The sequence below is a fragment of the Netta rufina genome (genome assembly GCF_964035555.1).
Source record: "Netta rufina genome assembly, chromosome: 3".
Classification (NCBI taxonomy): Eukaryota; Metazoa; Chordata; class Aves; order Anseriformes; family Anatidae; genus Netta; species Netta rufina.
In genome coordinates, this window is record NC_140125.1 from 36,326,549 (window position 1) to 36,398,637 (window position 72,089).

General features: G+C 39.9%; 1 protein-coding gene across 1 annotated transcript; it reads right to left on the bottom strand.

The window, feature by feature from the left end:
• Window positions 1-2,265: 2,265 nt before the first annotated feature.
• On the bottom strand, window positions 2,266-35,778 carry KCNK5 (potassium two pore domain channel subfamily K member 5; the record flags this gene model as incomplete). Its single annotated transcript, XM_084283929.1, has 5 exons — window positions 2,266-3,086; window positions 3,824-3,992; window positions 4,896-5,062; window positions 6,467-6,578; window positions 35,593-35,778. 5 exons carry the CDS (start codon window positions 35,776-35,778, stop codon window positions 2,266-2,268), a joined length of 1,455 nt encoding a protein of 484 aa, XP_084140055.1.
• Window positions 35,779-72,089: the final 36,311 nt, after the last annotated feature.

The window sequence follows — 72,089 nt, forward strand, 5'->3', positions numbered from 1 at the left end:
TTACCTAAAATTTCTTAGGGCTACAAGGTACAGCTGTCAACCACAACCCTTCAGATACAAAGAAGTAGTTGAAGAAGGGCTCGGAGTCATTTTAAAACAATGCAGGTGTGTGTGTGTGTGTGTGCATGGTGGGGGAGTCATTTAAAAGTAAGTCAGAATCTTCTTGATAGTCCATCTCCCTCTTTTACTTCAGATGCAATAACATAAAGCAATTGAATTTGAAATTAGAATCTCCCCATAGCAATATTATCAAATACATATTAACTACTGATTCTAATGATGTTGGTTTCACATTTTTGTCAGTATAACAGACTTGGCCGTAGTTCACTTTCTATTTGAAAAATCTCATACGTGGAAGATGCTGAAAAGAAATCAATACAGACAATCTCGTATTTCACAGTAGGCAACTTCAAAACTTCTTGTCAAGAGGACATCCAACCAGACTGCCAGTTTCCAAAGAAGAGACCGGCAATTGAAGCTGCAACCCGTATTTGCAGTTATTACAAAAATGCAGTAATTCAAGATTAGCACTGTAAAATTCCATAAGCTCATTTTACAGAACTAGTGAGTCGGCCAGCTTTACACTGAAAATAAGAATGAAACAACTTAACTGTTCACTGAACTTTGGAAACTTGAGGACATACTGGAATGACTTAAATACAGCGAAACTATACAAAATAACAGAACTTGAGATGTTAAGGTTCAAAGGTCTTGGGTATTTTCTGTTCCAAGTAAATTAGATACAACCAAAGTCAGTACTTTTTGCTGATGCATAACCAACAGCCTCATTTGAAAGAATTGTCCAGGTTAATGCAAGGATACGGAAAAAGAAAAATCATGGTATAATTTTTTTTGTAGCCAAAATGTCTTGGGATTAAACGTTATGAAAAAGACATATTTCCTTCTCAGTGAGAAGCCCATTTCCAAGCCACATATAATACTTTCAGGAGCTTACAGCCAAAGTCCCTTTTAGAAAGTGCTTTATGGCCTTAAGTCACTTGATCACATCTCAGCTTTGCACAAGATTTGACATTGTTCAGCCTTCTTGAAAGTGGGATATAATAACCATTATATATGCACATAGATCAGGCTTTAAAACAAAACAGACAAGCAAAGTATAATCAACTGTTTCAAAAATCATCTCTCATTCAAGTCTAGTCTGAAGTACCAAGGCAGGGAGGAACATCAAACAACAATACTGACTAACACACTGCACAGGTTAGCAGCAGTGCTGCAAGTCTCTTCTGACAGGCATTAGGGCATTTAGAGAATATCTGTGTCTCCAAATGATTTTTTTTTTCCCCTCAGAAGAGCAGTGTCACTAAAACTTCACCTGTGCATAGATACTGTATAAGATTCATTCAAGTATTTCCTCTAGGAAATGGACAGTGGAAGGACACTTTCAGCATTAAAAAAGTTTGTTGCATCCTGCTTGTGCTCGTACATGCTTTGATCAATAGGTTTTTCAGTCACCTTAATCTTCAGCAGTTCTGGGGATAACGTGCAGTTTAGCAGCCCAATTGGTGAGCTTCATCCCAGAGGATTTTTGCCTTCTCAATCCATTCCTTGGAATTTTTAATTTGAATATTTTGTTCACAAAGCTACAATTATAATTTGACAAGCACTGACATATTCCAGACAGATGTTTTAAAAGCTTCCTCCTCTCCTCAGTCTGCCAGTGCACCTCAGCTCAGATCTGTGTCCCTGGTATTCCATCTAAAGTTTCTCATTAAGAACCACTAGTGGTTGCACAATTTTTTGTGGTACAAACTTAACAATGGGTAGTAAAACAAAAACAAAACAAACAAGCAACCCTTGCTTTCATTTTTGATCAAAGCAGGATTCAAATCCAGGTTTTCAGAAAGGCTAGTGGAGTAACCGAACACATTTGATGCCCAAACCAGTCTCTTTGCAACAGTATAGTTACACTCCCAAACTAATTCCTCAATGAAATGCATAAATGCAGAGCAGGTCCAGTGTATTAACTAGTCTTTTTCTTGTCTACTTTGTTCAAGAACCATAAAATCCCAAGACGGAGCAGGACTCCTGATTCAACTGTTATTTTACAAGTCTCTTCAGATAAGCAAAGCTGATGGGCTCAGAAACCAACTTAGGATAGGAAAAAGACACTGGAGGTCATTAGTTTGGGTCTTGCTTTTGTTTTCAAAGAAATAGGAGAAGTTGCAAAAACATGCTTTTCTCCTTGCTCTATTAATTTGTTCAATATGCACTGACCATTTTCAGAAAACCACTGTCAAGCATGCTTCACGTTGCAGCCTTCACATTGCTTACTGTATTATATTCATTCATCAGTTGTTCATAAGGCACAGAAAGTTCTAGCTCGTTGTTGGTAAAGGTAGATTCATCAGAGGATGGGAATTTTACCAGTTTTTTTTCAGTTTCAGGTTCCTCTACAAGATTATCATCCATGGATGATTTTGAAGTTTCTTCATCATCTGAGATATCTTCCTCTTCATCATCATCCTCATTTACAAACGTTATATTGGCATTCTCAAATATTAAGGGTCGATAGTCTCTGGAATCCCATACTTCACCTTCTTCTTCACTTATCCTGTCTAGCTGGTTTACAAACATGGTTCCTTCTAGAGGGCTGTCTCCAATACGTTTATCATGGAGGTGCCTGAGTACATGACCATTTTGAATGTCCAGGGAAGACTCATCATACTCAAATGACTCTGTCTTTGTGTAAGTCACCTGAGCATCTTTACTGGCATTCTGCATATTTTGTTTGGTATTTTCTACTTTGATTATCTTGTCATTGTTTGTCTTCAGGGCCTTCTTCCCAATTTGTTTAATAAGATCATTGTAGGTCTCTTCCTTCTTTGAAAGGAAGCTGAAAATGTTCACATCCTTTGATGTACCCATTTGAAGGGGTTTTTTAGACCTAGGATGGTTGTCAAATGACTCTTTTCTTTTTTTCCTCCGTTTCTTGATTGCTTTGTGAACTTCCACAAACATACTGACCTTCCAGTTGACAAAGAGTGAAAGCCAAGCTAGTCCCAGATAGATCCATAACTCCACAAAGTATCTGTAAAGGGCATGATAGTTTGCATCTGGATTTACGCCTAGAAAGAATTAAAAACAAGAACATTACTGAAAGAGGACTCAGATGAGAAATCTTAAGTTATTACCCTGAGAGGTACTCCATTCTGTATAGTCTGACCACTGGGCTACAACATAAAATGGCAGCACGTGCTCCTTGTAAGCTATAAAAGTAGTTTCTTCTTTTTGAAAAAAAATATATAAGCATTCTATTCTCCCAGCCCTTAAAGTATAGATATAGGTACTTTCTTTGAGATAAGGATCAGCCTCAGAATTCCACTTACCAAGGACCATCTCCAAAGCCCCAAATAACATAGCAGATTTTAGAGAAAGACAGGATTTATGAGGTAGACACCAGTATGTTCAGCATTTCCTGTTGACAAGTTCTAGACAGCTGCACAGAGAGTATCACACAGCGCTGATGCACTCTGCTTAAGTTATGTGATCTCCTTTAAAGATGCTAAACTGTCATGGTGGATAGGAAAGCTCCATGCCTGAAATAGGGACCTGGGGCAGCTGGAAGGATGACCAACGCCAGAATTCAGCTCCAGACTAAGTCCAGTAAAGGTCTTAGGTATCTAAATTAAGATAGAAGAGCCAGATGCAGTCCATTGGAGCAGTACTCAGATTTTATTAAACCTTATATTCAGAAAAATGTTTTTAAAAAGCTTAGAAAATAGTTTTTAGAATTAGAATTTAGAAACAGAATTGCCACACATTGTGCATGTAGCAAAATAATACATAAAATATAATTACTTACCAGCAACAAAATCTCCAAACCCTATGGTGGTGATAGTGATGAATGAGAAATAGAGGCCTTCAATGTAATCCCATCCTTCAGTCACCATAAAGACAAAAGGAGGAATAACTAGATGGACTAAGACACCCCAAACGATGAAAATAGCTGTGCATGTAATTTGTGCTTTCCTCTGGAAAAAAAAAAAAAAAAAAGTCAGGGAAAAAAAGATGATTTTCTTTTCCTTCCATGGCATAGAGTATCATTGGAGAGTATCAGTCATTTCGGAGTTTTGTACTAACAGTTTATCAGCTGTAACTGATAGTCACTGACTGAAGTGAACACAACTATTTCTTACAACGGTTCATTTGTGCATAGAGGGTCAGGACTGTTTGTTGCTTTTCTCTTATTTATGCTTCCTACCTCTTTTGGCACTCATCTAACCTCTGCACAAACCCTGCTTCACAAAGCTGCAAACACACACATTTCACCATCATTTTCCGTACCTTCTTGGGTGTTGAACCAAGGAAGTCAGTGCTGTTTCTGAAACTAGGGCCCAAACTAGTCCCACCATCCTCCATACACTCCGTCCTGCATTTGATCCCACCTCTGTGCAGTTAGAACTGAGACAAAACTTGTCCAACACCAAACAAACAAACAAAAAAACAGTAACTGAGAATAAAACAGTATTTTACTCTTATGCAGCGAATCAGTTGAAAGTGCTTATGCTAGCACACAAGCAGGTAGGAGCAAGGCAGGACAGCTTATTTCCATGACAGAGGAGCTTATAGGGAATGTTTCTGAAATTAGAGCCTCACCTATATTGATCTTATAGGTTTCTCATGTATGGAGATATATGTCTTCAAAGAAATTACAGTATGTATTACCAAATGCTTCTGCAAGACCTCATTTTCTTAAAACTTCTGGAAGAATTAACATACCCAAAATACCTCCCAGTTATTTCTATGCAACAACCATTTGGGAAATTCATATTTATACAAGTGTTTGTTTATTACTACAATTAGCAGATGAATTAAGCTTATACTTTATGCATCAAAAATACACAGCAGGACGATAAACAAGCAGAGGACCTTACCAGGCTTACTCCTCTTTTTGTCAGAAACTGGCCTAGCCTCTTTGCACGTCCTCCAAAGAACTTCCCCAGAGCACTGATCCATGTCAAACAGAGAGGAACTCCAAAGAGCCCATAAAATATGCAAAAGAGACGCCCAGAGGGCGTCTTTGGTGAAACATTTCCGTAACCTAAAAGAGATAAGCATATGCACAGTCTGTCTTTGTTGTACAGAATTCAAGGCAATTCTACCTATACATAGAACAACATTGCATGGCCTTCTGCTGTATCAGATGCTCCTTATTTCACTGTCTATGAGAACATTAGCCTACTCCAGCTGATCTTCTGAATCTGGATGCCTTCCAGTGCTACTTCAGAAAATGTGTATTCCATTACTGCAGGCTGAGAGGAGGACTACATTTTAAGCGTTCCCTGGATAGCGTGCATCTTTTTCCTTGACAAGATGAGATAAATATGAGCTAATACTCATCTCAAAACCTCTAATAAGATTCCCCAGCCTTAAGCAGTAATGTTAAAAGCTTGAGTTTGAATCAATTTTATGAAATGAAATCTCAAAATTTACCCTGAAGTTAGCTTTCACATGAAAGATCCATTAATGCATATTTACTTTCTGACCTGTTACCTTCCCAGGGTAAGGGTTTGAGAGTTAAGTGGAAGGTGAGTTATGACACTGCAAGATATTTCAATTGAATTTCATTCCTTGCTGGTCACAGAACCCAAAACGACATTACAAACTCAAAATGAGAACCCTCTCTGAACAGATTTTTCTTATTTAGGTTCCTGACTTCTTTGTGTCACAAACTAGATTATAAGATGGGTATTGTGAGTTTCAAATAATAGAAAATGCAGTGCTGTATGACCTAACAGTAAGGCTTCCACTTACATGTACCTCCAGTCTTCTCTGGTTATTTTGTCATATATATTCTGTTTTTTTGTTTGTTTGTTTGTTTGTTTGTTTGTTTTTAATGTTGTAGGTGTAACCAGGGTGTACCAATACCTTGTAGCAAAGATTACTCCCTAAAAGATGGCAATGTACCTTCTGTATGTCAATGCAAAGGGTTTTATAAGCACAAATCAGTAATGAGATTTATAAGACCACACTTCTTGTTCCTTATATTCTTTAAGAGATTAAAAATAGCCTAGATTGTTCTGTAAGCCAAGAACACTGCTAATTCAGTAGCTGAAGAGGATGAATGTGAGCAACAGGACAGTTATACAAAAACCTTATATGCACGTGCTTTAAATATTAGTTTAATGAAATGTCTGGTAATGCTTTCAGTTAGGGAACTTTATGATTTGTTAATTTAAGTGCGTGAATGAATGAAGAGAACTGGAATGACCTCAATTATCCCCATCAGCACCTTGTCTCAGTTACTTATTATAACGACACGTTCTTATATACACCCATGAGCAAAGTGTCCTAAAATATTTTTCCTCTACAAACCTGTGTATTCTACACAACTCCAGCCATAGCAAGCTTATTATTATTAGCCTGACACAGAAATGGAAGAGTACAAGCACAGTGGATCATAAGGAAAACTACAGTTAGGACAGTTGATGTAGCAAATGCTTACCGATTGTAGTGATTACAGTAGCAGCAAAGATCACAGCATTAGGCCAGTTCCAGTTGTTGAAAGTGTTGTTCCCAGTGATGGCAACCCCCTGACCAGCAGCATTTGACACAACCTGTAGGAAACAGTTTACAGTCATTCTTGGGAAATCCTGGAAGCCTGAAACAAAAATGTGTCTGTCCCTCTGGGATTTTCTCCCTTTGTTCACACTTGGAAAATGACTACGTAAGGATTCTTTTTTTTATTATTATTTTTATTTTATTTATTTTTTTTTTTTTGCAAAGGCCGGCCTAATAAATTGACAATTTTATGAAATATTAAAAATTTGCTTCAGCTAGTAAGAAGTAGTGCAGATGCTCTGACATTTAAATAGGGGCTTTAATCAGATAAGCTCTTACTTGATTTACCAGTTTAACCCAAATGGATCTCTTCCAGATGCTCAACACACTCCTCCAGGCTGAGCTAGCATTTAACCTTCAGTGTAGTTCCTGAACTTGGTTTAACGTTTGGGACATCGTCAGAACTACTATCCATTTCAAAACACTGTTACATGTCCCAGCTTGACTTAGGTATGAACAAGACGTCACAGAATCCTTGGCAAAAAGTGTGTGATTCATGTTAATTCACCTGCTATCCCTGGCAAAGTCAGACCATCTACAAGCCAATGTAACATTGTATTTTCAGTGAAGAAAGACAAATTAACACTTTTCCAAAAATTTAATGTAACAAGACTAATTGATTTTGAATTTGGTCCCTTTTTCATTCCCCGTCTTCCCCGTAGGAAGCGACTCTGAACACAGCCTCCCCTGCCTTTCCAAGACTAGACTATATAAAATACAGCAGTACAAGAACCTGATAATTTAACACACAAAGTCAAAACTTCAGATCAACATTGTACATCTTGCTGATTTGGATGTGTATTTCCAGCTCCCTGACGTAAAAGAGAAGTATGGTTTACCACATTCTCTCCTGAAAGTCCCTAGTTATATAAATCTTTTCTCTGTCATATAATGCTGCTATTAAAGCCTTATCAACTTGCTCTGCTTTTTTCCCAACTGTAAACCACGGTGGTCTAACCTTGTAAGGCTACATCCACACACAGAGAGCTGAAGGTGCCACCAAAAGATGATTCAGAATATCTCACTTTCCATCTCTCCCTTGATAAGTCTGAATACAAAAACTAGCTTGAGCTAAATATCTAAAATTAGAGGGTTCATATATATATATGGGGGTTCATATATTCATTATACAAATATAAATATATATATATATACGCATTCTTTTAACATGACAGGTGAGGTTTACCTTAAACTGGTAATAACTTATATAGGTGCCTACAACCAACCCTTCCTTCCTTCATTTGCCCCTTCTTTCCTTCCTATTTGATTAAGATCTGATCTTGTACCTAGCAAAGACTCAACACAAAGTTCAATCACTGTTAAAAACATACACAAGTTAACACAAGTTTTAATTATTCTTGAGACTTACATATCACCACCCTTCTACTGCAATAAAAATGCCCTCAAAGTGAATATATTGAGCATATACGAGATGCAAACAATTTAATTAAAAAAGCACTTTCAACACACAAGCTATTATGGAAGATAAAAGGAGGAGCACTGGAAGTGAATGAAGGTACAGAACTAGACCTTTCTGCTGGGAATCTGAAGGTGTGTGCAGAGCTGCATGCGGTCTTTCCATAGCCTCCAGGCTCTCAACAGAAAAGGATGCAGAGGGAGTTCTCACCAAGGCACTCATTTGTCAAAAGAAAATAGCACTTAAGAAATAGCCCTAAAACGGGCAGTTTGACAGCAGGCAAGTAAGCCACCCCCTTCCAAAAAATATGTGAGGCAGTTATAACAGATCACAATGTTCTGTAATCTGACTGAAGTAACTTCATACTTTTCTGTCACGCTCTGTAGATGAATTTCCTGAAAGTCCCAAAAGATATCCAAAGCACCCTATAGACACAATCCGTGATCTATCATCCCTGAAAAGATGCCTTGACTTCTTCCACTGCCCATCAAAACTGCACAAAATGGTAATATCAAGTTCTCCAGTTCTTTTCTGTGCTATAAACTCACTTGGATTTCTATTTTTTCTCACAAAGCAACTGATCTCATATGAGATGCACTGAAGTATGTTTCCATTGTCACTGGGCCATTATCTCATTGTATTACTCCACCTTCAGTTCATGAGCTCAGTTCCCCATTAAGTATGTACAGTTACTTCAAGGTCTGCCAAGGTCTGGATGTGGCAAGAGGGCCCAGATCCAAGGGGAAGAAGCTGCTGGGATGGGTAGCACATGGCTGCCCTTCACACCCAGTCAGCTGGCATTTCGGACAAGATAGCAGCTCTCTGAGCTGTGTTAACACTTAACATTAAGAATCACAGCTACTCTCCGGCCAAAGCTGCCACCTCCTTCTTGTCCCTGTTAGCACAGCTATCTGCTATTATCATATGTTTGTCTGCAATTTTCAGTCTAGCCTTTTCAAGTTACTTTTATCCCAGCTGCAAGAACAGAGACAGTCACAAAACAAGCTTTGATAGCTTTGGTGCAGGAGGGAAAATGTAGCTGCTTTCCAAGCAGGAAAACTTTTGCCCATACTGAAATGATTAAATATTTTGGCTTCAACAAATAATGCATGTACAAGTGGACACTGTACAACTGAACAGCAAATATGTTCCTCCCCCCCCCCCCCCCCCCCCTTGGTAAATGTTAGGCACTGTCATAGATTATCATAATCTAGGATACACGACGTCCCGGGTTGCCTGCATTGGAGTTCTTAAACTACGGAAAATTTATTTAGAAGGCCTTCACATACAAAAACAGAGGGTAGGGAGGGAAAAGAAGAAGAGAGCAGATTGTTTAGGTACTCTCAATGCCCTGAGAGATGTCATTTAGAAAATACATTTTCAAGTACGCCCAATTTCAAAAGCTGAAAATGGTTTGCTAACTCAGAATTTACGTCTCTTTAGACCCCACCTCATGATGGTTTGGTACGGAAAAAGTGAAGAAAACTTATTTAGTGTCAAATGACTTTTGCCTCACATCAGTCAAACCTCCTCCTCTCCTCCCTCACTCCCCACCACCCCAAATCTGTAGTTTGGCAAGTGAAAAAGGAAAATAAGTAAGCGCCAGTCCCTAGAGCTATTGCTGAGAGTAAACAGACATTGCAACTGCAGAGCGATTCTTAAGATGCAAATAAATGTAATGCATCTTCTGATTACACTAACACAAGTAGAAACCAGGAGGTCATCTGAATATAATCAAGCAGACAATTTGCTCCATTTGCAGGTACAACCCCAACAGATAAACCCCAGGACTGCTCCACTACAGGTTTGAGTGTCTCCTGGGTTTGGTGACATTTTTACAGGCTCTCTGATGATCAACTTTGCTCAAGATTTACCAGAGCACACAAGAACAACTTGTTATATCTCCTGTATCTCAGGCAAAGGAAAGGAGCATCTCAGATGCTTTGGGAACATACCACTTACATCCCTCTGTACAAGTAACAATATGACTGAAAGTTCTCAAAACCAACTTGAACAGAGAGAAAACAGAAAGGAGAAGCCTTGACCCACAGAAATATAGATATGTTCCTACTTCTGTTTATATACACAGGAGGCATGGCAAGTTTGAAATTTGATCAGTAGCACTTCAAGGTAAAATCAGTCACAGCAGAATGACATTTAGTCCCTCTAGAAGTAATGCAAAGGTATAAAACGAAAGGAATTGGCAAACTGGAGTCTGTCTGCATGCTTAGGAGGGAGTAACTATGTGGAATGTGCCATTTTACTTCAGCTTCTTGAACTTCAGAAGAAAGGAAAATGGGACAGGACTATCACCTTCCACCATTTGACGTGTGAAGAAATACACAAATACACAAATTTTCTTCTTTCTAGGAAACGTTTAGAAGGTGGCTTCCATCCAGTACTAAGTCCCAAGTAAAATGTGCAAGCTGTTAAAAGTCAGTTTTACAACTCCATTACAAAAATATGACTTGCAAGTAAATTCTGATCTGAAATCTCTTTATAGTGGTATCTTTGTTCACTCCTAATAAGAAAGAGGTTGCAAAGAAGGTTGTATATATACACCCTTGTCAAACACCAGTACTGATTTTTGAGCCAATTCATCATTATCCAAACCCAGTCATATTTCATAATGGCTATAGTCAGGTTGTTATAGCTGTAGTTCACACAATATTATCTGAATATGAGTTTGAATGCATTTGGCTTCTCTGTCATGGACCATATTAAACTACAGAAAATTTCCTTTAAAAGGCCAAATGGACCATAAGGCTACCTTTGCTACAGCAAAAAAACGACTTCCGCAAGTACTGACAGTTATTCCTGCAGTCTTTGGCACACAAGCAATTGCATACAAGTGAAAGAATCACAGAATGGTTGAGGTGTGAGAGGACCCACATGTGGTTAGTGATGTTATACTAAGTTAAGGAGTGCAGTAAAGCTGTGATACAGGTTTTGCATATCAGGTAGGCATAATTTTATATTTTATATATCCTAGACACTTTAGTATGGATTGCCTGAATCTGATAAAAATAAGCAATAGGAAAAAAAAAAAAAAAAAAAAGAAATTCCAGGGGTGCTTACAGCAAAATGAGCTAAAGACACAGAAAAATAAAGGGGCTGTGTATACTAGAGCAATAGATCCTGCCCACAGGCACCCTATTACATACAAAAAGAACAGCCAGATACTGCTTAGTGCCAGGTCTCCTTTGAAGAGTCTGAAGCCTGTGTTATTCCCTAGAGATCCGACACATAAGCCTAAGGGTAGCTTTAAAGTTCTCTAGGTGGTATGAACAATTCCCCTTTTCTCCATAAGAAAGGAGATGTGATTGAACCATTAAACCCGAAGTGAGAACCGCTGGCTTTCATTCTACTCACGAGTACTATCGTGTATTTCCTACAACATAGGCAATCACAGGTGTCTGGTGCATCCAAAGCAGAGCATTAAAGCAACAACTGGTGCATCCTTTCAGGTCCCCTGGGCTTTATCTCCACTTCCCAAAGACTGTGAAATCACCTTCCTTCATCTAGGTGTGAGCATTTAAAGCACAGATAAACACTGAGAATTACAAATCTACCAAGATGATCTTCCTACAAGGCATAAAGCTTCAGCAGCAATCTCATTTTTTACATTGACATCCAAATCTTTTACACAATTTGAAGAAGTCTGGAAACTGTGGAGTAGTCATTTAATCACAGGTATGTATAATACAGACAATTTAGCCAAGCATAATAAAATTGTCCAGAGTTGTAGGGTTTAGATTTACAATAATCAAATGAAACTCTATATTGCTGTTCCTTTTTAAGCAGTTTTTAGTTTTAACCAAATCCAGCAGTAAAAGAGTAACATAGCAGGATTCAAATCCACTGGCAATCACAGCACTGCTTTGTTGTCTTTGATTTACACAAGGGATTTGAGTGATTAAGAGTGAAAGCTACCTGAAAACAAATAGATAAAGTGGTGCAAGAAGCTGTATGGATATTTTTCATGGCTTACAGAATCAAGAGTGAGCTTTGGACTTCTTAATGACTTTAAAAATGAATAAATAAATAAATCCATATCATGCAACCTTCACACCTTTCTTAGGCAACAAATTGCCTACATTTTTTGTACTTACCTGGCTTATCTGGCTAGAGCTATAAAGTTACAGTAGCAGTCAGCTGTTTACAATAATCAGATTTTAAACGCAATCAAAACATATTTAGTCGTTAATGTTTATCTTAGCAATATTTTTTTTTAAGTCTCTTTTTTTTTTTCTATGCTCCCATGCCAGATCTACATTACAGTTTGGCTGACCTAGATAATATTGTCTTCGTATTATGTGCAAATAGAGAAAAGAAGGCCACTACATCTGTATTCTTTTTCAAGGGGAAAAAAAAAAATGCCCATGTGTGGTCAGACCTACACTGACAGAAAAACTTCATCAGACTCCTTGTGCAGGCAGGCAACACAGTCGCCGTGGCCAGAAATGTCCTGCTCTGTGGGCATATTGCACTTGGACATCTGTTTGCATATTAAAAGCACCAGAAGCAATTTCACAGGCACAGCCTGAATTTCTAAGTACTGTAGAGCTAGATCAATAGTAGTGGATTCACAGTCAAACTAGGAATATATGCCATAAATTAAAAAAGAGCCATAATCTGTTGTTTTGAGTTGTAGTTGTTAAAGAAGGGGGGGAAATAAAAGAAAAAAGATTCAAGGCAACTGCCTTCCTCCTCCCCTTCCCTGATGTGTCCTCATTGAATGGAGGTTAGTGCACATCAGAGAAAATATTTTCCTCACTAAAACCTCTTGGCAGCGTGGGGTTTGGGTAAGGAAAGGGAAAGAGAAGCCAACTATGCAACTAATAGTTTTACCAATGAGTACAACTCAGAGAAACTTTTTCCCCACTTTTCATGTCTGTATATACGAGGTATATACATGTAATGATTTATGATTTTTTTCTGTTTGAGTTCTCCAAAACCTTCACATTAACCTATATATTCTTGAAACTACATATTTCAAGCCAGCCTTCGCTTCCAAAGATAGCTGCACTACTGCTACAAAAACCTTGCTATGCCACGATGCTCGCTTTGGTAGCCAGAGATGCAACGTGGCAGAGCTGCAGAAAGACAGGAGAATACATGTAAATAAGACTAAATGATCTAGGTAGCTAAAATGGCAGCTCTTCCGGTGTCACCTTTAGGAGGGCTGCTGTGTACAGAGAAATCAAAGCTCATCATTGTTGGGAGACATGAGAAAGTCTTCAACAAAAATCCATGGCCCAAAATACAAAACAGCAGCACCTCGGTTGGACTGGTGCATTTCTGACAAACATTTAGCATCTGGCAAATTCTGTACGTAATCCACTCAGCTCAGGAATTCACAGGAAGCCATGTCTGTAACTGTCGATGACTCCAGAAGAGATCTAAGTCACCAGGAAAAGCACAGACCCGTGGTTTCTGAAATCCGTTTTTCCCCACTCCCATCTCTAGTTAGGGACAGGCTTGTTCTGAAGCTCACTTGGACTCCTAGATCCCAGCTGACTGAAATACGCTGACATACAACCAGGGCCAACACAAAGGGCCAAGAGAACAAGCCTTTCAGACTGCCTTAGCCACTTTACAGTCCATGCAGGACTATGCTAACTAGCAGGACTTTGGATGGTTGACCTTTCATTTCCCTCTCAGCATTATCTGTGTTTGCAATATGAATTTGATGTTTGTCAGGACAAGAACGATGCCAGATGTGAAAAGAAGACTTTTAGCTGAGTCCTGGATTTCCTACTTCACTTCTGTGGGGAATGGTTTGCGACCTTTTTTGTAGAAAGAAAAATAAGACAAGTGAACCATATTGTCTCGATCTAACAGGCAACACCCTTGTGTCTTGCTAACCTGTCAAAGTTTTACTGTCCTTTACTGACCTATGCAGAGAGTAGAGTTAGAAGGCGGTTGGGGCAAAAGGTACAGGATATGAGTCAGCAGCACCTGCATGAGAGAAGGATGATGAGGGTGAATAAAACAAGAAAAATTCCACATTCAGATGAACCGAGCACATGTAAGTGAATCCTCAGTTAATTCAGCTGCTGTGTTTGGCATTTCTTCCAACCTGTCCTCCACTAAAAGTTGCCAGGTTCTCCAGACTCATGAAGATCCTAGCACTTGTACAGTCTGTTTTAATGAGTGTAAGATCCAGCGTTGAAACAGGAAGCTTTTAATAGAATAATGTGATTATGGGCAGTAGCCACCTACCACAAGTCAAAAGTTGAAATTTGGTCAACCAATGGGAAGTAGTCATTGAGGGAATAATGTCAGCTTACTTCTAAAAGAATAAAAAACCCACATATTTTCAAATAATAAACCTAAGCAAAAACATATATTAACAGCACCTAAAAAGCCAGAGACCAATATTAGCATACAAGATTCCTTCCCCCTTATCTACGAATTGAGCTAGAACAAAAATAAAATCAAACCCTGCAAAGCAAGTGTTAGTCCCACTGTTTACATTCCTACATAGAACAACTACAAACAGCAGGGGACACAATTTTTCTCCTTTCTGTCATACGCTGCTTTAAAAAATGGTTTATTAAGTGTTATTGCAAGTAAAAACATATTTTGCATTTTTTAATCGACAGTTTAATCTTAAAATACTGTTCCCATCAAAGGGCACACTTTTGAAAGTTACAACTTTGAAAAAAAAAATCCTGGCAAAATATGCGTTTACATACTTGAGGGGAGGGTTTTCTTTCCAGCAATGCCAAAATTTAAGCCTGAACAAGATGGTATTTTCACACTCCTACTGACACAGTAGATAGAATGTCTTCAGAGAAAGGAAAACTAAGTTGTCCTTAACTCTTCTTCTTACTTCCTTCAATATATCAGTTGGCTTTTTTAACAAGCCAATCATAAAAGTTATTTAAATTGGCTAAAGGTGACTTTAAATGATCTACCAGTATCTTAGCATAGAAAATAGAAAGGTACACATATAGGTCAAATGCACTGTAGATACTACATTTTAATCAAAAGGATTATTAAAAAAAAAAAAATTAACTTGCTCTGCAGAAAAAGTTTAACTCATCTTGTTGATTCTTTATTCACCCAAGCAGCTTCTCAGTGTTTCATGCTATTTATGCAATGGCGATTCCTTATGCACATACAAGTTGTAGATCCAAGACACTTTACAGTTGTTATTACTTTCCCTTCATTAGGCTTAATTTTGGTCTGTCAGCAACTTGGACTTCCATCTAAGCATACCTCTTCTTACCCAATAGAGCCTCCAGCACATGCCACTTCATACAGAGCTGTCCCTACATCTAAGCCCGATATATAAAGAATGCACGTAAATACATGCCTGGTTTTCACTTTGCATAATTCAGTTACATAACAGGACAGCAAACCAAACATTGTTTGGATCTGTTAATATAAAATACAGCACACCCAGAGGGCTCTCTTGATTTACTAATTAGTTTGTTTTGTCACAACCCTTTATTGAAAATACTGGGGAAATTCCTGTTCCTAGACTTCAGTGTGCCTAGCACTAATTGATTTGTTTTAGCAGATGTACTGGTTTTATTTGCTGGAGAATGCAGAGTGGGCTATGTTGTCATGCACTGGACTTTGAAACCAGACAGATTCCAACGAAAGCCTGCACTATGAGGAGAGCCGTGGATTACAGCTGCTGATTCCTTTACATCTACTGATCAGCCCAAAAGCAGAACAGGCTGTGCAGTTAGAACACCTGAAGATCATGGTGCTGGACATAGGCATACAAAATAAAACAAAGCAGAATTGGCCTTTAGCGGGGGAAAATACTCTCATCTAAGGGACTGCATTACTGTGCCATAAAGAAACTCTATGTACATCCTCCAAAGGACATGAAGCACTGAGCTTGAAGACTAGAAGGCACTCTGATCTAAGCCCTACATACTTTTACACTAGAAAATATTGCTATTTGGTGTAGTTCTCAGGAAGCTACATGTGACATTTATTTAGGTGCTCAGAACTGAGGAAGAACACAGAAATACCCCAAAGCAAACAGGAATTGCTGAACAGCAAACATTAAGCTGCATCAGAAGCAGCATGGACAGCAGAGTGAAGGAGGGGATTGTCCCCCTCTGTTCTGCTCTTGTAAGGCCCAACCTGGATCCCTGCATTCAGCTCTGAACTTCAGCACAAGGATAGGGACCTATTAGAACAAGTCCAGAGGAGGGCCACCAGGATGATCAAGGGGCTGGAGCACCTCTGCTATGAAGACAGGCTAAGGGAGTTGGGGTTGTTCAGCCTGGAGAAGAGAAGGCTCCTTAGAGCAGCCTTTCACTGCCTAAAAGGGGCCTACAGGAAAGATGGGGAGAGACTCTTTATCAGGGCACGTAGGAGATAGGAGAAGTAGTAATGGTTTTAAACTGAAAGAGGGTAGACTTAGATTAAACATTAGAAAGAAATTCTTTACTGAGAGAGTGGTGAGGCCCTGGCACAGGCTGCCCAGAGAAGCTGTGGATGCCCCATCCCTGGAGGTGTTTAAGGTCAGGTTGGATGGGGCTTTGGGCAACCTGGTCTGGTGGGAGGTGTCACTGCCCATGGCAGGGGTTTGGAACTGGATGATCATTAAGGTCCCTTCCAATCCAAACCATTCTGTGATTCTAAGATTCTGAGAGACAGTTTGTCAGATAAGCCAATTAATTCCTACTTGCACCTAAGTTATATCATGTTAGCTGTTCTTTTCAAATTTTACACTGCCCACCCCCAGAATAACCTGTATGTGCGGAGAGAAATTAAACAAGAGCATCCTTCCTACAGCCTAGTACACTCCTGCATACAGGCTCCAGGACTTTTCAAGAATTTGAGGAGTGGAGTTTCTCAAAAGCACTTGTTTTTCTATGCAACACAATCATAAATAAATCACAGGATAATACTGTTACAGGTCTCTACCTTTATTAGGGTAATGGCCTAAAAATCCATCCTGCCCTTGCAGATGGGACCTTCTCTCTAACTATTCTGCTAGAATGAAAGGAGTTGTCCCCCCATCTCCTCCCAAGCACTGATGGCAGCTATTTCCTCCCCCTGTGGCATCGCTATTTTAACTCACCACCAATTATACATATAAAACCAGGCAGGAAGTTCTCAGGTAGATTGAGTCTCAAAGGAAACAGGGCACAGACTTACATCTGGGCACTGGATTTTGTTTTACATTCTTGCAAGTGCAATGTATGTGTGAGAACAGTATCAAAAAGTTAACATTTGTAACAGAGACCAATCATCAAGCTTTTTAATCCAAAACTACTAGCACTGACAGTGTGGAGAAGAGGGGAAATAATTTTCTCTGCTTGCAAAGGGCATTCTCAGTGAAGACAGCATTGCAGGCACAAGCATATTAAACCACTGTTCTCTTACTCCACACCCTACCTAGCTGGAAAAAAGAACCAGGGTAAAGAATGCACATTTGTCACAGATAGGGACACTTGTTACTTCATTCTGCTAAGTGCTCATTTGTTTTCTTCTTGTTAGCTTACAATTTAACCAGATTAAGTGATCCTTTGAAAAGGCAATCTGTTGATTAACCCATATTGTGCAGAACAAGTCACGCTCTTCAAGAACAATCTCAATTTATTAACCAAAAATAGCTCTAATTGGTCAGAGACAAGGAGGGAGGAGAGAGGAAAGAGGTTTATACATGTAAAATTAAAAAATATATGATTTAGTCTGGCTTCAGCTTGTTATCAGAAGGCCAGGCAATAAATCAAGATTTTAGAGGAGACGTAAAGAACCATCTTTGTACTTGCTTGAACCTGAAAGACTCATAAAAATTCAATTGTAGCTAGTATTTATGAGTCCAGAGGCCTCAAGACACAGTCCAGTGGAAACAATTTGTGAGTCTACGGTCAAATTAATTCCACATTATTTCTTGGGTATAGAGAAGGTAAGCAATTGTGCCAGCAACTCCCTGCTTGGAAAGATAATCAAAATTAGACAGAGTATGAGCAGGATTAAATTCACAGGATACAGAAAAAAAATAAGAAGTAATTTCTTGGGCATTTCTATAGTGCCAGCATTAGGTCTTGTGAATATTCCACTCTCCTCCCTCTGTCTGCCCATCCCCAAATTAAAGCCAGATGTTCGTGAGCTGACCATTCCAGTAGTTAATATAGATGTAAATGCTGATCTCTGCACTGAATTCTGCCCTACCTACAGCTAGCCCTTATGTTGCTTCTATGTGGAAAAAGTGAGTCTTAGTATTCCTGTAATGCACTGGAACACTACCTTCCCAACCAGCCTTATTTACCTGGTCAAACAGCAACTTTCACTGCCACCCTGTAACTAGAACCACCGCCTCTTCACTCCCACCAGGGTGAGCACCAGCTTTGCAAAGTTTATGCTCTGCATGGAAAGTTACAGCTCAGTAATAAATCTAATTGAGAGAGCTCGTCTGAGGACAGGTTGCTTCCCAAGATGCAAGCGCACTCTTAACTTTTGTACTTTGGCATGTGGAACAAGGACTAATAGTTAAAAGAAATGGCAAATATCCTGGGAAATGATCACCACTAACATGACAAAAGAATTGTCTTTTGTGGGACAAACAAGTGAGAAGGGAGTAAATGTACCACTTAACACCCCTGATTTCCCAACTTCTAAACCTGCAAAGCAACAGAGAAAGTAGTTCCAGGAAAGGGCATTGATTTAACAGAAACATACACAATATGATCGCTTGCCCACACAAGAGAACCACTGGAAAGTCATCTGATTTGGCTGAATTACATCCTGCCACAAGAGACAGCAAGCTGGCAAAATGCAGCTTAACATCTGTCAAGTTGGTACAAACTCCTTTTCCAGTATACGCTATGGACAGAGGTTCTCCTTCAATTAACCTAAAGAGGAGTGTTTCAGAACTTCTGTATCTTGAAATTGGACCTTATTGCCCTTGAAAGCAATATAGGTTTTGTAATTGATTTTATTTAGAGAAGATAAGGTCTTAAACAGGTAGAACATGGGCTGCGATAAGCTCCAGCAGTGCTGTAAGCACAGAAGTAATGACATAGAAGTAGTGACAAAGCAGTCAGCAGGCAGACTGGCCATATCTTCCACAGTTCCAGTTTACTGTTCTCAGTTTACAGTTCTCAGTCCTTATAAATGAAAGGTACGATGCCATCCTTGCCATTACCTGTGGACTTGGGCACCCTGTAAATCTGGTGACATTATAGACTTTGACATGTCTTAAATATACAAACATCTTTTTCAGATATTTATTGCATGGCTGATTTGACAGGCCTGCAAACAGTCCTGACCAACTGTACACAAGTAAATCATATTAATTTGTTGGCTTCAAGGAAAATATATCTTAATGAAGAACCTTTTTCAAAACAAACAAACAAACAAACAAAAAACTTGGCAATTTAAAAGCCTGAGTTAAGATGTTCTAGACACCTACCACAATTTATTGTGCCTTTCCTTTCCCATTCCTTGACATATGCCAGCAGCAGTAAGTGCAGGTGAAATACCTGTTTTTCATTATTTCTCACGCACCCAATCATAAATTTTAGGTATTTCAAAACCAGAAGCACATCAATAAAGACAAAACAACAAAATAAAATAAAAAAAAATGTTAAATGGTTGAAATTCCTTTTCCTTGATGTATTACTGTCATTCAGAAAAACATTGGTGAAACTCAGCTGTCATGATTAGCACAATTCTAGTCATCCACCTTTAAGAAATGGGAGCAGAAGATGATGGGATAGAAGAACAAGGGGACTCTAATATGGGCCAGTCAAAGCAATTTGGACAGCAGAATTGAGAGCCAAGAAAGGATGGCAGTGCTGTCTTTGTACTAAATCAGAAACAGGAATGTAAGACAGTAAATAACAAAAGCCATTTAAATGAAAAACAGTGTCAGTAAAAGAAGAAAATAAATTGAGCGTGAGCAAAGTTAAACTGTAAATTAAAACAAGTTCTCAACCTAAGTAATAGTTTTTAATCAACTCATTAAGCATGGTAGTGTAGATGAACTTCCCCATCTAAACCAAGCTCCAGCTTAACAGTGGTTGGTTAAGTTTAATGAAAATATTTCTGTGATGTGGTGTTGCAGGTAATATTTCTGATTTGAAATCTGTATTACAATTACAATGCATGGGGAAGAGTGTTATTGTCCTACAGTAACATCCTCTTAGTAGTAAAGAAAAGGAGTTCTTCAAAGGCTGTAAGAAAGCAAACAACCATTACCCTTTTCTGTTGCACCATCCAAAGGCATACAGGAGTTTATTCTCAAGGACTGGCATAGACTGAGATAAAGGCTGAAGAATAAAATAAGTTTCATGGGAAGAAACAACCATACTGTTAAATAGAACAATAAAACTTCAGCAGCACCAGCATGACTTAGATTTTTTTTTTTTGTGGAAGACTTCTAACAAGCCTCAAGTCTCTCAATAAGGTCCAACCAACATAAAATACTTGTTTCCTTTACTGGGTGCACTAACGTTCTACAAGGTGGAGATAACAACTTCCTGATTTTGTAAAGCCTCATCACAAGATCTCACATTTCTGAGAAGCACAAGTCAAGATTACTGATTTTGTAGTGATAATACGCACTCATTGCTTGTACAAAGTGCTGTTTTACTGAAGGTTTACAGCTGGCTGTTATGTCTACTGCTATCGGACAGAACACAAGAGCTGTCCTCTTCAGATTAAGCAAATTTTACATGAAAATATTCCAGCTGATAATGTAAACAGAAGCCTAATCAAGGACTGCAGTGGAAGCACTACACAACTCAAAGAAAAGTGGAAAAGAGTAGGTCTGCATCTTTTTGTTTCATTAAAAGCAAGAGTTTTGTTTGCCCTTGCAGCTTTCATTTATAAACAACTATTTTACAAAATAGTAGTTTAAAAATAGACAGCTTGAGAAATTTTCAGTAAAAAGGCACATAAGCATTTAAAAAAAAAAAATCACATTGTGTACATGTGTTTGTGGAAACCTACTGTACTTGGTCCAACACAGATTTGGATACTGCTTATTGATTTCACGGTCTGCAACAAGTTCTGTGTTTTGCCGTTTTCTCCAACCTCATAGAATCTCCCAGTTGTATTCCCAAACTACCTCTACTGAAAGGAATGTCAACGTCTGAGGCTTCAGTTTTCACACAACAAATTCAAGAATGAGGCCACAAAAGGAGGTTCAGCCCAAACAAGGCTGGACCTAAGCGTAAGCCCTTTCTTCCTTACCAAGGGGAATGAGGCCAAGCAAGCACTGCTCATGTGATTTTACAGAAAAACTGTGAGTAGTCAGGTCTGTTGAAATATCTCATGCTGTTTCTGTGTCTTAAGTGTGTAATAGTGAAGCCTCTCATGGCTACATCGGCAATTTTCATTTGTAGATTACATCATATAAACACGTCTCTAAGAAAAGCATAGAAAAACTTAAAGCCACTGTTTGGTCAGAAATCAGGTAGTCTTAAGCTGCTACAGGATGATTTTTTATTTATTTTTTTTGGCAAATTGAGCAATTATTGTTGAATAGCTAAAGTTTCCCCTCACTACCAATGCCTCTCAAATACAGCACTGTAGAAACTTAGATTCATGTGTCTTTTGCAGGTTTTAAATGGTCCAAATGACTTCATTTGCCAGTCCCAAGGAACTACAAAAGACAACTTTCACGTGCAGAAGTCAGCCAGCAGATCCTGCTGCTAGCCTTCTTTTTGCATTAAGATCTAGCTAGCAGCACTCTCTATTAGTGACCTCCCAGCCCAGATGCAAGAAAAAAATGAGACTAAGGGCAAAGTACTGTAATGAGAAAGAGAATGAATTCCCCTGCAATAAACCCAAGTTCTGTAATATTTTCTATTTTAGCACAAATAAAATCATATTGATACTTAGGTGGTAAGACCCTGTTAAAAAAAAAAAAAAAAAAAAAAAGAGCTGTACTTCCATTCTGCAGTAAAACTAGGTGTTACTGTTTCCTCTGGAAAAAAAGTTCTAATTTGTAGGGTTATTAACCTCTTGGAGGCATGTCAATATTTTTACAGCATGCACTGTTTAAGACCTGGTTGTGTATCATGTATAGCATGGACAGTTAATTTTCCTATAAGTCATAATTCATAGGACAAACAATGTGAGGGATATTAATGGAAAGAGATCAACAAGGTTATTTCCTTTTGTGGCTTTCTGCAGGGTTAAATAATAAGTGAAACTCATAATTCAGCAAATTAGTTAACTGGAACGATTTTGTCATAGCAGAATTGAATGCTAAAGCTTACCTAATTGTGATACTTGCAGATCCTATGCTTGAATGAACTAAGTGCTCCTTAACTTTATTTCCCCCTTTCACTTATGTGCAATGGACTTAAACACCAACAGTTTTGAAAAGGCAACTGGCTTCTTTGAAAGATCATGACTACAAAGTTTGACATTTCGTTTGTATTTTTACCCGCTATTAATTTCAGGACTAGATTCCAGTTAAATGAACTAGTTAATAAACTATTTTGATGAAAAGCACATTCATTGCTTTACCAGCATTCCCTTGCTTTTGTGATTAATACAATTATAGAACTGTTTCCTCTTCACTTTCCCAAGTTCCACATAGACATGTTTTGAAGACAAATTAACTAAAGGTTACTGCTGCATGAGAGCTGCAGCTGTTCTGCAGATGCCGAGTGCCACAACTTTTCTTTGGCCTCAGAAGATTACTGTCACTCAGAAATAAAATGTATCAGAGGATTTCATAGCTTTCATTAATACAGTTTAACTTTGAGGGCTCCTGTGCAGATACGGTTATACCACTCCTTTCCTTGGTTGGAAAAAAAGGTATTTAACAACTCTTACATTGCATCTACTGCTTCAAGAAGCTGGAAAGCACTAATAGCAGATTAGGCTTCCTTCCTATCTGAATACATACATGGTGACTGATGGAGCCAACTCCCCTTTAGAAGGGCTTTGGAAAATGCTGTTGTCCCCATTTTACAGATAAGAAAGTGGAAGCAGAAGAGTCAAGAGTTTAATCTAGCCCTCACACCAGCAGTTGGTGACCTATGTTAGAACCAGACCACATTTACATGAGGCTATTCCAAAAGAGCTGTTACCAATTGCATAAATAGATGCTAACCTGCACAGCAGTCTGAATTTCCAGAATAATGTTTTTCTGTTTAGCTAAAATTAAGTACATTTAAGTTAAATCAAAACAATAATTTTAGTGTCAATGAAAACAGTTTATGGAGATTAATTTACTAGCTGGAGAGAGGTTGGACCATATTTTCGTAGTACTGCTTTTTATTTTTATTATTTTCTTTCTACAGGCAAGGCTTCAAGACCTAGAGCAGCAAACAGATTAATCTCTGCAGATTCTACCCACCCATAAAATGGCATAAACTGGAGTATTTCTACAGAAAAATTTTGATATTTCACAAAAGAAGTAAAAGGGGAAGTCGAGTTTAGTTTGAGTGAAGCTTCATTCCCACAGTGCCTCCAGTATAAGAATAGTTCATCAGTACAAGACAAACACAGGTGATCCAAGCTTGATAATCTTGCTTATAGAAGCCTAAAAATGTTTTTCAACTCATTGAGTGAATTGCAGCATAAAGTAATATTGCATTAAGAAGCTTATTATACCACCCCCACAACCCCCATTTATAGCCATGTATAAGAACATGCATCAGATTAAGGAAATCTCAACAGCTTCTAGGATCAAAATGTTACAGGCTTTTAGATTTCATTCCCCGAATTTCAATACAGCATTAAAAGTTTTGCTTCTCTGAAGATAAACTAAAAGGTGCTGCTGGAGAATGCTGGTAGCTTCACACATCTCATTTTCTATTTAACAGCCTAGCTTAAGGAAAAAGAAGGAAAAGAAAAAAAGTGGGTTCTAGTAAAACAACTTATGCTGGTCTGACACTTCAGTGAGCATACACATGCTCGAATAAAAATCTTATTTTTCTTCTGTAGGACCAACTCAATGAAATGAAACTAAAAGTGAACAGACTTAGGTGGAGCAGAGCACTTAGTAAGATGTCATTTTTTAATCAAGCAGACTTTTGAACTACACAACAGGAGCAAGAGCCATGCTGTAACGCTGTAGGCCATTAACTCTTTGGGGGCATAACCTTTTCTAACTCACCTCATTAAGCCAAACAAACAAAAAGGTTTCCAGGGTAGTTTTAAGTCAACCAAAAACTTTACATAACCTCAACCACACTGATCTCTCTCCCTGTATCATTCCATCAGACAGCAGGAGGAGGTAAGGCAAGGCAGGCTTCCAACATCAACTTGGACAGGATGCTTTGTAAGAATAGCAAGGTGATGGGTTTATGTTAGAGGAGTAGCAAGGGAAAGAAACTGCCACAGAAACAATATTTGCTTCGAGACTTCTGTCATTATGTATTTAGCTTTATCTATGGCATAACTTAAAACAGAATTTGGTTATGTACTACAAACACCCCCATCCATCTCAAAGATCAGTCTTGAGCTAGTCTAGCATCGAAGGAAAGGAGAAGTGGCTACTCTGGACAAATGTTTTCAAATATAAATACAGAGATCTGCCAGCACAGTTATGGCAGGATATGAAGAAGTGTGATCAGTAACTAAGATAACTGTGCTGGGGAAGGGCCTGATCTAGACACTCTCAGACCTGTAACAGAGTAAATTCCTAAGTGTATCTTGTTCCATGAGATGGGGGTGTGAATTTGACTGGTAATAACATCACTTTGTTGGTAAGAGCTGCCTAGGCATCAGAATATTTCTTAAACACGGCTATATCAGCATACATAAAACATTTTTTCAGGAATAGCAGAACATTAAAATCACTTGCACATGTACACTGGAGCAGTCTTTTGCTATTTTATTATGTTCAATGCTACAGTGTTATGTACACAGAAGAGGATCTTCCCATGTGAGCTTCTAATCTGTAACTTGGACCAAAACCAAAATAAACAACAAAAAAGAGTACATGCAGAACTAAAAGATTATCAATTTTTTTTTTTGAGGTAATATCACATTTAGTTCCTGAGCAAAAACTGATGGCAAAAAAGTCACTACATATATCCTGTATAATGTGTATTGAATAAACAAAGTTTTTCAACTGAAATAAGCAAACTTGTTTCACAGCTTGAATTTAGCTTGAAAGTTTATAATTGTTTTTGATGTAATTTTAAGCTAGCAGCTCTTGGTGATTAATTAGTCTTCAAATTGCACTTTAGCAGTACAAAATTTTTTCATGCCATTTTTACATTTTTCACTCCCAGCCACCTCGATATCAAACCAGCTTTGCTTAGACGTTGCAGTGGCTGCATCATACAAGCTAGTTCATTAACTGTGATAAGGACATTTGCCACGTCATTGCAATGCTGTTTTGCATCTTACTACTGAAATCAAAAAGATGGGAAATGCTCTAACAATTCTCAATATGAGAACTTCCCCACTAAAAACAGAGAAGAAAATGAGTTTATATGATGCAGAACTGAGAAGGTATGGGAGCCCACAAAGCCCAGCTTCAGCCATCATCTACACAAGGCATTGGTGACTGTGGAATGAATGAGGACACAGCTACTTCACCTACTGCGTTTTACATATAACAAGTTGTATTCAGTATTCACTCAGTTTCAGCAGAATTACTGCACAGAAAAATTCTGCTCATTTGGTACAACTTTAACCCTACCTCACACTCAGCATGCCCCCATTATCAAACTACCAAACTGCACACATCCAGATTCAAAATTTTCCATATAATTGCAGGTCACTCTGCTGTGGTTTAGTCCCAGCAGGCGGCTCAGCACCACCCCGCCACTCACTAACTCTTGCGGGGATGGGGGAGAGAACTGGAAAGGTAAAGGTGAGAGAACTCAGGGGCTGAGATAAAGACAGCTTACTTGGTAAAGCAAAAGCTCTGTGGACAAGCAACACAAAACAGGCAATCCATTTGCCATTTCCCATCAGCAGGCAGATGTTTAGCCACGTCTAGAACAGCAGGGCTCAGCATGCATCATGGTTTCTTGGAAAGACAAATGCCATCACTCTGAACGTCTCCCCCTCTTCCTTCTCCTTTCCCTCTGGTTTTATTGCTGAGCCACATGGTGTGGGACATCCCTTTGGTCTGCTGGGGTCAGCTGTCCTGGCTGTGTCCCCTCCCAGCCCCTGGTGCACCGCCAGGCTGCCAGCTTAAGGAGCAGGAAAGGCCTTGACCCTGTGGGAAGGAGGTAATAAATAGTCTATGCCCTGCTATTTCTCAGCTGCCCCACCCTGGGGATGTACAAAAGCCAAACCACCCTGCTATCTTCTTGATACTCTATTACTGGAAGAGAATCAACTTCCCAAGAACTGAAAGCTGTTACCAGTTCCTCAGAAGCTGTAGGAAGAGACACAGCACTTTGCTAAGCAGAAAAACCTCCAGCTTAAAAGCTGCTTAGCGTCCAAAACGCTCAGAAAGCCATCAAAACCACAGGAAAACTTCAGTTACCTTAAATAAGTGAGACAGTTTAAGATGCACAAAATTCAGCTGTAAGCACCTAGTCAACACAGTGTGAAACTACTTGATCCTCAGTACGAAAACAAAAACACAGCTGTGGGGACATCTGCCCAAATTACCAACTGTCTACACTGTAGCAGAGCTGAGCAAACAAAGCCAAGGCACGCTCAAAGTGTGAACTGTTATCTTAGATTTAAGAGGTAAAACAAAGACATCCAGGTTCATTTCACTCATCAAGTTGACAGCTTTAGGACCTTGTGAAGACTATTTAGAAACTCCATGAGAAACTGCCTTTATTCTGTAGATACAGCCAGATACTACTTTGAAAATCTGGTGCCACCATAGTAAATTACATAGGGACACAATAGTTAACCTACTGCTGTGCTGCTCTGATAGAATCTAATTCAAAGTTCCGTATTCTTCCTTTTCTTCTCCTTCCCTCCACCTCAAAACCCACCAAAAAATAAGTTGTAAACATGGAAGTATTATTCTAAAAGGGCAATTGGCAGTGATCATTTGAAAGAGGTGAAAAGATTTCAGACTGCACTGATACCAAGGAGAAAGCGTGATTTTCTAAACATGAACTCCAATGCCCTTCAAAAACCCTTGTGCCAAGGTGAATGTTGATTACAGAATTGCCCTCGATGACTCTGCAGTCACGTACGCACCACTTACACAGGCCTGAAGGCTGAAATTCTAACTTAACCAGCAAGTTATCATAGTCCAACTATTTAAGTTGGCTTTAGCATATTAGCATCCCAGTCTTCAGAGCTCCTCAGCAGTAACTGTAACAGCTGCATCTGTAGTAGAGTATTGCAGCCAAACAGCTGAAAGAGAAGCTGTGGAAGTCAGTACCAGCACTAAGACCTCCCTGTTCCTTGGGTTCCTGGAGGAGGCTCATCAGCCTCACATCCCTTGAAGGCCAGAGAAAACTTTGTCTCTGGCAAGGGACCATACAAGATTCTTGAGCAACTTCCCTTCAAAGATTTATTTATTTATTTATTTATTTTTACTCCCATAGAGTAGGCTGGGAATAGGAGCACTTGGAAGTTATGCACATTATTCATCACATTACAGCATTAGTGAATAGGCGAAGAGCAACTGACATCATCCACCTGGGCTTGTGCAAAGCATTTGATGCTGCCCCTCATGACATTCTTGTCTCTGGAGGGAAGAGATGCCATCCTGAGGTACCTGAGCAGGCTTGAGGCGGGCCTGTGAGAACCTCAGAAAGTTCAGCAAGACCAAGTGCAAGGTCCTGCAGCTGGGGTGGGGCAATCCTAAGCATAAATACAGGCTGGGCAGAGACTGGATTGACAGTAGCCCTAAGGAGAAGGCCCTGGGGTTGTTGGTTGATGAGGAGCTCAACATGAGCTGGGAATGTATGCTTGCAGCCCTGAACACCAACCATATCCTGGGCTGCATCAGAAGCAGGGTAGTCAGCAGGGCGAGGGAGGGGATTCTCCCCCTCTACTCTGCTTTCATGAGAGCCCACCTGGAGCCCTGCGTGCAGCTCTGGGGCCTCCAGCACAAGAAGGACACGGATTTATTGAACATGTCCAGAAGAGGGCCACCAGGAAGATCAGAGGGCTGGAGCACCTCTCCTATGAAGACAGGCTAAGGGAGTTAGGGTTGTTCAGCCTGTAGAAAAGAAGGCTCCAGGGAGACCTTAGAGCAGCCTTCCACTGCCTAAAAGGAGCCTACAGGAAAGCTGGGGAGAGACTCTTTGTCAGAGAGTGTAGTGATAGGACAAGGGGGGCTGGCTTTAATGTAAAAGAAGGGAGGTTTAGATTAGACATTAAGAAGAAGTTCTTCACTCACGAGGGTGGTGAGGCACTGGCACAGGTTGCCCAGCAAAGCTGTGAATGCCCCATCCCTAGAAGCGTTCAAGGCCAGGCTGGATGGGGCTTTGGGCCACCTTGTTGGGTGGGAGGTGTCCTTGCACATGGCACGAGGTTGGAACTGAATAGTCTTTAAGGTCCCTTCCAACACAAACTATTCTGTAATTCTATGATCACTGATGACTTTGACATTTTAGCCAGACCACCAAAAATACTGTGTCATAAATGACTATTATTTCCACCTTAGGATCTTCACAGACCTTTGCAGAATTACTTTCAGGTTTCATTATCTATGTCACTTGTAAGCCACCATCATCCAACAACTTCATGCCTTCTTCTGGAGTCCAAACTAATGTTAAAGAACATATACCTTTGCTATTAAGAAGGGTCAGAGTTCAGAGACCTGTGATAGGTCCAGCTGAGACTTCTTTATTTGCACCTGTTGTAACCTCAAAGAGGTTGTTGCTGGGTTTTGTTTCTGAGCAGCTGGAACTTGCTTACACAACATTTGCAAGATGCTGGCACAGAACAAAGTCAATTTAGTACTTGCCAATTTGCTCAATACTATCTGCTTCAACCTTTTTGCTAAGGCAGAAATATAGTCCTACAGATGGGTACAGCAACAACTGGTTCCACAGCAAGGATTAAAGGCAGGTCAATCATGAGTACCATTGCTCATGTTGGCAGAAAAGGAACATGGAGTGTGATTTCCGATTCAGCAGAAGCTATGATATACCACTTGTTACTAGTTTCTTACTCCCTTTTCATTACTCATATTTCTTCTTAAGAAAACAGTGTACAAGACTTGAGTTTAAAACATTTCATAAGCTACTTCACACCCAGCAGTTCCTTTAATCCACTGGAACTCACACAACACATACCAAAAAAATATATATATTATATATATATATATATATATATATATATATAAAATCATTTCCTTACTCATTTGACTGTAAATGTAGCTGCTAGGATAAGGCATGCCTGGGAGGGATTTCTCCTGCCTACAATTAAGATGTTGGTAAGTACATAATTAATACTGTAATACCTAAGACCTCTAATATAAAAGCATGATAAAGTAAGATAGATGGGAACAGAAAACAAACTGCATGTCCAAAGTTCCTTGCACTTAGTGTTTTACAGAGAGGATCTAATAGTACTAGGTCCTGCTGTTGAGGAACCTGAATCAGAAGACAGGAAACAAAGCAAGACAAAGTTATGCCTACAAACTTATGCCATCCCTTCAACAAACAGATCTATTAGAGACAAGGAGTGCATATCACATGCCATGCTTTTAGGGGTTTAATCTGACTTCAAGTATGGCTCTCCTAAAGATGTCTGTAGCAGCATACAGAACTTCAGTATTTTAATTTAGATGAAGAATACACAAGAGCACAAGACTCCCAGTTGTCTTCTATCAATGTCACGCTTCTCACTATGAAAAAGGATCAAAGTATATAAACTGAACTCATTTTGGACCAAACTAGACCTGAAGATGTACTCCATGAAGAGATCTAATACACATGACCTACTTGCTCATGAGCATTCAATCCATAGAATCGTACAAGAGTCAGCACAAAGTAAAAATCTCTGCAAATACAGACACTCAGCATCACGTCCATAGCACCAGACATTTTGTTCTCTGGGTCTGCTCTTATTGAACTGCACTACCTGCTGATATAGACAAAACATTAGAGCACTTGGTTTATAGTTTTTAACAAAAGATCAAACACAGAACAAAATGAGAAAAAAAAAAAAAAAACATTATCCCAGTGGCATAAAAACTAAATAGATTTTATAACCTTCCAAAAGCCCTTTCCGGATATAGTTGGTTCATTTTAATTTTATATATATATGTATATATATATATATATATATATATATATATATATATATATATATATATATTATCTTATATATTATTTCAAGCAATAGCATTCTTTGTGGCTTCCCAGCTAACCAAACTATTGACTGCCACTTGCAATCCAGCTTGGCTCTGGTTTTATGCCACTACATTAACATCTATATGCAGTGCCAGCATGAAATGTGATTGCTTTGAAGGTCAACACCACCCAAAGAAAAGCACAGCAATTCATTTTGTTTAATTAACATTAATAGCAAAAGCAATAAACTGTTTTAAAATGGAAATCTACATGAAGTCATCATTACACTATTTTCACTGGGTATGTAAGACATCTTGCAATAAAAACACATACAGCATGAAGCAAAGCAGGGGTTTCATGATCTTTTAGGACAACAGGCTGTTGATAATTGACAAATCTACTTGCACACCATGCTCTCTAGAGCAGAGTTTGCCAGAAAACACACCTAGCAGCAGAAGGAAACATGTCAGGTAATACAAACATTCCATCCCCAAAAGAACAGAAGGACAACACACTAGAAGCACTCAAGGATTAAGTCCGTAGCAGGAAAACTAGAACTTCTGATCGATGGCTATTGCTCCATCAGCAGAGAGAGTTGCAGCATATGCACTATCAGGTTTGTTTAACTATGTTCCAAGAAAGTTTAAACAATGTAATGGTTAAACAGGGAAAAGCCTGGAGGGACAAACAAAACACAACAGACAAGCATGCTTGGTTACATACAACTTTGCATGGGGGTACACAGAGAAAAGCTATGGCATGAAGGATTACTGGCCTGTCCTCAGTTTTCCTCTTCTGATGCTGCAGCAGCAATAACTCACAGGCTGAGACGCCACAGATACACTGTGGGCAGCAGTCCTGCATTTTAATATCCATTCATCCCTGCTGAACTTAGAGTATGCAGAACTGAAGTTACACATTTGGAAGCATCTGGCAATAGCTATTTCTCAGGCATAAGCCTTGGCTTATACTGTTGAGTTTTCAAGTGAGAGGTATTAGGTACCGCTGTTAACAGCTTTGCCATTGAACATTTTAACCGGCAATCACTTGCCCTTGTTGGGTAGCTGCTCATTTTTACTTTGTTCAGCCCATACAAAAGTCTTTGGAGGACAGACTGTCTGGCATTTCAACCAAGAAATGCAGTATACAATTAGTCTCCCTCACCTTCAATACCTTAGATAGAAGGAATCAGGAAGTAAAAGCCCAAACAAACAAACCCTAGAAGCCTGAAACCATTCTAATTGTATTTGTGCACCTCCTGAAAAACAGAGGGGAAGGGAAAAATTATTAAAAATATGCCTGCATTAACTTTACTCATGTGACCAAATCACTCTACAAACAATGAGGAAAACCTATAGTCCCTTTATTGAATGTTGAACTAATGAAAAGCATTTCAAACTTAGCTTTTTTTTTTTTTTTTTTTTTTTTAATTTGAGTTTGGAAGTGCACCTGTTAGTATTTGCAAGTGGACAAGATACCATGGCTTAAAAAAAAAAAAAAATCAGAAGAGAAACTACTATTAAGCCACTTGAGGTTATTTCCTTTAGCATAATCCTCCTGTGTGCCAAGTATATCCTAGCAGAAGCTCTCCTTGAAAGTCTTCTAAATGTTTGTTCACAGCACTGGGCTCTAAGTCTAAACATTTAGTTTCCTAGAGCTCTTTGTCAGGCCTGTTTACAGTCATGTCTATTTTTCAAATAAAGACCTCAATTATTTGTTCCTATACTCAGTAAGTTTGTGTGCTTCTCCTAAATTAAGACAGTTTCTCTTTTTTTTATTACTTTTTTTTTTTAATAATCATTTTCATTTCTGTTTAAATTCTTCCCTTTCTTTTCACCAGCCTTGAGGTTTATCAGTGGGAAGCATTTAATTTATTGATGACTCTGATGGGCCAGTAAAAGAGACTTCCCAGTAAACAAGATGTAGCTCAATGTTGCAAACCTTTGCTCATATGAATAGTGAAGTGAGGGTCAAGAGGGCTCCTCCTTGGATGAATAGCTCCTTTATCATTAAGCTGATGTTTCACAATCAGGATGGAGCAATAAAGAGTAAAAGTAAGGAACTAGAGAAGAGGGAAACGACTGCAATGCCTTACATTTGCTCTGTCCTCAAAACTCATTCCTACAGCAGGGTAGGCAAAGGTGTCATCACTGTGGGTCTCACAGCCTTCTTCCTCTTCTTCCTCCCAGAGTCCCAGGACAGATTCTGGGCCACAGCAGCAAGGCAAGGATAAACCGTAGAGTTATATCAACCAGCCTCTACACAATCCAGAGTCAGTCACTTTTGACATAAAAGTTTAAGTAGCATTACTCCAATAAGAGTTTAAGGGGTACTTCCATTACACTTTATAGTTAGGGTAAGTAATATGGCACTTAAAATAATTGAAAGCAAACTGATTCTTCACATGACTTCTAGGTGATCTTTTTAAGCTTACTTTTAGACTTTTAGGATTGGGAGAAAAAAAGACTTTCTAGTATACCCTAAAACACTCAGCTTGTGAGCTTTGTGAAAGTGTTTGTTAAACATTTCAATAAAAGTTTATTGCAGTGTATTTGTACTGTAATCAGGTGTTGTGCAATCTTCTATCACAGAATGCAAGCTTTAGACAGTATTTGACATAATACAGCCCCCTTAATAATCACTTGAATTGTTGGTATAAACATACCAGTCCGTACATGAATTGAGTCTGTGCTGATAAAAACAAAAACCAAAAACTAGTAGGTTAAGTGGTTAAGATCACCCTACACATCTAACTTTGCAGCCATTCCACACACTTTCCATTACACTTACAGCTAACATAAGGCTGAGATGAACACATGAGCTAACCTGGGTGGGGAACAAGGGCAGCAGAGATCTGTCTCTGAATAAGTCAGTCCTTGTCACCTTTCAGCTTGCTTCTGTAAACAAAATTGAATTGTTAGTTCAACTTGAACATTTCTTGGCATCCTTGCATTTTACCAACAACCATTTAAAGTCTTATATCTGGTGATATTTGCTTAAAAAAAAAAAAATCTACTGTGTTTTAAATTGGGATATTAAAGAGAATATCAAAGAAGTAATTAGAAAAGCTGAATGTGACTCCACAGAACATTAGTGGGCACTACAAGAAAAGAGATAAAAGGCTTTGAAATGAGCTGAAGGCCATGAAACAGGAGGCAAAAGCTGAAAATGGGCTAAGTCATACAAAATCTCGGGAACTAGTTTGGGGATTCCATGGAAGAAGCTCAGAAGAGCAAAACAGAAGTGTGGATTAGGAAAAAAACTACATGTTTTAAAATCAACAACATTCTGGATGAATTGTAAGAGAATAAATTTGGGGTTTAATATGAGAGGAGGGTGATCGGGATTTGCCAAAAGAGAACAGAGATTTATAACGTTTAAAAGAATCAGCAGAACCCAAGAGAAAAAGCATATAGTGCTTGACAAAGGACTGTTACAAATACTATTTACAGTATACTTCACAGCTTATTCAGGATGAAAACCTGATGCCCTTACATGATTTTTTTTCCTCCCCTCTTTGTATCAGCTGGGCTAGATTTCACCCTGCTGTTCTCCTCTGCAGGAAACGCTACTTCCCTCCTCACTACTTCTCACACAAAACAAGAACAGCAACAAAAGTACAAGTCTAGATGAAAGCAACCAGTGAAGTTTCCAGTTACCAACAGGAGTAAAAGAAGACCAAGCTATGTTTTATGTTTTAGCTAAACTGGGCTTAAGAAGACAACAATATCTAAAAGTGATCATCAGACCAGCAAGGTCAGACATGGAAAGTAAGGTATAATTGGAAGCAGTACACAGACAAAACAGAAATACACCAGAAGCTAACATAACACACTGAAGAGGGAAGGCCCTCCTCACTGAGGTGTGCAGAGGTACTCAAAACAAATACTTTGATCTGCCCACAGTTTGCCTTGTACTACTTCTCCTCACTAACTCTGCACCCATCACCACTCTACAACGCGCTATAGTCCATCCTAATGAACTAACCTATAACTTTTTCCCTGATCATTTTATATTTTAGGAAAAAAATCTTTCTGCAACTTCAGGATCATTTGTAATAAAGGTCATGGAAAAACACTAGCTACGTGATTCCCTCATACCAACGTCAATTTCATCCCAAACTGAGACAGGGTCTGGATTCTGAATGATATCTACAGCAAGTCAAGCACACTAGGCTTAAGCTACACCCCAATCCAAATAAGGTTTTTCTCTCGGTGATCTTGGACAGTTTTAGGACAACCTAGACTAAGATTTCAGTGAGATTCCAGTACAGCAAAGGCATCCTCGAAAGCACAGCACGTCTTTCATTCTCCTGACATCCTTCCACAATTTCAAGCCTCCATCCACCATTCCACTCTATCGCACAAAATCGTATTTAATGGGGGTACTGAGACGGTAACAACAAGGACACTGCCAACAGAAACCTCTGCTATCTGAAGCAGACAGAAAGCAGCCACCAACCGAAGGATGAAGACTTAAACCACAAACTTTTAGAACGGAGAACCATACCCTCTCCTAAGCTTGCACAGTATTGATTACACCAACAGTTATGAGTCATTTTCCCCATCTTCTGTATTTTAGCATTTTAGTAGACTTTTTAGTGAATTTAAAAATAAAGTTTTTAAAAAATCCGAAACACAATGAACATGAGGTCTCGTCAATATAAACATCTCCGAAATAACGTCCCAAAGGGCTCATTTCCACCGCTGAGGCCCCGCGTATCTGGGCAGCCTATTTTCCACAGTTCACCGTTGCTGGCCACAATCTTTTAATGGACACCACGTCCATAAAAAACGCTAACCAAGTTCATATTACTCTGCGATTTAATACATGCTATTGATTAATTAGATTTGAAGAGGCGTTCTGCCAGATAAGAGGGAGAGGACGATTAATCCGCCCCGCATGCTTAGAAAGAGGTCTTTAGGCTGAAGTGGAAGAGGGCTGCAAGCATCCCTGGGTGCGAGGCGCTCACCCCTGGGGGGCCTGAACTCTCCTTCAGCTGCCCCGACTGACCCCTCGGACCTGCACTCAGCGCTCGGACAACTCACAATGAGAGCATTCAGTACGGGGGGGTAAAAAAAAAAAAAAAAAAAAAAAAAGAGAAATAAATACGAGTCCAGCCCAAACAGAAGAGGCTCGAGGAGCTCTGCTTCACCTTCCCCTCCTTAGACACGATGGAAAGAGCCCCCCTGGGTGGTCCAAGAGCCGCAGCGAGCACCTCGGTGCTGGGCTGGCAACGAACCGGGGGCTCCCTCCTCGCCACGATCGCGGGCCCCCGGGGCTCGGAGCTTTCCTCGGGGCGGCTCCGAGCTCGGCGGGGACGGGACCGCCGCTGGCTCTCCCCGGCGACGCCGGCACTGCCCCTGCCCTGCTCCCGTACCCGCTCCCGGTCCCGGTCCCGGTCCCGCTCCCGCCCCGGGGCGCCCGGCGGCACCTGCTGCCGCCCGGCCGCCAGCCCGGTACCTGCAGAATCTTGTCTAGCCCCTCCTGGCCCAGGCAGGGAAACTGCTTGAGCAGCTCCGTCTTCTGCCTCTTGTAGTCGTCGGTGGCCGAGCGCCAGTGCGGCTCCTCCAGCACCTCGAAGATCGCCGCCCCGATGGACAGGTAGAAGATGATGGCCGAGGTCAGCAAGGGGCCCCTGTCCACCATGGTGCCGCCGGCGGGGAGGCGAGGAGAGGAAAGAGGAGAGGAAGAAAAGGGCTGGGGAGGGAGGGCGGGCGGGCGGAGCGCGGCGGGCGGACCGGGGAGGTTGCCCCGCGTTGCGGCCGTGGGTGCCCGCGGCCGCCCCTGACACCTCTGCCTTGCCCCGCCGTGCGCCGCGCCGCCTCTCCCGGCCGCTGCCGCTTTCCCTTAGAGCCTTCCACACTCCCCTCCCACTCTCCTCCTCCCTCGCTTCTCCTCCTCCGCTCCGCTCCTCTCCCCCCGGCTTGCCTCCTTCCCCCGTTTTTGTTTTTGTTTTTTCGTTTCTTTTTTTTTTTTTTTTTTTTTTTTCCTTTCTTTTTTCTCTCCCCTCCCTCCTCAGCAGCGTTTTGAATTTGGTGCCCTCCCGCTTCCTCTCCCCTTCGCCCAGCCCCAGCGTGCGCATGCGGCCGGGGGAGAGGCCGGCGGGGCGCCCCGAGGTGCTGCCCCCGGCTGGCCCCAGCTCTGGTCTCGGTCCTGATCCCAATCCCGGTCCCGATCCCGGCCCTCACCCGCCCATGAGGGGCCGCACAGGGGAGAGGAGGGTGCGCGACCTCCCCGCCGCCCTTGGGAGCGGGTGTGGGGGCCGTTGAGGTGAGCTCGGCCCCGCTTCCCTCAGTGACTTTTTGTTATCGTCGCTGTTAACTTGACTCATCAGGCCAGGTTCCCCGGAGATTTTCGTTGTCGACGCTGGAAGGTTTTGAAATGAGGCGTTCGGCAAAGCGCTGGAGGAGAGGCGGCAGCTGCTCTTGAGGACAGAAGAGGGGTGACAGGCAGGCGTTGCCCTTGCCCTGGGATGTTGTCCCTGGGTATTATGGACCCTTCATCACAAGAACAGCATCTCCCTTTGGATCATGCATTTTGTACACTCAATAAATCACACATTTCTGTATGCACCCATGTGTGTGGGCCTGTGAGTTTCATGAGATGTTCAAACACACTGGAGTGAAGTTCGCCAGCTTGCCATACTCATGGAGCCCTTCCCAAGAGTCTCTCACAGCCACACTCCTCCACAGTTGTACATCAGGGCTGCTGGAAGTGGAGTTGAATGGTCAGAGAAAGATCAAGTCAGTGACAAGATCTTACACAACGTGGCAAAGGGCTCCTGGTGTGCATGCAGTTTGTGTTAGGAATGCTGTTATTGTGGCATAACTTAATTCCCCGATTCCCTTAACCCTCTTCCCCCTGGACAGTAAGAAAATGGTCAAAAATGCAGAGATGTCCAAAAGATTTTAAGGTGCTTAGGTATGTCAGATGGAGTTCACACACCAAAGGGCTGAGGTTAGTCTGATGAAATTCTCATGCGACCCTAATTGAAACAGGGGGAAGGAGAATGGAGAAAACTGGAAAGAAGAAGGAAACAACAGAGTATGAGAAAGGAAAAAGGAGAACATGCAGAAGGCAAAGGAACTGCATCGGTTAGGAGGTATCCAGAGACACCTATCTGTAAAACTTTGACTCATGCCAAATGGATGCTCTTGTGAGACTGCCCACAGAAATTTACATGGCCCTTAAGCAGTCCTTCCTACTAGCTTGTACAATGCTTGATGAAAATACATCTGCCAGAGGTTCCTGGCAGCTTAAAAAGCAGGACTGGAGAAACCACAAAATCCACAAGCATGTTACGTGATCAGCATCGCCTTTTTTTTTTTTTTTTTTTTTTTTTCATGGGATTCCCCAGTTATGTAAAGGCAACATTAAGAAGACAAAAGGATTGCCAAACTGTAGTAGTAAAAAAAAAAAAAAGTAATCGTGCTAGAAGAGAGATCAAGTAGAAGGTGGCATAATACACATTTTAAAAATAATGAATGGTATAGGGAAACTACAATAACTTATTTTAAAGCAAAAATAGGGGGTGTTTCATGAAGTTGTAAGACAGAACTCTTAATTAAAAGGAAAGAAGGGTTTCATGATGCATGATTATTGCAGGAAAATTATTCCCAGGTGCTATCATTTGGCTCAAGAGCTTTGCAAAACTTGAAAAGCCATTGGCCATATAAATGAATAATGTGAACATCTATCATTGCCTTACTTAAGGATTTAAAATTAAAGTTAAAAAGGGTAAGGTATGTAAAAACTCAAAGCAAGTGACTGAAAGCATTAAGCAAGAAGTTTCCCATAGGGTGAACTATGATATAATTCTACTTCTGGTGTTCTCGCACCTTCTTCTGAATCACCTGCAAGTGGTTAGGATATTCCAACAGCAGGAACAGTAGTCTGACACGTTATAGCAGTGTTTCACTTGTGTGTTCCTGACCCTGAACATCTGTGCTTCATAACTGGAAGGTATTTGATTAAATTTTGAAACTGTACTCTTCTCCATCTGTCTCCGAGTCTCTAAAGGCCCATTTATACCATTGAAACTCTATCTTAAAGGGATGAGGAATGACACAAATGACCCTGAACCTACTGCAATTATATAAGCACGGATGAGAACACTTTCAGGCATATTATAGAAAGTTTGTTTGCAATTTTGATTCAACATTTCTGCTTTCCACTCTAAACTCTCAATCACTGATTGCTTAATTAGTGCTCTCAGTAACTGAGTCAGTCAGTGTTTAAAAACAAACAAACCTGTAGATCACGCACCATTTTTCCGCATGTTGAAATGCTATTGCACTTGTTAGACTGTCTCCTTGTGTTTCTCCAAGTTCCAAAGAGATGATCCCAGTAAGGATAATACCGTCTAGAAGAATAGTTTATTCCCCAATGAACAGTAGCCAACTACTACTGCAGTTAGTAGTGATCCTCTCAGTATCAACAAACTTCTTGCATTAAGGTGTTTTACTTCTTTTCTGCAGAGCAAATTACAAGGCATTTTTTCATGCTGCTGTCCAAGTGAGTGCGGCAAGAAAGAATGTTTCTGTAGCTGGCCTCTCTTTGCACCTCCTGATTTAAAATGCCTCTCCTGACCTCATAAAAGATCCCATATCCTTTTATTCATGGCCCTTTTATACTCTCTGTTTCCCTTGGATTAAACAGTACCCCTATTGTTAACCCACAGCACCTGCCACATAGGCCCCACAGCTTTTCATGCTAGCTAAATTAATGAAAAGTCTAGGGTTATTCACTCAAAGGCTTTTAAATCTCATTAAAAATCAGGGGAGAAACAGCAGATAGCACTCTGGCGAGCAATACCACAAGTATCAATCATTTGTAGTATTTGCATAGGTCATTATTCAGGCTGTCCAGTCCAAAAGGAAATCTCTTTCATCCAAGCTGTATGTCTAAGACACATTTGCTGTACAGATGTTTCCTAGAACAGCCTGAAATGAATGAATAAATGTCAAAAAATGTTTTAGATGGAGCAAATAGAAGACATTATTTGGGCAAAGGAAACCTGTCATGTAGTGTCAAAGACTGTGTATTGAACTGAGTACGAACAAGGAAAAACAATTAGGTCTCTTCAAGCCTGTGCTATTTTTCACTTGGAAGTCTATTTTTGGCTCATTGATGCCCCTGGTCGAGATGATACCTGTCAACTCTGCGTCTTTTGGTTTTCTTTATCCATCACAATTTGGGCACCTCCAACATCGCTTTCAAGTGTTACACATCTAGCCATAGTTTTAAGTAAGCTGAGGGGTGTACTATCATGACTAGCAGTTCTGCTTCTTTAGTACAGTTGGGTGTGTACAGAAAGGGTAAGGCTGGTCTGCAGATGATGCAGAATTTTATATGAGACATTTGCAGAAAGTTCAAAATTTTTTCCATGCGTTCATTCACACCTTTTGAACTAAATATTTATACATAGCACATTTTGTGCCCATGTGTACCATGAACGTACAGTAACATATTCTAAGTATGAAAAAGAATGAAAACCTTACCAAAACAATGCACATACCAGTGCAACAGACTTCTTCACCCATGGGCAGATAATGAGTGAACAAACACCACATGACAGATGTTAGTCATACTGCTTAATGAATAACTGGTGATGAGTACAATACCTGTGTGGAATGGCTGTAACGTGTTCAATGAAAAATACACATTTGGACCTTGTCTTTTGCACTGGGATACCCACAGTGTTCGAGAGAAATGTCTTCATCAGGAAGCCCAGATATTTCAACATTTTTTCGGTGTGTACTTCCTCGACTGCCTTGCTCCTCAGCCATCCACAGCTGTCTTGGGATCTTCACAACTGGATGATGAAACCTCATTTCTTTCAAAATATGTTACAAAGAAAGACTCTGGCCTTGTATTTTGACTTTCCCGTGGCCTGAATCTTGCAGCTGAATGCTGGTAGTACCAAATGCTTCTGATAGTCCTTGACTTGGACATGTATGCCAGTGATCTGGAAAGTTCAGAGTACAGCTTTATAAAAAAAAAATAAAAAAAAATAGTTTGGATAGTTTCAGTCCTGGACAGGGTTTCACCATCACGATACCTGAAGCATGTTAGTATTCTAGATGGTGTGCTTGAGGCTGGCTGAGCACCATGGCAACAGAATAATGCAATGTTCTGTGATTTTGTTATGTAAAACATCACTGCCAGGTCTTATTTTGGAGTGATTAAGAAGGAGTTAAATTCTATTTGTGTACAGTAATATGGATGTAACATTCCTCTGAGACTTGCTTCCCAAACCAGTTTAAATTTGCTTGCATCAATCTTGTGTCACAGCATGAAAAGGCTTCTCCTGTGTTATGGTGAATGTGCTGGGCAGACCACAGGGCAGAATTCAAGGAGCTGTGACCTCCCCTGTCCCCCAGTGGGGTTGCTCAGCGGCATGTCTGTATACCAGCTTGTGCAATGGAGGCCCTTGTGCGGGACTGGGCAGTTCCAACATCCACGCCGGGCTCCATACCTTGGCTGGCATGTAACCCTCATGTTTCATTAGTCAACGTTACCACCTGCTACAAGGAGCTGTTCCCACCTACATCTTCCCTTTATAGAAACAGAAGTTGCCACATTAATTTTAGCAGAGGAAAGGCAGAGAGGTTGATGGCTTTTCTTATCCATCTTGAGCGAATACAGTCTTGTAGATAACAAATGAGGACAATTACACACCTCAAAAACATTGAAAAGGAGCACATTTTTATCATATATTCTATTTGTCCAAATCCTGCAGCAACAGCTTGTTAGGTTAGCCTGGGTCATAGCTGGGGAAAAAAAAACAAATAAAAGAAAAAAAAAAAGTTTGAATGAGCAAGTGAGAGAGTTGGTTACATGCTGTTAAAGTAATACATATTTAAGATTGTTTTCTGTATGGACATTTGTTGCTTTTGTGTGTGGTATCTTTTAATGGAAGAAGGGTCACGACCCATGCTGTCTCCAAGTACATGCTTCTTCCTTTGAAGCTGAGTCTCTGGCATAGTCTACCTCTGCAACCTGTGAACATCTTTGCTTGTCACATTACATTGTCCTTTCTGATCCCTCCTCCATTGTGTGTGGTATCAAAAAAATGACAGCAAAGGCTGAACCATAACACCCACAGCTGTCCTGCATGAGAGTCACGATGCAGGCTGCTTGTGGTTCATAACTAACAGTTAGTATACTTCTGGACCATTACTAGGAAGGAAGTACTGAGGAAGTTGTGGAGGGAACTTGGATTTCAGTGTTTGTTGCCCTCCAATGGTGCCTTTCACATGCCAAGACCCAGTGTAGAAGTAGCAAGCAAGCCAGGTCACCAGTAGATATGAATTTAGGGAAGCAACCTCAAGTTAGAACAGCAGGAAAATCTCCACCTGGTTCTAGTGCCTCATCAACAATCAGGTTGTTGTCATGGCTGCAGGCAAGAAAGCTACCTGCAAGCTCTAACTTATACTGGGTCTGGTCTCAAGGTGAGCACCATGCTGTTGGTTCTCAGTGGCTTTGCCAGGATGCATTGTGGGGTCACAGTCAATTACAAGATAATCCATGACTGGAGGCAAGTCAGCTGCTGAAGGTTTTCCTCATTTTGTGTAGCAATTTAGTACTGCTCCATTCTTCTTTCTGTCCAGTGGCCCTGTTGGTCTCAGAGCAGAGCAAAATCTGAGGAAACTGGGAAGCAGTGTGTGAAAGGAAGCAAATTAAAACTGGCCACGCTGCTGCATGTGACAGTGGTGTTCCCTTCAGGAGCTCTTGGGGAATTCCTGGTAACTCAGATCGGAACAACCTGTGGGAGCGATGAGGTGTGGGAGAGGCCTGACAGGAGTCAGAGTTAAGGAAAAGCAGAGAGTATGTGAATAGACAACCTTTAACGACACCTAAGGATCTGCTAAAATTGTGAAAATCTTCGGAGCAATTGGTGGGGAAGGGGGAGAGAAGACAAAAGGTCAAGGAAACTTTAAGATGAACTGAGGTGGTGCTCTGTAAGGCACCCAAATGGAGGTGAATATCTGTACCTGCTTCTTTCTCTCAAGAGGAGTGTCTGAGCTGGCCAGAAGTCCCCAGTGTATATTGCATTGCCAACAAGGGTTATAGAAACTAATGGTTAGCATGCTGTTAGAGGTTTCACAACTCACTCCCATTGAATATTAGTTATTTATTTTGCCAAAGAGAGAAGGGGAAAAGGGGAGGAGGAGGAAATAAAAACTACATGGTGTGGTTCAGTTATTTGAAAAGGCTGAGTCAGTAAGGAGATGGGTGAACTCTGTAGAAGTCACTGCTTCAGTCAGGAGAGAAAAATCAGTGCCTTCCTTGCATGTATTTAAAATTTCTTTGGAACAATGAATCTACGCAAATAATGTAATCTGTAAACATTTGCACAGTTTAGCAGCCTTTGTTCAAAAACTCTCACTGACAGGGAATACTTGCAACGATAGATTCCCCAGGCTGGGAGCCTGTCTCTTGGTCTGCCTCAGCTTTTCCCCTTGCTTCACTCCCTACTCTCACCCCCAATCTTTTGCAATTCAGTGACAATCACAGTTAATAGAAGGTGTGTCTGTGATCCTATAAAGCAATTTGCATCATCATCTTCTGTGATGAAATTTTCACAGGGAAGGAGGAGCAGCAACATTTTGCCCAAGTTAAGGTTACACTGGCAATATACCAAGCAGCCCGAAGCACTTAATTTTCATGAGAGATCTGATTACAGCAGCCCGTATTTGAGTACAGAAGTTTGTCCTGCAGAATCTGCAGCCCATGTGCTGCTTCCAAGGTAAGTCTAAATGCAGTCTGGAGTTTAGAGTCTTGCATTACAGCCATTGTGTCACAAGCACAGGGACATGCTAGGGTTGCCTTGCTGAAGTTACCACACGACTGCCACCTTTGCCTTACCACAAACACCATTTTTCTTAGCTGGGTTGAAGAAACTGCATTGCTTTCACTAAACACAAGCCACCAGAACCTGATGGCTGACATTAACTGTGTTGTATGTTATTTCAGTTTGTGTCTATTATAAACAGATGACAATGCAACTCTCATTTTAACTAAAGGAACTGATAATTGGCACAGTGCTATTAAAGCATAACAAACATGCAATGTCTCAGCCAGTTGAATAAAAGAACTGTCAGAAATGTCTTTCTTCTGCTGGGCTGCCTAGTACAAATACAGCAGCCTTGCTTATTAAAAGGCCTCATTTAGTTTTGGGCTTGTCTCAACACTAGTTTTACAAGCGCTTGGGACAAGATCATTAAACCTGCATATATCAGCTGAAGACCTGCCTCTCAAATTTCCTTCTAATGCTGGGAAAGGCCCTAGTTACACAATAATATATTAACTAACAAACAATTATTCTCAGCAGTGGGAAGTGAGGTATTTTGCAGCTCTCTGGTGGAGTGTTCAGATACCTTATATGAAATCTACAGAGATTAAATTCCTTAGCCCTTCTTTATAGTTGGACAGCTTGCAGGGCATGCTGCAATGTTGGCATCCAAATCTGCTTGGGGAGCAATGTGGAAAGATTAAAATTGGAATACCCATTATCATGATAATGTGTGGAAATCTGGCATCCCTTAACAGAGCAGTGTGGGAAGTACATTACTGGGGCTTACAAGTAAGGCAGAGAACAGATTTTGATACCTAACGTCACTAATACAGAAGGGTGGGAAAAGCCTGTATAGTCCTTCATTGGCAAGGCACAGTGGGAAGCATGCTTTAGCAGGGAATGGATGGGCATTGTGAAGGAAGATGGAGCCTACAGGAAGGGTTGTGCATGGGTGAGAGGTCACACTAGCAGCTTGATAGTTTGCCCATGCGTGCGGAAGCAATATGCACCCTTCAGTTAGTCACTGCACTGAATTATGTTTTCAGTTGTACCTTGTGGAGTGAATAGCAAATAACTTTAGACTATAACACTGTCCAATCTGTTCCCCCATATGCACTCCTTTTCCAAAGAATACCCCGTACCATGCAGTAATGAGAGCATTCAAATAACAATGGAAAAAATGACTGATATTCTGCTGAACTAGCTTGAAAGCTGCACGTCCAATTCTCTGCCTTTTTTGGTCAGTCTCTTTACACCATTTATGCCTGGTTTTAAACAGACTGGATACGATAAGAGATTCCAGCACACCTGATCCAGTTTTTAAGCTGAACTCCACAGAAAGGCAGACATTACGCAGTCTCAGAGGGAAAGGAAAAAAAAAATAATAGAACTTTCCCTGTTCCCAGCACATTTATATTTCTTAAAACCATCAACATGATATGAGAGTGGGAGTCTATACATGAACAGGAATTCAGGACACAAGAGGTCATGTCTTTCTATAGCACTATTATCTCACATATGGGAGGTGACTTCCAGGCAATATATCAGAACTCACAAGCTGTCTTCTAAGCACCTGTGAAAAACCACTGAAACCAACACAGGCCACCTGTGAAGTGCAAAGCCATCAGCCAAAATGCCACATTCACAAAGCTGAGTTATAAAGCCCTCTACAGTCCTCCAAATTCTAAAGGTTTATTGTTCTTCTGGGGTGAGCTTCTGGCACACAACTTACTCCCTTTAAGTGCTGAAATTTTCTCATATTCTTTTTCTTTTCACTGTATCCTGTCTGTGGCCAATCCTGCAGCCAGTTTGCCTTCTGGCTGGATAAATTGCCTCCACTGTAATCCCAACATTTGCTGGGCCAACGGAAAAGATAGTGGAGCCAGATACATAGGATAAGAATGGTATGGACATTCTCACCACAGGGTTGTGCATAGCACAATAACAAGTGAAGTTCTTCCCTGTGTGCATGGCCACAATACAGTTTATACAGCACTTGATCTCTACTTAAATCACTGCTTGGCTGTAGATAACACATAAATCTTACACTTCTGCACGTGGAAGAGTTTTGATTAAGGATTACTGGGGGGGAGTAGAGATCTTTATTTTTTCTTCTTGCTGGGAAGTACCCCTGAGGTACTTCCCTTGTGCCCACTGAACTGCAAAGATAAAGAACGGACATTGCAAATACTACAGGAGGAGAAAGCTTTTACATCACCCCTCTGTCGTGTTTAAGTGGTCCACCTCCATGCATTGTTCCTGCTTGGGCAGTGCAGTTTCCATTCAGAAATGTTCCTGCTTGAGAGTTTGCTATGTGCAGCAATAATTAACAGAACATTTGTCATGTTCAGAGCCTGGCATGGTGCATTGTTCTGCCTTTCCAACCTGCCATGAAAGGGCTCAGCTGAGTACAGTGGCTGCAATGACATGGGTCAAGGCTCCCAAGTACACTCGCTGAAGCAAATGTATTTCTCCAAAAATAGTGCTTCAGAATAGGAGAATCAGAAAACAGCAAGCATTTCACTGAAAAACTAACTGCCTGTAATTCTTTCAGTTTTTTGTTCTCCTTTTGGTCTACAGAGGAACCTATTTGCTCTGTTGGAAGGAACTCTGTTTATGCAGGGTTCGGGTACAAGCCTCTAAAACCCTCCACATCTTATAGACAGACAGTTGTCATACAGTCTTCTCAGACACTTTTTATCCTTGATGTAAAGCAAATCTCACTCAACCCTTTGCAGACCTCTGAACTGTCAAAGGTCTGGAACAAAGAGACACCCCGGTAATTGCATCACGTGAGTGGGGAGGAGGTTGGAGGGAGTCATCACTCGAGAATGCATGCCCGCATGTCAGCTCCTATACGGGATCTGGCACTGGACATGTTAGATCACGCACGGAGGAGATGCACAGGGTACACTGCTGCTGGCAGATGCATGCTGCTAAGCCGGGTTGCTTTGAAGGTAAGTCCTGGCAGGGTCTCTTCCACCTGCACCAGTTCTGGTCTCATTTACGCATGGGGGTGCCACCAGGAGGGATGAGCACAGTGGAGGAGCAGCAGAAGAAGCAAATCTCACCCTAAACATCTCAGGCTCAGCAGGGCTCCTCTTGCCATCTAACAGTGGATCAGGTCACTGCCATCACAGTCACAGAAATAATGACCAAGGTTGACTGTTCCTTTAGAAAATGTAGAGATTTCATTTTGGCATGGACTGAAACACTTATCTTTGATGTTATTTTACTTGCCAAATAGCTGTAACCTCTCAGCCTTCAGTTTCTTTTTACCAGATCAACCCAACACCTTCTCTAATACCCTGAATATGCTGTTTTGTATCTTACTGTTGTAAGGCTAGTCTATTTGTGCTAGAATAGAGTTCTCTTCATGAGAAACTTACCATACAGGTTACTAAATTCCTTGTGGCTTCCTCACAAAGCAAATATTCTTGCCCTTTCCCTAGAAAAACATTGAAACTGTCAAGGGATTAGTGTACATTAAAGAAGAAAAAAAATGTAGTGAGAAGGTTGGAGAACACAGGCACTCTTTGGGTTCCTGTGGGGCAGAGCCAGAGTACTGAAGAACACTTCTCTTCAGGCTCAAACACATAAACTGTGGCTCTCTGTACTCTCAAAGTTGTGTCAGTAATTGCAGAAGTGTGGAAAGGGAGAGGAAATCTGATGGTGTAAGCCAAAGGAAGGAGAGGCACTGAGATGAACAGTGCCTCTTCAACCAGCAAGAAAAAGAGGAACCACCAGCTCTGTTTCTGTGCTCACAGGATGCTCCTCCCAACCTCAACTTCATTTAAACTCTTTTTTTTTTTTTTTTTTTTTTTTCAGAGTTACACATATCCAAAGAGAGGATTCATTTGTGTCACAGAAAAGACAGAGAACCCGTGCAGTCAGGAAGGGAGGGACATGAGAAATAGCTGAGTTTCGTAACCCCACATTTTGCTTTGAATTTGATTAAGTCCATGTACATTCAGAACCAGAGTTTTGGAGCAGGCCCATCTCTGTTCTCAACTCACTTAGACTTTGTTGTTATGGACTGTTTATCAAACAATACTGTGTGCAAGATATCTTCAAGGTAAAAATCATAGAAACAAAGATTATCCCAAGCTGGAATGAACACACAAGGATCATCATGTCCTACTCCTATGTGTAGAAATGTAGAAAAATGAGTTGAAAATGCTGTTAATAATTTCATTGTTTAAAACACTTTAAATAATATGGTTAAGAAAGCTTAACCATGGTTAAAAAGAATTTAACCATGTAGTTTTGCACACTGGTACAGATAACCATGTCATAAGCTCAAGCACTCTTATGTTAAAGGGGTTAAAACAAGCTGGAGTTGTCAGGAACTCTTTAGTTGTGGACAGAATGTATTTCATTAAGTGAAAAGGAGTACAAAGTAATTAAGGGCTGAAAAAGCTTTTACTCTGCTCTGAGTTGCAAACAGAGCAAAATTTTCCCCAAAAATATACTGTCAGAAGCTCTTTGAAGGAATATAACAGAAATGAAATTACTAAATACTTTTATACCTTTTATATATTGATCCTAAAATAATTTATAAACATTATTTAGCACAAACTACAGCTTTGTGTTATGTGAGTGCATTTTCCCTAGGTCACGAGACTGAGAAAAAGAAAAACAACAACAACAACAAAAACAGTACAACAAAAGTGGACAGGAAAGGGGAAGCAAGAGAAGGACTGTGAGAAAAAGGCCAGGGAATCCATCAGGACTGGGGCCTGTTCGTGCTGGATGATATTCTCTGTCACCATCATTCTCACTAATTTACCTCAACAGCATGATGTCAGGTTACATATTGTTATGACTCTATACAATATCTTTTTTTAGACTGTTAGCTGCCTTCTCTTTGAATGCTCACCAGGTTTACTCAGGGGGGTATTAATGTCCCCCCTCAGAGAAGCCCAAGCTGTATTATCATGCTCTAGGAATAGTTTCTGAACTCAGTTCCAGTTGCTGCTTAGGTACTGTAATAGGCTGTGTCTGTCAAGCCATCCCTTTTAACTTTCCCAAGCAGTGAATGTTTGTGCAGTCTTTTACGTGTAAAATCTCAAGAGAGATTACTTCAGTTTCAGTCTTGCCACAAGAACCTTCCATATAGGAGATATATGGGTCTTTTCATATGGGAGAAAAATTAATAAAGGGAACATTGTAACTAAGGAGATGTTGTGAGATGAGCGAACTTTAAAGGCTCTGATAAACCAGGGAAATGATTGCCGACCACTTGTTGCTCTGGGAAAGATGTTCTGAGTTTCCCCACCCAATAAAGGCTGGGTCCGAATATTTGTTGTCAGTTGCTAGAGAGCCTGTAACTTGACATAATCATGCGCTGATGTCAGGGCTTCATGGCTAATACTGAGCTAAGATCTTGCCAGCATTTATAGTTAACCTGTTTGTACTACAGATTGATAGCACGAAGCAAACTTAAGTAAATGTTTACCTCTACTGTTAAAGGCAAGGAGAGAGAGGACAGTTGGTGGCTCAAAGAGGGCTTGATAGCCAAAGACTAGTGTCCTTGTAAATCTGATAAATAACAGACAGTCCAAATTTTTGTAAGAGCTCCAAGGTTTCCTGTGGGATTCCTTTAGATAAGAACTTGAAGGGCACTGGTCACTTCTGAAGGTACATTCCCCTCTCAAGGTCCAGCATATGAGGAGAAACAACACTTTAAAAAAAAAAAAAAAAAAGAGATAAAGGATTTGGCCCCTCATTGCATAGGGATGGGTTCTCTACAGTCTCTACAGTAGAAGAAGCATGTCATCAGTGGACGTGTAAAGCAAGAGGAACAACTAAATGTGATAGTGGTGAGTAGAAACATAAAAAGCAATGGAACTGGGAGGAAAACAAAACAAACAAAATAAAATAATAATACAAAATAAACAAAACAAAACACTGAAATATATAGCCTCCTCACTCAGAATCATGCCCTAAATACACAGTACTGTCTGAAAGTCGTGTGTGTAGTAAAGTATTTAACCACACTTACTGCACACTTAAATACTTTCCAGATCCAGCATAATATCCTTTAATAGGAAAGAGATGCCAATCCTGAACCTGCGATCAGAGCTCAGGGTGATTGTCTTAGAGAAGCTTCCTGAAACCTTCTTGCCTCAGGTTCAAAGACTGATCAAATGTTTAGGCTCAAACTAATCAAGTTTAGTACATTCTTGACAGATTATTTTCTCTCTTTCATAGCTCTCCCCTGAGGTATATTAGTCATAAACTCAGAAGAACACCTACATTGCATCCACACTATTTGAGGTAGATATTAAAATTGTCCCCCACCTGAGCACATCAACCTAGTAACTGTTCAATTAGTTATCCAATTTACATGTGTAGATCAATTTTGCATTCATAGATGGATGAGCATGTGTATTTAGGAGGGGAATCTGAAAACAGTTCTATTACATTCATTTCACCTAACAAGATTTTATCATGTTAATTTATAATCCTATGTGTTTATATAAAGTGCTTTTATATATATATATACAACTAGACAGTTTTTTTCTGTGTTCACTTTACTCCTGAAGCTGTAACAGTGCTTAGCCAATTGAGAATTTGATGGTAGAGAGATGTACAAGACAGTCTTTGCTTGTCACATCTTGGGAAAGTGATTGGGGCAGCAAGACTGGCAACTTTTACAAACTCTGCTGTCCTGTGAAAATGGTTGCTTCCATACTCTGGGTGTTTGCATTTCAGTTCACTCATCACTGCAACTTTTACTCTTTTTTTTTTTTTTTTTTTTTTTTTTTATACAAATGTTCAGGTTATGCAATGCACTGTTCAGATTTTATATTGTCAGAGTTTAGAAAGGAAATGTGTGACCAGTCCCACTGGCCACTTACTGGCACTGAGTTGTTAGCAAAGCATTGCATGTGTGCTGAGTTTCTGGCACCAATTTTTTGCATTATTTTTTTTAGAGAACAGACAAACGCAGTTCTGACTTTTACAGCCAAATGTAGGAAAATAAGGTGGCTTAACATTTGAAACTGCCAACTCATTGGCAGTACTAACAGTTGGTGTAGTACTGATGTAGTGATGAAAGTACTTTTGTGTGATCAGGCCAGGATAAAATTGGGTGGTTACTATAACTGACAATTCACTTAGAAAATTCAACAGTCATTGATGCCTCATGGACACAGGCACTTCCCTACAGTCAGATGCTCTAATTACAATCTTCTGTTTACAAAGAAGATCCCCAATATTATTTTCATTTTCTACATGGCTAAGAGGTATTTTTAGAAGTCATCCTACATTTCACGTTTGGTGGTCAGGTTGAAGTTTAGGTAGCAGTAATGGCACACCTAGGCTTTTCAAATTCTTCTTAGAAACCACAGAGCTACTACTAGGAGCTGTGAATATGGCTTTGTCTATATGCCTGTAGGCATGGGTTTATAGATTTATAGATTTAAATATTGCCTGTCAGATAAAGACAATTAGTCAATGTAAGATGTTAGGAATTGATCAAACCACTTGACTAACTCTCCAGTGGCATCTCTCCAGTGTCGATCTAGTTTTGGATTAAGGGAAATGTCTTTAAATCTAATTATGTTACCACATGGCTTTTTAAAATCTAAATCTCAGGGATTCCCAGCAAATGTTGGGAAAACATAAAAAGATCTACAAAAAGTCCTTCAATCAACCCCAGAAACATTTCAGTACTTTTTCCTTTTAGAAAAAAAGGCAAAAGTACGCCCCCCAAATTCATGGATCCTCTTTGCACACACATACACATAATAACAGAAATTTAGGAAAGATAACATTTAGAAAAAAATAAAAATGTACCAGTGAGCAGACACCCAGTGTAGCACTTCAGCCAACTAGGAAAAGGAAACTTGATTAACTGAGGTGATGAGGGCTCATTTCTGCCTCCTAAGAACACATTTTCATGGTTTGCAAATTTCCAATTCTAACACCCTAGAAGGTGTTAGGAGTCAAAAAAGTCTTTGCTAAAGACATTATGTTTCCTTTCCTCCTATCTTCTCACATCATTTAATCAGAGACTGATGCCAGTAATTCAAATAAACAGAAATAAAAACCTCACTGTAAAACATCCAAGATTTCCAAAGAGTCCTGAAGGTAAATCAGTCATAAAAAAATAAAGTTGACAATTCCACTTGGCTTCAGATTCTCACAAAAAACTAGAGAAACTATTGTTTTCCCTTCGTAGATCACTTTAAGGTCAGGGTATGCTACTTCACTTGAAAATTTCAATTCTAAAAAAGGAATTGTCAAAAAGAGTATTAATCTTGCCCACTGATTATTTCAAAAGGCATGCTGTTATGGGTACTCTCTGTCCTTTTCTGGGTTTTGGCTGCTGCTGGCTGCCCTTGCTTTTATTGCTGGGATATAGCTTTATCATAGGAGCTTGCTGTGTTATAGTGCTGCTTCCTACTGGTGTGCTCTTCTTTAATTTCTTCAGCTACTGTCTAATGTTTATGCCACTTACAATATGTGAATGGAAACTGAAACCAGGACATAAAAGATATTGATACCTTCTTTTATTCCCCTACTTCTTCTTTACTATCACATTTATTTTATTTTGCTATAGAAATGTACTGCATTTGTGCTTAGTCTGAAAGAGCTTAAATTTTTGGGAACCCTTAAGGAACTAGGAATGTTTTTTCTGTTTATTTTTTTTTTTGAGCAAGTGTTTTTCCATCCAGCACTATCTTCACAACCTCATGATGTCTTTGACAGATGAGATTATTCATTTCCCTGTCTCTCCAGTGTGGATTACCTAGGGTATATTGTGATATTTTGGTCATAGGCATGACTTTTACCAGCACAAACACATAGCTGAAACGTATAGGAAGACTGCAACTGAAAAAAAGTATATATGATGTTCTCATTTTTCTATGGTATTGACATACTCTGACATAAACACTTCACTACCCATATAACTTCATCCACACTTCAGAAGATAGTTGAAGAAGTACAATTTCTGGGTGAAAACTTGGCCCAAATGGCTTTTTCATAATTTCTTTTAAACCTAGTTGGCTATCCTGGTCAAGGCAAAATTGTGATTCAGTTCCATTACATATATAATTTTGTTTAAGCGTTTTCTTATAAATAAGTGTATTTTAAACCCTGAGTTAATTTCAGATTAAGTGTTCTACTGCATAGGGATTTAGGTAAATGCTTAATAGTTCTGTTGAATCAGAAGCCAGTGAGTTAATGAATCCTTACATGCTTTTATAAGTTCTTCTTTTAGTCTACATATTCTCAGGCTCAAGAACTACTGATGATTCAGCACAATGATTATGACACTTATTTTATACCAGGAGATGCATTGAATGATAGCATACATTTAAAATAGAAGCTGTATTATAAAATCCCCCACTATATGATAGAAGGACAGAATCAAGAAAAGGAGCACCCTTGTACTGGGAAGGTAATGGTCTGAAGACAAATGGAAAACAAGAATCACGTGCAGAGAAATTGTATATATTTGGATTAACCATAAAATCTCTGGGAGGTGACCTGGTACTGAAGGGGAGTGTCATTAGCACCTAAAAGACAATTTTATCTACTCTGACTTCAAAGGAAGAGAACAATGAGAATCTTTTTGAGGGTTACCTTTAATTTTTGATAGTCCTTCTTCCTTGCAAACGATTTTAGGTGATCTTCAAGTAGCAACAGAGTTAAATTAACATGTTGGGATAAACTATGTGAACATGTAAAAGGTGACTGGGAAAATTTAACTGTTGAGAGTAGTGAGAAATCTACAATGTAGAAGGGTTTTATTAGAAAATATATACTCAAAAGACCACAAATATTTCACCAAAATATTTTCAGTGAGTTTTGGATGGAATACAGGCTGGATCCAATGGCAGCATGTGGCTTGCTCAGAATCCAACTAGCAGGTCTGCAAAGCAGTCAAAAACTTGGGCTTACATGTACATGTCTTTAGCTCCATGTCAGCATCACAAGGCTGTTTCTGCAGCTCTGTGTCTCAGGTTTAGCCTCCAGACTCTTCCATATCCCCTGCTATCAGCCCTGCTTTCACATTTTGTTTCAGAACTAATAGTCTAAAAGTTTTCTTTACTCCCTGTCTTCCAGGTCAAGTCTTGACAGAGACCATTTCTGAGTGTTGCTGTTGGAAATATGAAAGTCTGTAAAATGAGGTCTCTCAGCTGGAAAGAACGTAAGGCTCTCAGAAGTGGTGGGTGATCACATTGTGCCACATCAGTATTCCCATTTTAAAAGTATGTGACACCAAATGGTATAAAAAGTGTTAGATGCCAATGGTATGAATAATGTTCTTGGCTGTACCAGTCCTATCTGATTGTGCAGCATAGGAGAAATTTTGATATTTGTATATTTAATTTATTTATTGAGTGTAACCCTTTTCTCTTGCAGAATTTATTGCAGCTAACTCTAGTAGAGAGAGATCAAGGGAAACAGGTACTACATATGCAAGTCTAGGCTCTGGTAGATAGAGGGAACAACAATTAAATTAATGAAATGCATGATGATTCAGAAGTTTACTCATTTTCTACTCAACACTTGCTGAAGAACAGCAAGTATAAAGAAAATAATGGGAATTTATCTGTGCTAAGGTCTAAGGATTTGTTCCTAGATACAGAGAAACCATCTCAATCGAAACTAAAGTGCAACAGCTATATCTTTCATCCCAGAAGGGGTGACAGTGAAATCAAGTATGTGGTTATCAGAGCAAGCTGTTGCTGCCACTTCTCAGCTAAGATAGAAAGAAACTTGACCAAAGAAAGCATCCCAGACCACTTAGCTGTAAGCATATACTACTTTTATTGTTCCAGGTGGAAAATGCTCACCATGTGTGGACAGTCTGACTGTGTACACCGATTTGAAATCAACTAGGCATATCCAAGCCCTCCACCACCACCACCAAAAAAAAAAAAAAAAAAAAAAAAAAAGAGCAAACAAGGATTTAAGACTGAAATTTCTCATTTCAGTAAGGAATTAGCATTCTGTGTCCAAAAGTCATTTTATTTTCCCAAACAGAGGAAATAATTTTGCAACTAATGTTCACAAAAATCTAAACATATGTCCTCCCTTGTCCTAACACTTTCCACTTCTTGGAGCAGTTCCTTAAGTAAACCTACATTAACACACTTATAGGTATGTTAGGCAAGTAAGCCTTATACTGGTATAGAAACTGGTGTTAAACCGATGTAATCTGAGTGGACATAGCATTCTCTATGTTGATTTAGCCTCATTTAATTGCCTACTGCCTTAAGCCAAATCCTTAAAGACACTCTTAACTTCTTACACATTGGGGTATACTCTGTCTAATCATTATGCTTTTCTTTTCTGCAAAGAGGCTAAATCTTCAAATGTACCTCAAGGATTTAGAAGCCTAAGACTCCCTTTAGAAACAGCTTGCATGTCTAGCAGCCTCAGTTGTTTTTTTTTCAAGTTGCTAAAACTTAAGCTTATCTTGAAAATACTATTGGCAGTCTTAAAATGGCATGAGTCTGCACCTGCATTATGCAGCTTAAAGCCTTAGATTAGAAAACAAATCCAAAGTAAATATTTAATTGAGGATAAACAATTAACAGTTCAGAGAGATCAAAGGGAGAATTCACACTTCTGACTATGATTGTTTAAACTTGCCCAGCTGCAGGTTAGGAACAGTGACCACGTCAAGGTTGCCTTCACAGCCAGAAGCGACAGGAACTTTATCATTTAAGCAATCTCAGGTCTCTAGGCATAAGATCTGTGGAGAGACCTGAACTCCATGTTAGCTATACATTTTCCATGCCTGGGGATTTCTAGCATCCCTTTTAATAATGAGCTCCAACCATAAAAGCCAGTGGTGATCACAAATTCTTAAACTGTCAGTTATCTGGTATTTGCATCTCTTGTTGAGGGGAAAAAGCAGAGTGTAGAAGGGGAAAAGATGGCATGCAAGGTGAAACCTAAGTCAAAGAAAGATCTGCAAACACAAAGGCTGAAAAGTCAGCTGCTAATCTACCCTTTAATACAGAGACTCAGGAAAAGTTAGGAATGGTGAGATATCTTCTGGTATTGTCAATACACTGAGAAAGGAAAAGGTTAACATGGCTTAAGACTGCATAATGAGGATAACTCGGCTTCCCTGCCTCATACATCCATTTGATGAATTTAGTGTTTTCATCTTCTAACTCACTCGGACATGATGATATCAACTCAAAATCTGAGACACAAATGTACATCATCATACATTCTCTGCTAAACTTAGAGACCTCAAATTTTAACATGAGTAACAACAATTTCAGTATTAATCCTAGCTTTCTGAAAAGCAAGTGTTTTTCAAAAGAGAGAAGATGATTTGGAGAGAAAATATCTAAGTATCTACTTAAGAGACTTAGAAGATATCCTTTATCTGTGTCTTGCTAGTGGAACATGGCCAAAAGTGTCAGGCCTTGCTGATAGACTTGGTGGCCTCACCACAACAACCCTTTATATTCTGTGCTGTGAAGCTTTGGAATTATGTTCAAGGCTCTGGGACAGCTGGGCAATGCTGCTCCAGTCATTGTTCTTCCCCAGTACACTGCCCTGAAAGTATTAACAGCAACAAGCCACTTCTCTGTCAATAGCAAGGGCAATCATACAATAAAATGACTGCTGAAGGTCCAAAAAGCCCCTAATAAATCTGAAAGCAAAGACTAACCTCTGTGTGAAACAGTGTGAAAAGTACAGAAATTATGTGTGTTTTTTTTTTAAAAAACAGTTCAGAATGGAAAAGTTATGCCTCCAAAGTCATGATTAAAACAAATGTTTGTGTTCTTGTGCACGTTGTACAGTCTTTATTCCTGGTCTCATTCACTCAGCATATATGCCAGCACGAATGAGAAGACACGATAGACAGCTCCCATGTTTCCCTAAGATTACAAAGTCTTACTGCACTAAGGCTCTACTTCACATCCAGCATCACTCTCCTGTCTCATTGCCATGGCTTTTGTGGCTGCAGGTATTCTTTACCTTTCCTTTTATCTTAGGATAGTTGATGTATGTCAGTTACTCTAAGGTTAAAAAAAAAAAAAAAAAAAAAAGCAGCTTTTAGCACTGAGGACAAGCCCTAAAGGAGATACTGACAAGCGATCTGTCTTGGGGGTAATTTCCAGATGGATCCAGTGCAGAAACCACATTCCTGAAACTAGTAGATGAAAGCATGGCAGCTGACACAGCTTAAATTTGTGACTCAGGCAAATCTGTGTTTACCCAGGTAGGATTAATACTCATACCAGCCAGAACTGCAGTCACTTAGTGCCAACATTAATGGTTCTGGGGTTGTCCATCTAAACTGACTACTTGCTCTGCTGACTGCTATGAATACGCCGTTGATTTCTTCATTTATTTAAAAAATGGCAAAACAAACATTCCCAATACAATCTAGGCTTTGACTTGCAGGAGGACTGAGCTGGTTCAGTCAGGTTATGGTAATTTGTCTGTTGACATTATTCTGATGGATAAAATGCCTATTATAAATATGTTTGTTGCTTCTCCTACTCTAGTGGCCCCTAGCCAAAAGTATGGTCTGATTTGGGCTTTAAGAGTTTGTTCTGCAGATGCAGTGCAGCTCCAAACACTTTCTAAGAGAAAATTAATTAGACATACCACTAAGTAGAACAGGGAATCTTAGAAGGTGGAATCTTCCCACAGCTCAGTAGAAGAAATAGGAGACCTGCATCCTTCTGTAGCTGATGAATTCAAAGCCTGTTCTGCTGTATGTACCACTAGAAAAGGATGCAAATAGTCCATAGGCCCACAAGCAGCCTTGGCAGTTTCAAAAATAAATAAATAAATAAATAAATAAATAAATAAATAAATAAATAAATAAGCAAATAGTTAGACAGGTAAAAATAGAAATAGTTTAAAGTTACTATCTTTAAACCAGATCATTTCTAAAACAGATCCTTTTGCAGGCATACAAATATTTGTTCTAGCATAAGGAAGAAGAAGGGAATACAAGGCTGGAAAGGAGAGAAGAAGATTAAGACTAAGGCAGCCCAAACTTGAATCATCTTAATGTGCCTGGAACCCTCCTCAGAGTTTCAGCATATGCTTTGAGACCAATGAAAAATGAACTGAGCCTGCACATCGTTGTTGAGCTGATCTATCTGTAATTTTAATAGTCATATCAGAGAAGCCAAACCTTATTTATTTCTCAGGGTCCCTGTGCCCTTCAAGTTACATCTATCACTAATGAACACTTCACTCAAAACCCCTTTCCATGTTTCTTTACAAACTGTTTTTAGGATCAAAGATTGCAGCAATAAGATAACACATGGTGACAAAAAGGAACCAGGAAATTCCACCATCTCCTTGACCCCTCTGCTTACTAGTGGGAACCATAAGTAGGGAGGCACTCTGCTGTGCCAGGTACCAAGCAGGTTGTTGAGGTGCTGAAAAGCATGATAAAAAGGATCTGAAACTCTCATGGGAAGAGAGATTGGAAAGGATGGTATTTTCACAGAGTGAAGGATGTACAGGAGAAAAAAAAAAGTATGTTTAATAAGGAAAACAATTTGGAAAAGGGAGACTAAATGAAAGACACAGGAGAGTATCTTTGATCTTATACCCCATTATTTAAGCTACTCTGGAGCAGATGGACTTCCATCTGCCTACTACATGCTTCTTCTGCCTGCATCGTGAAACGCTGGTCTGACCTCTGTCTCAAGTGGGCTGGGACTAGCTGGATGTTCAATCTGATTTCTCGTAGAAATTCCAGTGTTCTTCTAATTGAACAAGGCTCTTCAATCAAGATTCAAATCTGATTGCTGTGGTGATATTTAAACACATGTTTAATGATTTGTTAAACCAGAGGTTATGTTAGTACCTGTTCTGGGCACTGTAGAAGTTGCACCACTCTTAAGAACAGACCTCTGGCCACTCTGGATGGGAAAAGATGCAGGCACATGACTGTTAGCTCTGCCGGTTTGATTAGCATATGTTAACCACTTGGGTGGATGTTTATTTAAAACCATCTGCTCAGTTAATCTGTGTAACTATCTGAAACAACTCCTGAGGTCAGTCTTTTAAACAAAGGGATTGGGCAGATGGTCAGCTTTGCAATGCAGGTGGAACACTAGAGGTTTGAGGAAGCAGATATAATTCCAATATAAACTTGAATTACCCACTTTTCTTGCAGTTGTTGGATTGTTAGAGCTGTTGCATCAGTTCCCAGGCAGTGCTTCTACTAACCCAACCATGTTAATTCAGGCTGCTGGTAAGGTCTACCATCTGAGGCCAATTGTTTGGGTATGTGAATTTGTAAAATAATTTCACTGCTCAGCTTCCAACTACCACCCCAAAGCTAGTGCCTACTGCCCCTTCAGCTGAAAAAAAACAACAACAGCAACAGCAAAAACAAATCACAGAACTATTTGAGTCCCCTTCTAGAGAATGTTTAAATCTGCTTAATTTGCATTGCTATGTCTGTTATGATGCCTGTGGTCATCTACTTTACCTTAGCTGAAATTAGGCGAAATTAGCCTGTGAAGACTGGTAACTCCTGTTGAGCATGAAAATCACAGGAGAAAAGGACAAGCCTCATATGGATTTTTTGATTACCCTTGAAATCTTACAAGAATGTAGGAGCCAAGGGGAAGGTAAATAGTTAAAAATATTTGTTTGGCAATGAGGTTATCTATTCACAGAAACAGAGAAAACCAGCATGGTTTTTCAGTACTTTCTTTGGTGATCATTTTCATCAGACACCTCTACTAGATGGCTGTCCAAATAATTGGTTTTGTGGCTTGGCAGTTAAATAAAAATCTGGGGGCAAATTCAGCTGGGATCAAACAGAATTCTAATCTTCTTGCCAAACAAAAATTAGAAATTTATTTAATTTGATATGTCGTGTTCCAGCTGACACGAAATATTTCATTTGAAGAATTCACACAGAAGTAGAAATATGGAGAGAAAGAGAAGTTCTAGGAACTGCCACTGGGGAGGCAGTTCCCCCTTTATTCCCTGTCTCAAGGGCTGTCCCACTTACAGAGGGTGTGAGAGATTCAGATTCAGCTCTGTCCTGTGTCTCCATTACTCATTTGCCAGCTTAGTGGAATAATCAGCACATATGGTTAAAGAGCAGATCTCCAGTTATGTGCTGATGCACCTTTTCTTTGCTTATTCATAGGAGCAAGGACTGGAGCTCCAGTTTTCCAGGGAGTTTATCACTCACCAGGTGGAAGCACATTCCTGGATACTTTTCTGTGGTCTTCCCTTTGTCTTATTTAAATATTTTATGCAAAGCGGAGTTGAGGTACTAATACCTGGGTTTCTCACAGCCCAGACGAATACTCTACTCCCAGGCTGTCAGATAAAAGCGATATTTGTTACATCCTCCTTTATCTTTGTGGTAAAAGAAGAGGAGGATCAGGTTCTGGCCAAGGTATCTAATGATTTCAAACTGAATTTGTAAGTAACCTTGGGATAAATATTCCAAAACACTTTGCTGAAAGTTTGTCTAGCTCCAGTAATTTGTTTGCAAACTCTTGGAGAAAGAATGCCTGCCAGATATATTGTGTGGCATGGGAAAGCTCAAAGGATCCAAGAAGATGGACTGTGGTCAAAACGTTTTAGTTTTAACTTCATTGAATATACGCAGTATATAGTAGCCTGCATGAATACAAGACTGTTACACAAATTAGATATAAAATACATTCATGTGCTTGGAAAGACAAATTTAATGTAAAATCTGCATTAAACTAACTGTTACTAGCCATTTTTGCATTTCAGATGTACAGAGTCATATTTCCTTAAAAAAATATTCACACAAATTTGTTGGAAATACAGTGATTCTAGCCTCTAAAATACAACATCTCTGTACTCCTCATCAACTAAAATAGTCATTTAGCTAAATTAAAATGGAAGAAACTGTATAGAGAAGAAAAATAGAGGAAATCTTTAAGGGGTTACTTGAAAAAGATCTAAGAAGGCATGCTGTCTCATGTGTTGCTGATGATGCACAAAAAGTCTCTGTGGAAAAGTTCAAGACAGTGTCAAGAATGCTGGCATAATTAGATAAATGACCAGTGCCTCTGGGGCATTGATGTTTTGTTACATAGAAAAAATAGACAAGACCATCACATGAATTCACATGTAGTAGGAATGAGTAAAATATCTAATACTTTCTTAATCTCAAAAATCTAAGCCAGGAGACTTTCTAAAATATGCTGATAGATTACAAAATAAGGAGGGAAAAGGGGAGCTTAGAGTGGCTTTCATCTTTTTTACTACTCCCCAAATCAATCAGTCAAGAAAATGAAGTTGTATTTTAGACCACACTAGAAAATTACTGCAGTCTACTGCCACCAACATTAGACACAAGCTGAAAAACAAACTTGAAACACAAACTGAAACACAAAAAGTCACCATAAATAAAAAAAAAAAAAGGAAATCCAGTTCATTGGCCAGCCAACATACCTGCTCAGCTACAAGCAAGGAAGCCAAGCAGTTGGCCAGTTCCCAAAGAAACTGGCCAGGCTGTGAGCCCATCAAGCAGTTATACCATTAGCCAGGCAGCCAACTTGCCTGACTTCTGACAAAAGCTTTCCAAGTAGCATTGTGTCTCCAGGAAACAACAACAATAACAACAAAACCAAGAAGTTTAAAAAAAAGTGAAAAAAAGTTATTTTCTGGAAAATGTGTTTTGGTGGAAAAATTGTGATCAGGTCAAGAGCCAATTCTCTCTGAGGTGCTCCAGCAGACTCCATTGCCTGAGGCCTGGAATCATTACAAAACATTGTGGGTGCCAAAAGGGAGGTACACACTGGAAATAAGGTCCATAGTGTTGAAGGACCGACCCATGAGGTGAGACAGTAGTAGGATTCAAAAGGTTAGCCACAGATGAACAGAAGCCTACCCTCCCTGTAACGGTACTCCACTAAATAAGGAAATACTGTTGCTCATATTCTCATTACCAGCTACTGCTTTTACTCATGGGACTAAAGCACTTGGGAAATTTTGTCTCTAAATTTACATTCTTGCACATGCAAGGGAAAGAAAATAAAGAAAAAAAATATTTGCTAATATTTACAAACATATAAATGGTATTTTTGATACAGATCAGGAGTACACCAAGAATCACATATGTCAGGCATAGATGACTGCCACCGCAGTCCAAGAGCTGGACATTTTATTGCTGTAAAACAAACCCTGTATTATTACTTACCCTTGGCTTGCACACTTGTGTGTCCTGCATTGACCCTCACTGGGGTGAGTGTTGGATATAAAGCTTCTTTTCTTGTTGGCTTCACTGTCATCTCTTTCTAAATGTTCCTTTTATGGTGATTTTCATAACATCATAAAGATCTAAGAGCTCTCACAAGACCTTTATGGGACTTGATAGCAAGAAATAAAAGGGGCCATTGAACTGTGATGGACTACTTATGGGCCTTGAGTACCTTGTGCACTTCCACCGACAGAAGCCAGCAGGAATATACAGCAGAGAGAAGACATTTTCTTTGCAGCACAAATCACACAACCATGACAAGTTAGACACTAAAGAGCACTGCATTACTGAGAAATAGAAACTGTAGATTTAAAGAAACTCTTCACAAGTGCTAAATATTATTCCTGCCCTGATCAGAATTCACAAATCCTGCCAGATAACCAAAGGCCATCCAGTTTCCAGGTCCCAGAGGGTCTGGAGTTGGCATTGGAGCTTTCATTTTAGCCAGGGCAGACCTTGGCAGTATCCCCATTTTCATAGTTGTGTAATAGAAATATTTTGCATTCTTCTTCCACCTTTTATCAGTGGATTAATCTCCTCTAAAGATAGTAATGAATCAATGTTCATAACGCCAATGTAAATTGGGATTTGTTTTCTGTGTTCTGCAGATGGGAAAGAGTGAAGAACAAAGATGATGCAACTTATTTAAAGAAGGCTTGGGAGAGTGAGACAAAGAATTCAGATCTGATATCCAAACCACTGCCTTAAATTTTCTGTCAATAATCTTTCAACTTCATGCTATGCAATAAACATTCAAGCTGGGCATAAATACAAAGAAAAGCTGCAGCTCTTTTTAAAAATGGGTGCCTAAGCTCATGTGTTCATAGATAGACATGAATAAATAGCTAAATGTTCAGGACATCTTTAGGCATGTGATTTCACTATATCTGTGTATTTTTTGATTTTTTATTTCTCATTTTCTAATAAACACTTCTATGTGGGTATACTGTATGAAAGTACTACTGAAAAGAAAAAGGTACTCTACAGAGTACCTGTGCATGTAGCAGCATTTAGGCAGCAAAAATTGCTCATCATGGGAACACTGAGGTTAGGAAAGCAGGTCAACAATAAGTTGTTTCACCTATGGCAAGGAACAAGTTGTCTCTTTTTGGCCTAGAGAGCATCACACAGTAATGATACAGTTTCTGGGCAAAAGAAAACAACAGGGAAAATAAGCATAATTTTTTCTTCAGATACTTGTCTTTCTAGAGTACTTTAGTCCAGATTTCTTTTATTTTTTTATTTTTTAATTTTTGCTCATCTCTATTTTTTCTTTTAGGTCTCACTATTTAGCTTTCAGGATAATATTTCCTAAAGAGTTACTATTCAGCTCATTTTTACTAATCAAGCCTTTCTAGTGCTTTTGATTTAAAATCCTGAAATATCTCTTCTAACAGTATGTTTAAAGCTCATAGTCATAACATAGGAATATCTCCAGACCATAACGGAGACAAGATATATATACCTGACTTTAATCCTATTGCCATGCAGCAGTTTTCTTTCCATGGCAGTCTAAAGTGGAGTTTCCTTTAAAAGCCCAGAAAAATATATGCACATTTTTGAAGGTGAACTCCAGGACAGGACATTCAGTGCAGCTGGGCACCGATGAAGTATAATTGGTAAATGTAATTCCAGCCTCACCGTTCATAATGTCTAAAAGAACAAGCAGAAATTTGCCATCCTGTTAGTTAACTGTGGTAGCTAATTGTAGTTCTAGACTATGTATATAGCAAATCCTCATATGGAGAATGTGAGGCTTCATGTTTGAGTTCTTTTTGTCTAAGACCACCAATGGGTTAATTCAAGTGTGCTGGCTAAAAATCCCTGTTGAAAATCAAGGAGTGGGAGGTGGTAGTGACAAAATATATGGTTTCTGTTTTGTCAGGCAAGGTTGTGGGACTACTAAGGGACTTAAGTAGCACAGACAGGAATATGTGATTTCTAACATGCAATTATGAGCTACAACTGTAATGGATCTTTATACAAATCTGGAACAGTGAAAAATATGTCCAGATTTTCCACTGCTTGGTTTTGCATTTGTCAGAGAAATGCTCTTCATAAAGACTAGATTTCTTCTAGCCAAAGTATACAGCAATACTAAGCAAAGACTCTCCCAGATAGATCCCTGTAAATACTCGTTTCATCAGAATGATTATGTCTATGCTTTTGGTTCTGCAAGACACATTTTAATTTTGTTTATCTTAAGGCACATCTATATTAAATAATGGAAAACAGTTCAGCAATTCCTAATTTAGCATGCCCATATGGCTCTGTGCGGAGGACAAATGCTCAAGATAGTTGCTCAGGACCAGAAGCTGAGCAAGTAGGAGCTGAGTAAGCTGCTATGAGAACAAGGCAGTGGCAGAGCCAGGCTGGGAGACCTGGGGTCTCCTGGGAGACCTGAAGGTAGAAGGGTGGAGGAGCTGGAGCCTGAAGGTGGTAATGGAGTGAGCCATAGGAATGTGAGAGATGTGTGATGATGTTTTGGAAGAGGTTGTTGAGGACTGAGATCTGACACAGTTTAACGAGGGATAATTCCTGTGTCCAGAATTCTGGCAGCTGTAAGCACCTGAGTGGTGGCTGAGTGCCTTCCAGACATCCACAAGCAACAACAGGTCCAGCTCCTTTCCCAGCTCTTTGCTGTGTGCCATGGACATGGTACCCACATAGCTGCACGAAAACTAGTGGTCCCACTGCAGACACCTGAGAAGAGATTTAATCCCATGTGTTCCACTCACAAGCCTCATGACATATGTTGTTCACTTATCTGCAGCTTTTCTGCATTCAGCTGGCTATTTGCTGGATATGTGTGCTTTACCTGCCAGGAATCCAAAGCATTCAGTGGCATGCCAGCATCTGGGTCATTTCTGCCAAGCTGGAGCTGCCCCTGGCTCTGTTGTTATATCCTGTCTGAACAGCTGCCAGAGCTTTGGTCTTCACATCCTCTTGATCCATCTGAATTCTCAATATTAGTTAGAAAGTGAGCTGAGGGCACATCATCTTGTGCCTCTTTGAAAAGGTCTGTGTGCTTCCTATGCACTATATGATTCTCTTAGTTTCATCCACCAAATAATAGTGGTCTTTATGTGACCACATAAGAATGGCTTGAGAAAGCCATCCTAATTTAACTTGAAAAGTAAGTTTTGCAGGCAAAGCTGTACCACTGTAGTAGGTGGGCCACTGGACATCTGGACAGAAGCTCTGGGCAGAAAGAGAGGACACACTGGGGAGGATGCGGAAGTATGGAACTCCTAAAACTGAGACATCTAAGCTAGATACTTATGTGTGTGTTATTAGGAAGTCTCTAAAGCATAATTCAGCATGCCAAGGTTGGATGCATTGGTTATGGAATTGATTCCCTGGACAGCATTCCCTCTGGGTGCCTACATGAGGAAACTGTATCAAGTTTTTCATTAGCTAATTATATGAAGGTAATGAGAAAAAAAAAATCCACCATGTAGGCAAGTACTTAGACAAATCTTTATCTATTCTTAAATTAACTACCAATATTCTGAAATAAGGTTACCTACTGTACTGGGTCTGGCTGGAATGTTAACTTTCCCGGCAGCAGCCCATACAGTGCCGTACTCTGTACTTGTAGCTGGAACAGCAGTGTTATCACACCAGTGTTGTGTCTACTGCTGAGCAGCAGTGGCACAGCATTGGGCCTTTCTCTAACCCTCCTAGGGGGTGGGCAAAAAGTGAGGAGAGAAACATCACTAGGGCAGCTGACCTAAACCAACCAAAGGGATATTCCATACCATGTGATGTCACACTCAGCAATAAAAGGTGGAAACAGGAAGAAGAGGGGAGGGGTGGGCTCCCGTTGGGAAAATGTCGGTCCTCCTCCCGAACATTGGCTGCGTGCGTTGAGGCCTTGCTTCAAGGACGTGGTCAATCATCGCTCATTTGTGGGAAGTAGAGAGTAATTTCTTTCCTCTGCACTTCCATATAGCCTTCATTTATTTTGTTTGTTTGTTTTCCTCCCTTCTTTTTATTTTTCCTTTTCCCCTCCCTTTTCCCCTTTCCCTTTTTATTTCCCCTTAGTTAAATTGTTTAGTTCATGGTAGTCTTTATTTAATTATTATAATTATTTCCCTTTAATTAAATTATCCTTATCTCAACCTGTGAGTTGTACTTTGCTTTACTTCTCCCACTCCTCATCTAAAAGAGGGGGAGTGAGAGAGCGGTTGTGGGGTTTAGCTGCCCAGCACGGTAAAACCACCACACCTACATAACCTTTTATGTTGGCACAAAATCTCTTTAAGTTATATGAGAGTAGGTTTCTCTTGCAAGCAAACCACGAGTTTCATGCTGCAGTGTAGATGAGTTCCTTTGTTTGGTCTTTTATTGTCATTAGTTTTACATTCTCTTCCTTTACCAGATCCTGTATTCTTCTTATTTCCTGATTTAGATTTTAATCTTTGGGGCAGAAATCATGTTTGTGGGTGTTTGTACAGCAGAATCGGGTCTTGCTTTATGGCTGTGGATTGTAAATGTTACCGCAATATAAATAGTACAGTAATCATTAATTATATTGTTGATACATTGCTATGTCCTGAGTGGTGGCACTGTCTATTACTCTTTGGCTCCTCACAGAGATGATGTCAATACATTTCCATAATCAAAACATTTGTCTCGAGTCATGGCTGCACTAGATCCTCCTGGAACAGATTCAGAAACAGGGGCTTTGCATTGTGAACTTCAGATGCCTAAGGTAACATCCATGTCACAGACTGGTAGATTTTTCATAAGGTTAAAAGTACTAGCTGAGGTACGTGCATTAAGTCATGTGCATTTATACACAGTTTGACGCATCTGAGAATCTCCAACTGCTTTGCCAACATTATTTGGCTTCCTACAAGGTACAAAAATGTTATAATCTCAGTTTAATTCCAGGATAAACCAGCAAGTTTTGTCAGCACTGTTACAAAAAAATGAGAAAGTAGATAAACCTGTCTGCATGTTGCTTATAAGAAATGAGTAAATGCTGGACTCTACAAATTGAGTACAGATACATGTCAATTTCTTGTGATAGCTAATGACTAAAGCATTGAGTTTTTTGACCTGAATTGATATGATTGTTGAGGTCATGCTGGAAATTTGTGCATACAAAAAAATATATATATATATATAATAATGATAATAATAATAAATAAAACAAAACAAAACAAACCCCCAAACCAACCAACCGACCAAAAACCATCAGATTTCCTAACTCAGTAAATTACAATTCTTGAATTACAGCAACTGATGGTGTGTTCCACAAGAGCATTTAACTATATAAAGAGCAATTTAAGACAATTTCCCAGCTATCTGAGGCAAGTGAGTCAAAGCTTATCCAAACTGCCTAGGGATTAAGACACTCAGCTTGGACTCAGTTTTGTAGTGTTGGCTCCTTAACCTCAACAGGAGGATCGGAGGTGTCAACCAGGAATGTCCTGTGCCTGGTGACTGGCTGTCCTGCAGAAAGGGAGCCCTGGGTTCAATGGCCCTGAGGCTGAGGATGGCCAGAAACTGACTGTGCAAGAGGTAGCTGCTGGAATGGGCTGTTCTTCTACTTCATATGTTTGTGTTGTTTATGTTCAAGTGCATGACTGAGTTGTCAAAGCTCAAGAACCAGTTTCAGGTTCTGTCTCACAAAAGCTTCCTCCATAGCTGAGTTAAACTATGAAATTAAGAGACAGAACTTCAGACACATCCTGTTTTTCATGCTTTCTTGTTGCCTGTCTCAGTGCTCTCAGTACTGGAATGCCTGTTGCCAACCTCAAAGTTAAACATTTGTCTCTGCTTGCTTGTTGTGTGGGACACCTAACTCAGCACCAGGGGTTCACTTCCCAGTAGTGGGCACACACATTTTAGGTACCACACATCACAGATCCCTAAAACTTTGTAGAGAGGGTCTTCTAAGATTCCTTAGAACTGACACAGCTCAGGTATCTAAAATCCTGTTTTTATACAGGTCATCTAGAAAGGACTTTAATATACAGAGAAGATGCAGCACTTTAATCACCAGGGAAAGCAAGAAGTAGCTGTGGAAGAAATGACTGGACCTTCTGATCAGGGACTCAGAAGACCTTGATTAATGTTATTAGTTCTTGCACAGTAAAGTTATAGGCAAATCTTGTCTCAGTGCCTCAGATGACTACTGCTGTGACCCACAAAAAAGTGTGAAGGATGGGAACAAAGGTCAAAGGCAGAATCAATAGCCTGGGTTATTATAATTCAAGTTAAAAGAACTACTCACACACATGGGGAGAAATTACTGCTAACAAGCCCCCCCTTGTATAAGGCTTCCTAATTTGTCCAGGTACTGTCATATTACAGCAGTTTATTTGCTTCTGGGAACACACTTGGCAAAATCAGTGGTAAATTCTTTGAGCTTTACAGGGAAAAAGGATCTCCACTCTGGAGCTGCGCTTGTCTGACCCTTTCCTTTCTGACTGTCATGATCATCTGCTACTCTCTGTGCCCCAGTAATACTACGTGGCTTCATATGAAAACTGCAGTTCTGACTCACATCACCGTCAGGCTGTCTCCAAGTCGGGTGTCTCTAGAGCAGAGAGACCAGGTACAGCTATTTCACGGGTAATGTGAAAATGTTGATCAGCAGAACATTAGGACCTGGATGAATGTTTGATTTCTTTTCCAGCCTTATCAGGCACATGACTCTGGGACTCTTAAAATCAAGGTGCAAGAGTAATTCCATTGTTTATTCATTATTAGAAATAACCCTCCGTCATTCAGCAGATGTCTTGATGTTTATCAGAACAGGTCAAGTATGGCCATGTGTCTGGAATGGCTTGTAACATAAGTGTTAGACATTAGACAACCAGTGAAAGAAATTAAGCAAATGGAGGGAGGGGAGAGGTAGGACAAAGGTGACATTTTTCAGCTGGGCTGCTAGAGAATGTGAATATCTGAGTACTTTTCTTCCATTTTAAAAGTTTTCTTTTAGTAGATAATATTAGAGAAACAAGTTTCTGGGAGAGGTCTGGAAGGAAAGATTGCTGTTTTAGTAGGTAAGGAGAAGGGAAGGTGTTTCATGGAGGGGGTGGAAAAGAAAACACAAAGGTGAGATCAGCAGAGACTTTTCACCAGTGAGACTTCATTTACAGCATGCAAACTACCAGCTGGCCCTTGCTATTCATTTAGAGGAAACTACAGAACTTTTCTTTAACCACAGTCATCCATTTTATAGGGGTGTCTTAAATTCACATGCTTATCATATGCTGCAAATGTACTAGAAGATAATTAACCAACTCTAATGAACCTTGGCACAATCAAGTATTCTCTTCCAAGATTCAGCTGGGTAAAGGTCACAGATTCTGAAAAATTAACTGCTTGATCTAATAAGACCCTGCATCACCTCTCACTTCAAAGCTGAACTTAAGAAATCCTCAGATATTGTTTATCTATCTGTTACGTAAGAGCAAGTCTATCCTGACATTTAATTTAAGCTCTTTTGCTGCATCATTTTCAACATACAAGTCACCTTATTCCTCACAATAAGTCTTAAAAATATCTTCTCTTTCTGCTCCCACAAAATTGGAACATTTAGCATTGAAGTCCTGTAAGGACAAGGTGCTCCATTATTGGAAATCACAGTGACATTACAGCAGCAGTAGAGCAGCAGCAGCATGCTGGATGCCCAACAGAAAATTCATAAGGGAAAATTCCTACCACCGTGGATGCTGGAATACACCCAAAAGCAGTGTGTTATGCTGTGCAATCTGGTTTTGCACGCAATCTAACTCTAACCAGTACAGAGAGATGGGATTGCATGGGAAAAGTCCATGGTTTTAAAACATTTAGGTGTACAAAGTAACAGAGGGTGTTATGACACTTGAAAGAAGTAGAAGATTTAAGCATAGCTGCAGTGAAGGGGGTGAAGCGTATCATTAGTACATTAATGGGTAGAAATTAGAAGACCAGAATAGGATAGACACAAAGGAAGTGCATGAAGAAGGAGAAGCCTAGGATTAGGTGTATGTGAATATCATGGGTTAGCCTGTTCTTTAAAGATGTTCAGACTTGAATTCTTCATATGAGCTACTGGTGGACAGTCCAGACTTGTTTGATACATACCCAGGTGGAAACCCTGATTAATTACGCCTGTCCCTGACAAGAGCCCTAAAACCCAGACATGCACAGCAGATCTGGAAGGCCTACAGTCATCAGCATAACTCTGAGCTAGAGGTGCCTTTGTTGCAGGATTTAGCTCAAAGTTTCTAAGTTGTACAGTAGTTATCCCAGCTAGTGTGTATCTCTGTTCCTTTAAGGGAAGCAATATCAGCAACCCCAAATATGTCAGCCCCCACTCCTATAAATAACAAAAGAATCACTTGGAGATTGCATAGCTTCCTTCATATTTAACTAGTTGCCATAGCATCTCTGCTGTAAAACTATGATAGCTACAGCTGCCTAATGGGTCTCAAAGCTCTGTCAATCGCGTTTCTCTCTCTGCCTGGAGAAAAGTAGGAAACTAAGCTTCAAAGAATTTTCTTGGAGTATAGCTATGACTATCTGATAATGTCTCATGCCTTTTTAGAAAGTCTTTAAAGTCTTTAGAAAGTCAGAAAAATACCAGCTTATGAAAACCAGGAATGAAGAATTGAGATACATGTTCAGGCAACCTCTACTCTGCTTGGCTTGTGCAGCCCCCACTACACAAATAGCTCCCCTGGATGCCTTTGAACAGTGCAGGGGGATGTGGTTGCACTTGCCTTGCAGCCAAATTCCTGGCGCACCTCGCCCCAAGAACACCAGATCTCTTACATTTGATAAGCCCTTTGCCTCTCTTTTATAGTCTGTTCGTCTTTATGCACTTGACGCAATCTAACCCCACACTCACCTGTCATTAAACATGTCAAGCACAGACAGCTACCAGCGAGCTGTTGACATCCTCATTTCTACCACTGAGGTGTCTAGGAGCTCTTGAAGATACACAAGACTCATAAAACCCTCCTTTGATCAAATGAGGGTCCTGTCAAGGAATTTGCTCTCCCACCCTGAGATGGGAATGGTCCATCTGGATGACCTTTCAACACAAGTTGCAGCTATGTTGAAAGACTGTGACAAATCCTTCTGGCTAATCACACAGGGAAGGTAGCTGGAAGATTTGCATCTAGCCCCAGTGCTACTGACAGAGAAGGTTATAACTGTCAATGTTTTGCAGAAATAAATCTTCTATTGCCAATTTTTCAGAAGTGGGAGTTAGATCTGAAGGGATGCTTGCTTTCAGTGCATGTAAGATCTGTCAATGAATTTATGAACTTCCCTCATGTGAGAGCCGGGTGAGGATCATGCCTCCCACTCTACAAGTACTAAAATGAGGCAGAAAGTTGAACTGGGAAATGCTACATCATCAAAACTTCATTCATGTGGTGTAAAGATTAGAATACTGGGGGATCGCAGAATCAGATGTACACATTAATTCTAATTAATATGGTTTGAGCCTATAAAGATTTTTTTTTTTTTTTTAATGAAGATACCTAATCCCCAATAACTCTAAGGCAAACCTTTTCTCAGCATTGTTGTCTAAAAAGAAGTGTTCAACCATCTGTCTCTTAGCAGTATCTTTTTTTTTTTTTTTTTTTTTTTAGATAAAATTAAATATTTTCATGAGTTTCATGCTTTAAAAGTCTCATAAATACAAAAGAGCATATGTATGTCTCCTGACTACAGTTCAGTTCTTCACTATTTTAGACTTCACCCTGCTTTTGGAGTAATTGCTTTTAAACTGTGTGAATGGTAGTTTGGGTTTCCTCTGTATTATGTCAGTGAGCACTTTGAAAGCTCTGTCAGCTAAAGAAATTATAAGCAAAACCAACTGTTCAGAACAATAAAAATAGCCTCTTGCTCTGCCTCTGTGTTTCCATCACCTGGTTACTTGCTGGAGGCCTCTTTCTTATGAGTCACTGTGATCAGAACAGTTTGCTCAGCTGGATTATCTACGAGAGCTCAGGCTGTGTTATGAGCAATATAAGTTATAAATTAAATTATAGGCAATGTGATGCAACCAAATATTTGCATACCACTGAGTTATATGCTCTATAAATACATAAATACAAACAGCCATGATGTTTTCTTTGTGGTTACATTGGTTATTTACTAGAGTAGGTGTCAGTTTCTTGAACAATTAAGATATCGAGTAAGTTTAGAAATGGCTTGTATTTATTTATGTCGGTCAGATGTGTGGGTAATATTGAGAAGTACCTACCATTAAAGGGCACTAACCATCATTGCCTTTTCAAAGCTAAGTCTGCTAGATGACAGCAATACCCTTCCTGAGCTGTTCTCCTGGTATTTCAATTCTTCATTGGTACATAAGAGAACATTCAGGAGCTGTTATTTGTTTTCCAGCTGTTGTGGGCACCTAATGAAAAGCAGGAGAAAAACTAAGAAGATCATATGGAAATTGCTAATGAAGTAATATGAGCACCTTTCCAGTAACTATATGTTTCAGTTTAATGCAGCAAACAAACTAACAAAAACCCACAAGAGCCAGGCATTCTCCTGGTCTTCGTTCTCTGATTTGCTGCTAATGCCAGGCAGCCTTGGACAAACCCCTTGCCAGCCTCCTCGGGTGAACTCCTGGCAGCAGGGCAGTGTGTTTCTATCTTCATCCACCACGGGTGCATTTCAGAGACACAGGATAGGCTAGTCCTGATTTCTTTGAAGACAACGTGGTCTGAGGAAAAGGACCGGACAACTACAATGTATTGTTAGGAAAGCAATATGTGGGTGTGCTCACAGCTAAGTGTTCAGCTTCTTTGCCCACTCCCCTTTCAACACAACAAAAAAGCAATAATCACGACAGAATCAGCACTAAAGTCATCACTATAGGGTTATCAGCATCCATGATTTCCTTCCTATTTACCACATTTTGAAGTAGAATCACATTTTAAAGCAATGCATGGACTTAGTCAGCAG